General features: G+C 35.2%; 1 protein-coding gene and 1 long non-coding RNA gene across 2 annotated transcripts; both read right to left on the bottom strand.

The window, feature by feature from the left end:
• Positions 1-57,614: 57,614 nt before the first annotated feature.
• On the bottom strand, positions 57,615-58,459 carry LOC145604181 (uncharacterized). The gene is made up of 2 exons (XR_014104928.1): positions 58,081-58,459; positions 57,615-57,990 (listed from the first exon to the last, which is right to left on the bottom strand). It is a non-coding gene; the product is annotated as an uncharacterized LOC145604181 (long non-coding RNA).
• A 303-nt stretch (positions 58,460-58,762) lies between these two features.
• LOC145635822 (uncharacterized) lies at positions 58,763-70,715 on the bottom strand. The gene is made up of 5 exons (XM_081687188.1): positions 70,434-70,715; positions 63,160-65,693; positions 62,798-62,871; positions 61,220-61,488; positions 58,763-59,098 (listed from the first exon to the last, which is right to left on the bottom strand). Exons 1-5 carry the CDS (start codon positions 70,713-70,715, stop codon positions 58,763-58,765), a joined length of 3,495 nt encoding a protein of 1,164 aa, XP_081543314.1.
• Positions 70,716-72,089: the final 1,374 nt, after the last annotated feature.

Raw genomic sequence — 72,089 nt, 5'->3', positions numbered from 1 at the left:
ACAAGCAATAACAATAAATATATCAAGCAACATAATAAATTATCATAATAATCATTATCATAATAATCATGTTAATCATAATAATAATAATTATAGCAATAATAAAATTATAATCATAATTAAAACAATTATAAAAATAATCATAAATCATGTTAAAGCATAATAAAAATAGCAAGATCCTACGCATGATACTAACGAGATTAATAACAAATCCTAGCATGTCACTAAACATTAAAAATCTAATCTTTAGCCCTAACATGATACTAACAATCATAAATATTAGGAAGAACATAGGAAGCATCATACTTTTAATAATACTTGATATTAAAATTACCCTAGACATGATACTAGGAATCAAAATTACAATCTAAGCATGATCTCTATTATCATAACATCAATAAAAATCATTAAAGCACTTACTTTGATGCCTCGTACCTCTTTCTAATAACAAAATACACACGTTAGTAACTTCAAGGAAAATAATAAACAAAACAATTAAATTAAATAATCGAAATAGAGATTTGGGACCAAACCCTCAGAAATTAAACCTTTCACGTCTAGGGCGAAGGCAACTTCGAATATGGCTAGGTGTTTCTAGATCTAATGAATGCGGAATTTTGTATTTGAAAAGCTAGTTTAGAAAAGAGATAGAGAATAAGATTTAGGAAGATTGTAGATGATTATAAATTATTATTGATGAAAACTGGTTGTAGGTGAATGAAAACGGAGTTTTTAATACGTTATTTATAGAGAAAATCAGCCAAAAAGATAAAATTATTAAAACAAAGCATTGGCGCATAGAAAACATAACCAGCGCCAACGCAGGCGCCAACACTAGCGCCAGGCGCCAAGCGTAGCGCCAGGCGCTACAGCTGGCGTTTGGCGCTAATTTCAGAAATTCACGCGTTTTCTAAAATCAGATAAAAATTGACGTACAGGAGGATAAAATCGTATTTTCCTCAAAAATGCTCTTTGATTTTAATTAAAACTCTGAAAAGTCAACAAAAGTCAATTTATCAATGCTAATTGAATTAGGAATGAAAAGAACCTTCTACAAGAATCTAGAAGACTAAAACCATTCCTAATTGCATTTGGAATGATAAATCATATTAGGCCCTCCCCTAGATCATTGGACCGCATATAAGGCTCAAACCGGGCTCAGTTTGGTAAATTGGCCATAACTTCCTCAATATACATCGGAATTGGGCTTATAATATATCGTTGGAAAGCTCTTGTCAAGCCCCATTCAACTACACTACTATCGGACCCATATCATGGACCAACCAAACTAGATTGGCTGTTTTCTTAAAAATTAGTTTTCAAAAACAAAGAGGAGAGAAAAGAAATTAAAACTATCCGCAACACTAAAATTTCCACACTTTCGCTTCATTTGATTATGATTCGACGGGAAAGGTACTCATCACCGGGTTTGGTTTTGGGGAGACACAAATGGGTGTCTACAATAACCAATTTAGAAAGGATAAACAAACTAGGAATCAATAAAACTTATAACAGAGACAAAGTAGAATCGTAGCAACCAAACACACCTACAAGGATTGGCACAATAATGAGTTTCACAAATAGAACAGAAAGGAAGAAAAACAAACCTTGAGACATAGTTGGAGCAACTTTCTGTTCAGAATCAGAATCGTCCAAGGACTTAATCTGAATAACCACTTCAGGGTGCGTCAATCTGATGAAGGATCTCTCGTCTGCACGCAACTCGTACAACTAATCTATCAAGGACGGAGACTAAGAACGCTGCTTCAATTTACTCACTGCAACCATCAAGCAAATAAGCACGAATCAACAAGGAAGGAAAGCAAAACACGGGAAAAATAAGAAAACAGAATACCTTCAGCCTCAATAGTGTCAATAAAAAAATCACAATCATCACCCAACGAATCAATCCTCACAAAGAAGAACTTGTGATACCACTTCTTGTCAAACGCCTTCTTCAAGTCAGTCACCAATGGACCAACACCATCTTTCAGACGAAGACCAACCCGACCCTTACCACTGGTCCTAATAGTATAAGGATAACAAAAATCCCTCACATCAAGTTCTAAACCCAATTTCGCACTCAGCAAATCCAAAATTCTCAAAACCCTCCAGGTTTGGGGCAATAACTGACAAGGCGAAACCCTAACCTTAGACAGAAATTGGCGAACAAGAGAAGAAAAAGGGAAAGTATGCCCAATCACAAAGGGGTACTCGAAGAAGCACACCCAACCAGGGGCAGTCCAGTCAGCCCTCTCCCTAGAAGACGGGATTTTCACCACAACCCCATCAGGAAATCGCGCAACGACAACGATATTCTGAACTTCCTCCCTCGTCACAGTAGAAGGGTACACATCTTTAGCAGGAAAGACGTTTTGCGCGACCAAAGTCGGCTTCTTAACAAAGAAAACAGAGAAGAGAGAGAAAATACCTGATAAAAATAAAAAATTGGGACAAAGAGTAAAGTGATTGAACAAGAGATAGCACGCCCAATAAATACTGAAGAAAGAAATAAACCGCCCTTCACGGCTACCGAGGAACTTGCCTTAAAACTGCCACCACGGTCCACGTTTTTGTTAACCGTTGAAATAATTCGAAAAATCCCTCTAACGGCTTCTTTAGGTAATTTTCACTTCCAATACTTGAAAATAAAAATTAGGGGCAATTGTTGGACCCATATTTACATACGACCCAGTATGCTTAGGGCATTAATCCAAGATCAAGGATTCAGCAAAATAAACAAAAACGGCGTGATTAGAATAAACAAGGAAAGCAACATCAAGAGCATCAATCAAGAAGATACTTGCCAAAGATACACCTACAGAACAGGGAACAAAATAAATCAAGGGGATCTTCTGCATTTCAAATATATTCTGAATATCTATGTAAACCCTAGGGATTCCTAGGTATAAATTAGAAGAATTAAGCATTCTAACACTCATGTACACTCTCATATAATTCAATATAAACGATTTGCTCTACTTTTATCTACGGAACTGCGTCCCTACTGAACAAGGAGGCTTGTCCTTACTCAGTATTGTGTCTCTAATCTCATCTTCTTGTTCTCATTGAATATTTACTGCTTACTTATTGATTATTAATTGCTTTATTATAGTTCTTATTTGCTTTAGATACTATTGGTAGTATGATTGTTATTACCCCTTCAAACATAGCAAATTCTTAGATGTCCTAGCTGAGATTTTCCTAAACATATATGATGTTCTTTGTTGTGTGCATTTATGCTATTTGGATTCAAAGAAACGAGGTTATTTTTAACCAGTATGGGAGAAGTGTTGCTACTACCTTTAGAGACATTTGCTTCATGGTTGCTAATAGGTGTTTTGTTGATCACAGGTCTTTTTTGATAGGATTACAATATAGCTCATTTTGGTTTGTAGCCTGTTCTTTCTTGGCAGGTTTCTATATAGCCTCTCCCAGTGAGTTGAGAAGTTTTGTCGTTGTTTCTCTTGGTAATTAATAAAATTCCTTTTTAATTGCCAAAAAAAAAACTAAAGTAGTGTTTAATTTACCTCATCTAAATGCCAGGTTACTCATTTATCAATGGTTTTTTCTTACTAAACTAAATATAAATTAGATTTAAGGTTAAAAATGATGTCATATTGTAGACACCCATTTTTGTCTCCCCAAAACCAAACCCGGTGATGAATACCTTTCACGTCGAATCATAATCGGATGAAGTGAAAGTGTGTAAAGTCTAGTGTTGTGGTTGGTTTTAATTCTCTTCTTTCTCTCTGTTTTCGAAAACATATTTTATGAAAATAGCCAATCCTGTTTAGTTTGGTCCATGGCAAGGGTTCAATGATAGTGTAGTTGGATAAGGCTCAAAAAGAGCTTTCCAACAATATATTATAAGCCCAATTCCTATGAATAATGAGGAAGTTATGGCCAAATTACTAAACTGGACCCGGTTTGATCTTTATATGCGACCCAATGATCTAGAGGAGGGCCTATTATGATTTATCATTCCTAATTAAATTAGGATTGATTATAGTCTTATAGAAGGTACTTTTGAATCCTAATGTGATTAGCATTGATAATTGAGTTTTATGAATTTTATTTAGAATAAAAGAAGTGTTTTAAATGAAATTACAGTTTTACCCCTCGTACGTTTAATTTTATCAAAATATGAAAATGTGTGAAAAAACTGCCTGTAGCGCCGCACCAGAGGATGTCGCCTGGCGACAGAGGCTTGTGCGGCGACAGCGTCATGTTTTATTCTTCTCGAAACTCTGATTCTTTTTAATCATATTCCGGACTGTTTTCAATATAAATAGCCTCCTTAAATCTCCGTTTTTAATTACCAACTCTCATCAAGAATTTCTTGATATTCTCTCTTTCTCGCTTTCTAAACCAACCCTTTCACAAACACAATTCCGCATTCACAAGATCTAGACACACCTAGCCAAATTCGAAGTTGTCTTCGCCCTAGACGTGAAAGGTTCGATTTCTGAGGGTTTGGTCCCAAATCTCTATTTCAATTATTTAATTTAATTGTTTAATTTTATGTTTTCCTTGAAGTTACTAACGTGTGTATTCTATTATTAGAAAGATGTACGAGGCATCCAAGTAAGTGCTTTAATTGTTTAATTGATATTTTGATATAGAAATCATGTTTAGGTAGTTATTTTGATTCCTAGTATCATGTTAGGATGTTTTATTTCTTCCTAGTATCATATTCAGGGTGATTTGCTTATATCAATCATGATTCCTGTGATGCTTCCTAATTTCTTTCCTAATATTCATGTTAGTATCATGTTAGGGATAAAGCTTTGATTTTTATTGTTTAATGACATGCTAGGGTTTGTTATTAATCTTGTTATTATCATGTCTAGGATCTTGTTATTATCATGTCTAGGATCTTGCTATTATTATTATGCTTTAACGTTAATATGATAATTTTAATTATGAATATAATTGTTATAATTTATGATGATTATTGTTGCTTGATGCATATTTATTGTTATTGCTTGATCACGCCTTTTATGCATGTTTAAAGGGAATTGGTACTTGTAATCACGCTTAATAAGATAATTAATAATCTTGTTTAGGGTTAATATGGTTATAATTCAAGTGATCTCCAATAATAGTTTTATTCGTGCATTAATATTCAACCAACATAGATAAACATGTTTAGGGTAAACCTATTGATTGCATGTTAGTTAGAAAGCGCACATGAATACGAGAAGAATAAAGTAGAGGCCTATTATTAGGGCAGATTCTTTCTCTTTTAGATTGGATTTGTACCTTCATGTCCGAACTTCCAGTCATGGTTCCAGACCTATTGGAGTTAACGATCTTCTGGATCGTTAAAGGGTGTAACCTTTACCCTATGAACGGTTTACAAGTTCCTAAAACTTGTTGGCGACTCTTTTGCTCTAGCTTCCTTAGCTTCCCTTTGGACGCCACCATGCGTAAGTGTATGATCACAATGGGGTTTAAGTTTGGGGTAATGCTTGAAATATTCCCTACAATTTTTCGGCGACTCCACTAGGGAGGATTTCTATTTTAATTCCTGAAATTTATTTCGGCAATGATGTAGAATGAGTGGATGAGATTCGAAAAGTTCTAAGTATTTCATGTGCGTAATTTTGATTAACATTATTGTCATATGCATAAAAAGGTTCTTATTGGAAAGACCATCCGTAATGAGTAAAAAACATAGGATTTTTACACGTAGGAAATTTAAGGAATATCTTTCACAACCAGAACCGAAATAATGCTGCGAAAAACTGAAAAATTTTACTAACACAGAAAGCTGTTGAGGCATGTAGGAACTGGCGTCTAGAAAACAGAGCATGTCGACGAAGATATGGCTCTGTTGCCGAGCGTCAATTTTGTTGCCAGGCGACAGGGCTATATCGCGGCGACAGTCCCTATTGGTTGGAGTTGCGTTCTTCCAATACCGAGCCAGAAATACGAGTTCTTTTTTCGACCAGTTCTAGCACTATTGGCTCGATTCTACTTCCTGATTGAGTTTTTCTCACTTTTCTGAAACCCATATGTGTTCTACATATAAACATAACCTTCTGGGAATTCATGCTCCATCTACCTGATTGAACGCTCTGAGCAACAAAGGGTACATCCGAGAATTTTGAATTCACCAAACCATGGAAGCGAGTTTAACTCGCGGGGTCCCATCCACTCGTGCCAACCCTTCCAAAGGTAAGGCTTCCACGCGATGCATCCAGACTCATAACCATGGACCCTCTTCAACTAACCTATATCCTGAACTTTAGAGAACTAGAGCCATGGTTAGGTTGCAAACTCATTGCATCATGTTGTGACTACTTGACTACTTGTGCATCTCTTACTTGTGCATACTTATTACATGGATAAACTAACCGTTTGGTTTGACTTGTGTTTGTAAATAAGTCTTAATAAACTAACCAATGAATAAAGGGATTTTATTAATTAATTTGAGCTAAAAAATATACCTTAAATCGAGTCATAGTTCCTTTAAGTCAACCCGGATTTTTATTCCCGTATACTGCACAAGCGTTAACTTGTTTTGGTCATAGCCGGAATTCTAGGAAGAACTACGAGTCGTAAACCCTTTGGATCTGTAGCCCCGAGTTTTATCTTTAATTTGGCGTTTGTTTCATCCTAATCAGAGTCATAGATCAAAAGTTATGACTAAAATACCACAGCCTCTCCAGTTTAATGCATATACATGAAGTCTTAACTTAGTCTTTGCTTGAGTTTAGTCACATAGTCTAGCCACATGTTCATGACACGAGTCTTAATATGTCACATACACTCACTAGTATTAGCACACACTTTGTGTATATGTCACCATGACCATATCTTAGGTTCATGCATGAGTCGGTTTTTTCCGTCATTTGAGTTGGGGGTACATTCAATTCCTAATTTTTTCATGTCTCTCCATCTACATCATCTTTCCATTCTCTACATGCTTTCCCCATATCACAATATTCATTCTTCCTACCTTCTTCCATCCATGCATGTTGAATAGAGTTTAAGTCAAATAATTAACACTGAATATCCCTAATTTCCTTTTCCACAGTACTTGGTCAAGGAGAGAAGGGCGGTTAATCAAGGACAACACCTTTTTTAAAGTTCAACTCTTTGATAAACCATTGAGTCGGAAAAGGAAAGCTAAGAAGACAATGGCAAGTCAAGAAGAAGTCAATGAACTCAAGAAGCAAATGGCTGGTGTTACTGAGTTCCTAAAGACCTTAACCCTCCAAATAAATGACCCGGTGAAGCAACAACAAATGGAGCTCATGAAAGAAAGCTTGAGAAAATATCCAATGACTATAGATTCCAGGGCATTAGCTCACAAGGGGTCTAAGTGGACTAGGAGCTTCTTCCGCAGAAGTTCAATGCCAATGACATCCCTAAGTTTAAGCCAACTGACAATCCTTAATTTCATTTAATGTCCTTTGAAACTGTAATGAATATTAAAGGTATTGATAAGAATATTTTTCACTCTTTATTCTCACTATCTCTTGAAACCATTTGTCAATATTAGTTTTTCTCCCTTGATAAAGAGAAGACCTCTACTTGGGATGGAATAAAAAATGCTTTCATTGATAGATATAAGTGTAATATTCAAATTGAAACCGACCATAGACAACTTGAGATGCTAAAACTAAAGGAAAATGAAGGGTTCACCTCCTTCTTCAACAAGTGGAGGGAAACTTCCGCTAACATGATCGAAGTCCCTACTGAAAAAGAATCCGTGAGGATGTTCATCTAAAATTTACAAGAAAAGTATTCAAAGCACTTAAAATATCAACACAACTTGAATACTTTCAAGGCCGTATATGACATAGGCATCAAGATCAAAGATGACCTCGCAAAGCAAAAAGCTACTAACTATAGTAACCACAGTGGCTGGAAAGGAAAGTAGAACGACAATCCTTCTTCTTCCAAAAACGCTCACTCTAGTAACAATGTTAGTACCTTTGATCTCAGTGAAGTTTTAGCCATGGATAACCAAGGATCTAAGAAAGACTTCACCCCCATTGGGATGAGCTACGATGCTGCCTTCGATCGACTCCATACTAAGGGAGTCATTACTCCCATTAGACATATTCAAGATCCCGCACCTGAAAAGAGATTGCCTAGTTGGAATCTAGATGCACATTGCAAATACCATCAACGTAGGGGTCATACTACTGAGAGCTGTTGGAAGCTAAAAGAGGTTATCCAACATTTGATCGATAATAACAAGCTTCTCATATCTCCAGCTAGCAAGAAGAGCGAGTGATGATAAAGCAAACGACACAAGACAAGAGGAGAGCTTCAACGACGAGATTTCGTGACCTCCTTTTTTCTAGTTCTTTTATTTATCCCTTCCCTAATAAGTCTAGCATAGGCACCCTTTTTTATTCCCCCTAGATTTATTTTGTAGGATCATTCTTTCTTTTCCTATAATAAAATGAGCATTTATTTTCTTGCATATGATCATTTCATTACATCACATTAAAAAAATAAATAAATAAATAAATTAAAATAAATAAATAAGTAAAAAAAATTGTCGAACTAAGCACAAGGTATACCAATGATTTGAGGCACCCCTTGTAGCCACATCATATCACCTTTCACCCTTCAAATATACAATCTTTTCTTGATAAACCACTTTGAGCCTCATCTAACGATTGACCTTTCTTTCTTCAACCCACATCTACCTAACCTTGGGATGGGATGGTGTGCAACTTATGCAATTCTTAATTTCATAAAAAGCTTGAGTGACTTTAAAAGATTAAAATAGCAAAAAATAAGCAAAAAAAAAATAAAATAAAAGTGTGCAAAAGGGCAAGTGTTCCAATGTCTTTGACATGAACATGTCTTTGATATGAACACGTCTCAGATTGCGTTTCTTATCGAGTGCTCGGTACCGTGCCTCAGAAACATGAATGCCAAGTGAGTGATAGACCGCATGATCGGGATTGCCCACATTTATAAAAATAAAATAAATGCTAAAGCAAAAGAGAGAGCTAAAAAAGAGTATAAAGCCTTAAGCATGAAGATATAAAAATTCAAAATCAAGGTTGCACACCTTGGGGGGCTTATCGACGGTCTTGAGCTTTAATCCCTTTCTTCTATAACCTTTAGCCTAACCACATTACAACCCTTAAAAAGACCTTTTTGAGGTATACACATACTTGTGCGAGGTTCTACTAGAGCTACGTTCGGCCTGATTCCTAACGGGTACGTAGGCAATCTCACATCGAGGTGCGACCGTAATAAAAATGCATTCATATTTACGTTCATAATTGATCATATCAAGGGGATCTCCTATGCTCATCCTTATTTACTTAGAGCTAGACTTGGGGGCTTGATCCTTACATTATTAGCTTACCCAGCCTAAGAGTCACCACCATTTGACTCTTTTTAATATATTTTCCCACACTTAGCCCTTGTGGCCTAACTTTAGTATCACTTTCACACACATCACAGATATATGACCAAATAGTCCTTCCCTTAGGTACCCTTTATCATGAAATATTAATACAACGATGAAGCATGCCATGTCATATCATTATCACTCATCATTGCATTACAAAGTATGAAGTACTTAGCCTCCGTGCCTAAGTTACCTAAATACTTTCATCATTGAGTCAACAATTGAGATCGCCTAGGATGAATTAATCCTTGAACCTTGAGAGATAGTATCAACTAACATTTGATTAATCTCATTCAACATGCACCATCAAAAAACTTCTTCCTTTTTGTGTATTTCTTTTTCGGGATAAAGTCGGTACCCTCCACAAAAATGGCGGAAATTTTTTGAATTTTTGCTTTTTCGCATTTTGAGTCAAGCACATCACAATACAATGCACACACGAGTCATGAGTCACACATGTCAACTCACCTTGGGTCAACCTCAAGTCAGTCAGTCATATTGAGCCAACCTCAAGTCAATGAGTCAAGCAACACTAAGTCTTAGGTCAACCCTAAAGAAAGATAAGCAAAGTCATATAGTCCAAAATATAAATGCAGGCACATCCCAGCAAGCAAGAATATTCTCAGATTTGTTCAAAAAATCGCGAATATGACCACATGAGATTCCTCCAAGATAAGAGGAGTTTGAGCAAAATTACATGGATCAATAAATTAGAGATGAAGAGCTTTAATTTACAAAAGATTTGAGCGGATTTGGTTGAAAAGAAACACCAAGTTTAAAGTTTAAAGCGAAACCGAGCAACGAACAGCAGCAATAAGGGCAAAATAGGGAAGACCCAACTCTAGCGCCAGACGACAAGGCTGTCGCCTGGTGATAGAAGAAAAGCGCGGTGCCAGATAGTTCCAGCAAGCTCTGGTGCGGCGAAACGATGTGTGGCCCCCATATTAGATTATGCGGACCTGGTGCAGCAATTTCCGGGTTCCTTGGTACGCCAGTTAGCCCCTCTAAGAAATTTGACATGATTTAGTAATTGGCTCGATTACAATCACATAAAGTGATCGACCAGATAAAAGATCGTCTCACTTAGCTTAAAGCGCCTAAATATTGGCTCATAGCAAAGGCACCGACATAATGGTTCACAAGCAGTAACAGTACCGACATAAAGGTTCACAAGAAGTAAAAAGCACCGACGTAATGGTTCAAAAACAGCAAAAATGTGCCGACGTACTGGCACAGCAGCAATTTCAGCAAGTATCTACAACAGAAAAATTCAAGCAGCATTAAGGATCAACAAGCGTTGGTCTTCGGTAATTTTCTTTGGAATATTATCGCAACAACTGAGGATGACTTCAAGTAAAGTTATCTTCGACAACATTTGCTAAGATTGTGGAGGTTGTCACTAAGATTTGAGAAGATAGCACGAGATGGGCGGTCTTCGACAGCATTCGCTAAGATTGTGGAGGTTGTCACCAAGATTTGAGAAGAGCGGTTCGTGATGAGGCGGTCTTCAACAACTTTTGATCGATGGCATGAGATGTAGAAGCATTGATCGATGGCGTTCCCTAGCTTGTGGAGGGTTGTTACGAACGATTGGAGGTGATTTCAAGCGAAGTTATCTTCGATCATGTTCCTGGCTTGCGGAAGATGGTCATAAAGCAAATGAATATTGTTTAAAGCGAAACAATCTTTGATAGTGTTCTCTAGCTTGTAGAAGACTATCACAGCAGGAATTGGAGGCTGTTACAAGCGTAGCAGTCTTCAGGCGGTATTCCCTGGCTTGAGGAAGATCGTCACAACAAATCGATCACCTCCAGAGACGTGTGCTCGACGGTGCAAGATATGCGTTTCTTAACTCTCTTATCTGTTTAACTAACGCTAGTTTTCAGGTATCGGCATTACAAGAATGATTTAGGATCGCAGAACGTTCTAAATCATTCTCCGTAACTATCGCTACTTTGACTTTTGTTTTCAAAACTTGCGTTTCTCCAAACTCAGTCAAAGTGGGGGCTTCTGTAGACACCCATTTGTGTCTCCCCAAAACCAAACCCGATGATCAATACCTTTCACATCGAATCAGAATTGAATGAAGTGAAAGTGTGGAAAGTCTAGTGTTACGGTTGGTTTTAATTCTCTTCTTTCTATCTGTTTTTGAAAACCTATTTTATGAAAATAGCCAATCCAGTTTAGTTTGGTCCATGGGAAGGGTCCAATAATAGTGTAGTTGGATTGGGCTCGTACAGAGCTTTCCAACGATATATTATAAGCCCAATTTCGATGAATAATGAGGAAGTTATGGCCAAATTACTAAACTGGGCCAGGTTTGATCTTTATATGAGGCTCAATGATCTAGAGGAGGGCCTAGTATGATTTACCATTCCTAATGCAATTAGGATTGATTATAGTCTTCTAGAATCTTCTAGAAGGTTCTTTTGAATCCTAATGTGATTAGCATTGATAACTGAGTTTTATGAGTTTTATTTAGAATAAAAGAAGTGTCTTAAATGATATTACAATTTTACCCCTTGTACGTTTAATTTTATCAAAATATGCAAACGTGTGGAAAAAACTGCCTGCAGCGCCGCACCACAGGTTGTCGCCTGGCGACAGGAGACACGCCTGTCGCTTGGCGACAGAGGCTTATGCGGCGACAGCGTCGTGTTTTATTCTTCTCGAAACTCTCATTCTTTTTTATCATATTCCGGACTGTTTTCATTATAAATAGCCTCCTTAAACCTCCGTTTTTAATTACCAACTCTCATCAAGAATTTCTTGATATTCTCTCTCTCTTTCTTTCTAAACCAACCCTTTCACAAACACAATTCCGTATTCACAAGATCTAGACACACCTAGCCAAATTCGAAGTTGCCTTCGCCCTAGACGTGAAAGGTTTGATTTCTCAGGGTTTAATCCCGAATCTCTATTCAATTATTTAATTTAATTGTTTAATTTTATATTTTCCTTGAAGTTACTAACGTGTGTATTTTGTTATTAGAAAGAGGTACGAGGCATCCAAGTAAGTGCTTTAATTGTTTAATTGATATTTTGATTTCTCATTGATATTTTGATATAGAAATCATGTTTAGGTAGTTATTTTTATTCCTAGTATCATATTAGGATGTTTTATCGCTTCCTAGTATCATATATAGGGTGATTTGCTTATTATATCAATTATGATTCCTGTGATGCTTCCTATTTTCTCTCCTAATATTCATGTTAGTATCATTTTAGGGCTAAATCTTTGATTTTATTGTTTAGTGACATGCTAGGGTTTGTTAATAATCTTGTTAGTATCATTCCTAGGATCTTGCAATTATTATTATGCTTTAGCGTTGATATGATTATTTTAACTATGATTATAACTGTTATAGTTTATGATGATTATTGTTGCTTGATGCATATTTATTGTTATTGATTGATCACGCCTTTTATGCATGTTTAAAGGGAATTGGTACTTGTAATCACGCTTAATAAGATAATTAATAATCTTATTTAGGGTTAATATGATTATAATTCAATTGATCGCCAATAATAGTTTTATTTGTGCATTAATATTCAACCAACATAGATAAATAGGTTTAGGGTAAACCTATTGATTGCATGTTAGTCAAAAAGCGCAAATGAATACGAGAAGAATAAAGTAGAGGCCTTGTAGGGAACATTTCAAGCATTACCCCAAACTTGAACCCCACTGTGATCATACACTTAAGCATGGTGGCGTCCAAAGGGAAGGAAGTTAGAGCAAAAGAGTCGCCAACAAGTTTTAGGAACTTGTAAACCGTTCGCAGGGTCAAGGTTACACCCCTTAACGATCCAGGAGATCGTTAACTCCAGTAGATCTGGAACCAAGACTGGAAGTTCGGGGATGAAGGTAGAAATCCAATCTAAAAGAGAAAGAACCTGCCCTAATAATAGGTCTCTACTTTATTCTTGTCAAATTCATGTGCGCTTTCTAACTAACATGCAATCAATAGATTAACCCTAAACCTGTTTAATCTATGTTGGTTGAATATTAATGCACAAATAAAACTATTTGGCGATCACTTGAATTATAATCAAATTAACCCTAAGCAAGATTATTAATTATCTTATTAAGCGTGATTACAAGTATCAATTCCCTTTAAACATGCATAAAAGGCGTGATCAAGCAATAACAATAAATATATCAAGCAACATAATATTAATCATAGTTATAATCATAATAACCATAATTAAAATAATCATGTTAAAGCATAATAATAGCAAGATCCTAGGCATGGCACTAACAAGATTAATAACAAATCCTAGCATATCACTAAGCATTAAAAATCAAAGGTTTAGCCCTAACATGATACTAATATGATATTAGGAAAGAAAATAGGAAGGCATCATAGAAACCATAATTGACATTATATTCTTTACCCTAAACATGATACTAGGAACTTATTGTTGTCACCCTAAACATCAAATTAAGAAAAACATCCTAACATGATACAACGAATCAAAACAACAACCTGGACATGATTTCTATATCATAATATTAATAAAGTTATTAAAGTACTTACTTGGATGCCTCGTATCTCTTTTTAATAACAAAATACACACGTTAGTAATGCGGAATTAAATTAAATAATTGAAATAGAGAATTGGGACCAAACCCTCAGAAATACCAAACCTTTCACATCTAGGGCGAATGCAACTTCGAATTTGGCTAGGTGTGTCTAGATCTTGTGAATGCGGAATTTTGTGTTTGTGAGAAGGCTAGTTTAGAAAAGAGAGAGAGAGAGTATATCAAGAATTTCTTGATGAGAGTTGGTGATTGAAAACGGAGGTTTTAGGAGGCTATTTATAAAGAAAATCAGTCGGGTATGATAAAAAAGAATCAGAGTTTCAAAAAGAATAAAACACGACGCTGTCGCCAAACACGCCCCTGTCGCCAGGCGACAGACGTGTTGCCGCGACGCCAGGCCTATCACCAGGCGACAGACTATAGTTGCGGCACATCAATCAGTTTTTTCCACGCGTTTTCATATTTTGATAATATTTAAGCGTACGAGGGGAAAAATTGTAATATCCTTAAAAGCACTTCTTTTATTCTAAATAAAACTCTTAAAACTCATTTATCAATGCTAATAAAATTAGGATTCAAAAGAACCTTCTAAAAGATTCTAGAACACTATAATCAATCCTAATTGCATTAGGTATGATAAATCATAATAGGCCCTCCTATAGATCATTGGGTCGCATATAAAAATCAAACCGGACCCAGTTTAGTAATCTGGCCATAACTTCCTAATTATTCATCGGAATTGGGCTTATAATATATCGTGGGAAAGTTCTTTTCAAACCCAACCCAACTACACCATTATTGGACCCTTGCCATGGACCAAACTAAACTGGACTGCTATTTTCATAAACTAGGTTTTCAAAAATAGAGAGATAGAAAAGAATTAAAAACTAACAGCAACATTAGACTTTCCCACTACTAGAAATAGGCCGAATTCCGACGGACACGAAAATCCGTCGCAAATTGCAAAATTTTCTACGGAATAAAATTCCATCGGAAAATTCTGACGGATTTTAAACAGTTCCGACGGAAATTTCGTAGGAAAGTATATTCCGACGGAAAAATCCGTCAGAAATAAAATAATTTCCGACGGATTAAAATCCGTCGGAATTTTTCGACGGAAATTTCCGTCGCAAAGGCATCTGATAATATTTTTAAAAAAATCGTATAAAAAGCTAAAGAAAACCCTAAAAACGCACTCCCCTCTCTCTCTTCTTTCAGTTTCCTTTCTCTCTCTCCTCTCTCTAGCCGCACACCCTCACTCTCTTCTTTCTTCATCTACCTTCTCTCTACATCTCTCCTCTCTTTCTACTCCCTCTCTTCTCTTTATCTCTCCTCCATTGTTGAATTCCGAAGCTAGCCCACAAAGAAGCACCCCGATGTATTTCCCGACCAAGTTCCCAGCATGTTGTGGTTTTAAGGTCAAGTTCGACCATGGAAATGCTAGATCTAGCGTTTCAATGGTCGAATTTGGCCTTATATAACCAATTTTAAGACCAATTTCAAGACTTTGAATCGTTGTGGTAAGTTTTTTGGTCTGAATTTCAACTTATTTTGTTTTGTTTTTTTTTCGGTTTTCAAGTTTACTAGATCGAAAATACGTGGTTATGGTGGCTGTTGAAGTTCGGGTTTAGGGTGTTGGGATTTTAATTTTTTTTCTTCTTTTTTTGTTAATTTTTTCGGGTTTTGGCGGTGGTTTAAGGTGGGTGGTAGCGGTGGTCTGTTTTCAATATTTGTTAATTTTTTTTCTTTTTTTTTGTTAATTTTTTTTCGTTGTGTTTTCATTTTTTGTTCTGTTTTCATTTTTTTTCGAGTTTTAAGTTTTCATTTTAATTTTTTTTGTTTTTTTTTGTTAATTTTTTCGGGTTTGGTGGTAGATCTGGTGGTTGTCGGTGGGTGGTAGATCTGGTGGTTGTGGGTGGTGGGGTGGTTCTGGACTGCTGATACGAGTTAGGGGTTGGTGGTTGTGGCGGTGCCTGATGTTGGGTTTTTTGGTGGTTGGAGGTGGTGATAGTCGTGCCAGTGGTGGCGCGGCGTATTTTTTAAAAAATTTCAAAAAAGCAATTTTCGACAGAAATTCCATCGGAAATTTTCGACGGAATTGAATCCGTCGGAATTTTCCGACGGATTGTTGCAGTACATGAAAATATTTTTCCGTCGGAATAGTGTTTCCGACGGAATTTTCGTCGGAAAAGTTCATTTTTCCTACAACTTCTTTTCCGACAACTTCTTCTGACGGAATTCCGTCGGAAACCCTATTTCCGACAGATTTCAAGGTGTTTCCTACGGAATTTTCCGTCGGAATTTAGCCTATTTCTAGTAGTGTCCCCACTTTCACTTCATTCGATTATGATTCGACGTGAAAGGTATTCATCACTAGGTTTGGTTTTGGGTAGACACAAATGGGTGTCTACAGGCCTATTATTAGGGCAGGTTCTTTCTCTTTTAGATTGGATTTGTACCTTCATCCCCGAGCTTCCATTCATGGTTCCAGACTTATTGGAGTTAACGATCTCCTGGATCATTAAAGGGTGTAACCTTCACCCTGTGAACGGTTTACAAGTTCCTAAAACTTGTTGGCGACTCTTTTTCTATAGCTTCCTTCCCTTTGGACGCCATGCTTAAGTGTATGATCACAATGGGGTTCAAGTTTGGGGTAATGCTTGAAATAATCCCTACACATATAATTGAGATAATTGTCGGAAAATAGCTAAAGGTAGTCATAGTACAAATTAGAGCCTTCTATTCAGCTTAATTTTAGTTTAGTTTAGTTCATCAGCTCCAATCAGTTCAATTCAGTTTAAATCAATTCAGTTCGGCTCTATTCAGTTCAATGCAGTTCAATTCCTAATTTTTTTTTCTCTTAAAAAAATGATTTTAGCTCTATTCAGTTCATTTCAATTCAATTAAGCTCTTCAGTTCAGCCACAATCAATTCTTTTCAATTGTTTTTAGTAAATTGGAATAGGCCCTTAATCTTTTGTTTAGGTAGTAATTAGCAAACTAATATGAAGGTTTTTTTTAAAATGAAACTATTATACAGGTCTGTAACTAGGTTAGATCTCATGCCATGCACGGTGATTTATAGTTAAGGAATAATAAAAGCATCATAATCATAAATTAGTTAAGAAATAATAAAAGTATGTAATATGTTGATTTGATATTTCATTGCATTTTATTTTTACACAACAAAAACAAAAGTAGGCAAAATAATCCGAGCAATATATTTTCTTGTTTTAAAATTGGTACAAATTATTTTAAAAATATGACTTTTGGTTTATAGTTGTCCAAATTTTTTTAGGAAGATTTGTGAAATCTTTTTATTTTAATATAATAATTACTACGTATTAGTATGGAATATATATATATATATATATGATCCAGTGAGAAAAGGTCAATATGTGAGAATTCATACTTATATGAGAATTGATTTACAATTTAGAACATGTGAGTAAAAATTTAGAACCTGCGAGTAAAAATTTAGAACATGTGACTCAAATTAAAATTTTGAACATATGAGTAATAATTTAGAACATTTGTGTGAGTAATATGTTTAGAACATCTGATTTAAGAATTAGAACAAGTGATTAAAAATTTATAAAATTTGGCTTATGAAATTTTAAACACATGAGTAAAATTTAGAATATCTGATTTAAAATTATGAACTTGTGAATAAAAATTTAGAACAAACTGATATAGAATATAGAAAGTGTGAGTAAAGAATTTAGAACATACGAGTAAAAAAAAACAGAATATACGCTTCAAAATCTGGAACATATAATTAAAAATCTTAGAACACACGTTTTAAAATTTAGAACATATAATTTAAAATTTTAGAACAAGTTATTTAAAATTTATGACATCAAACTTAACTAATTTATGGTTTAGAACATGTGAGTACTAAATTAGAACATTTTATTTCATTTAGAACAGCTAAGGAAAAGTTTAGAACATCAGATTTAAGATTTGGAATATACGAGTAAAAATTTAGAACATAAAGAGTGTTCTCACATACGAAAAATTCTCATATAAGAAAAATTCTCATGAGAGCCTTCTCCTAATTGGAGTTGAACTGAACTGAAATTAAGCTAAAATGAATAGGCCCTAAGATATGACATGTGTCAGTGCTAGTGTGTCTTATAATATATATATTATATATTAAATTGATTGTTGATGAACCGGTCGTCTTTTTTGAATACTTATAAGGATTTTTTGTGAAAAACTACCTTTTATATAAAACTTTTTGTAAGAAATTACCTTTTAAAATACCAAATGTTGTAAAAGATTACTAGATGTTAGCCGTTGATTTTTTTCTCCGGCATTGACAACATCACGTGACCTTTAATGTCCCTTTTTCCACCCATCCCCCCCCCCCCCCCAAGTTTCTCGATTTCTTCTCCAATTCAGCCACTTTGTAACCCTAAAACCCTAATTGGCCTATCAAATCAACATCTTTACAACTCATTACTGCAAAATCTGTTGAATATCCTTCCAATTCTTGTAAGTTTTACTTAAATTCATGTTTACCTTCCTAAATTCGTTCAAACCCCACTTTCAATTGTTTGGTATATGTAAAAACTAATTCTTTAAATCAATTAGGTTTTTATGTATTAATTGTGATTGCGATTTAGATGCAGGTACGGTGACTTTTCCTTCCAGAGACAAGTGTAATTAGGGTTTACCCATAGCAAGAGTCACATCTTGGACTCATGAAAACCAAGGGAGAAAGTTTGAAGCTTGTAAATTCTACAATCCTGAAACGAATTAATGGGGCTGCAAATATTTTTGTTGGGTTGATGAGGGAATAATAGATTGGCAGATAGGTATAACAAATCAACTGGTAGAAAAAAAAAAAGTAATTTCTTAAGAGTGAGGTTTCATTGTTGAAGAACAGACTTTGTTGCTTGGTATCTAAGAAGAAGAGGCTAATGAATGTAGTAGACAACTTCAGACATAAGTTGAAGAACAAGACCGGTGCAGGATTTAATGTAATAGGGTATCTTGGTGTAGTTGTAGTTGTTTCTACTATAGTGAGTTTCATCATTGTGAAACTTTTTAGCTAGGTTGTAGTAATTTCTCTGTTTGTATGGTATGCTAGAGTAAACTAGGTTGTTATTTTAAGCCTACTATGTGATAATGAAGACCTTAATTTGGATGAGCGTAATATCATTATTATTATTATTATTATTATTATTATTATTATTATTATTATTATTATTATTATTATTATTATTATTATTATTATTATTATTATTATTATTATTATTATTATTATTATTATTATTATTATTATTATTATTATTATTATTATTATTATTAAGTATTATTAAGTATTATTATTATTATTATTATTATTATTATTATTATTATTATTATTATTATTATTATTATTACTATTAAGTATTATTAGCAATATCATTACACATAAACTGAACTGAGCTGAACTGAACTGAAAATAAACGTATGAGAACAGGGCGTTAGACTTTGGGATTCCTATCAGATGTTGTTGCTGTTTTTGAGGTTGATATAGCCCCTTCCTTTTATTGGCAGATTGACCTTACATACAATCAGAACCTTTACCCTTGCAAAAGCTAGAACACTTGCTAATGCTTGAACCTAGGGGTGTTCGCGGTGCGGTTTGAATCATAAACCGCACCAAACCGCAAAAGTGCGGTTTGTAATTTTTTCAAACCGCACTTTTAAAAAAATCGCACCAAACCGCACCGCAAAATGCGGTTTGGTGCGGTGCGGTTTGCAGTTTAACCGTATTTTATTAAAATTGTAATTATTCTTTTAAAAACAAAACTTTTATTTTATTTTATAATTATTAGTTTATAATTCAAATATTAAACTCTTTTAATTAGTCTTTAATTAACTAATAGTTAAATATTAGCTCATATAATTTTAATGAAAATATAGTATAAAAATCGCAAACCGCATTAAAGTGCGGTTTGGTCTCAATATTTTTTGAAACCGCACCAAACCGCAAACCGTGGTTTGGTCATTTTTAAAAACCGCACCGCAAATTTCAAACCGCAAATCGCACAAAACCGCAAAATTGCGGTTTGGTTTGCGGTTTGGTGCGGTCTAAACCGCACTCTGTACAGCCCTACTTGAACCCTTTGTAGAAGCTTGAACCATAGTAGAACCAACTAGAACCATGGAGGCTTAGATAGTAGCAACAGCAGAACCTTGTACACATGCAATAGAGCTTTGGACAGTAGCATCTAAACCTTGAACACCATCGGAGGTACTTGGACCAGAAGCTGAAATAGTTGTTATAGCTGGGGAAACTGTTGGATTCTTTCTTGGTCTACCATACTTTGGTAAGATAGTTGGAGGTAAGGGTAATTGTTACACTTGTTGATGTAGTACCCTTCCTTACCACACCTACTGAAAGGAATGGTGTCCTTCGAACAAGTGTATTATTCTGATAGCGGGTTCAGAATTATTAGAAAGCTAATATATTCAGTAAGGTCAAGTGATCAGAATGCCTGGATGGAGGCCGCTTCCGATCAGTAATATTAATATAATTAATATTAAAGCTTAATCTTGACTGAACCCTTCGGGTCACACCCAAGCAAAATATACGAACCAACTCGACGAATTAATTCGGAAGAAATTAATTCGTCGCCCGAGTGTTAAACATTTAGACGTCAGAAATTCGAGCTTGGAGCGTCGAAACCGAGCGTAGGAGAATCTCAAATGTCGAGCCAAAATTTAGGATTTGGCGAGACGGGAAAATGCATCAAGTAACAAGTAAAATCCTAGCCACGTAAACGGCTAAGAATGCATGCCCAATAGGAGCATGCCACGTGGCAGCACACATAGCAAAACTCCATGTGGCAGCACACGTGGCCGCCACGTTGGCAGCCGCCAAGTGGCAGCAGCCACGTTGGCAGCCGCCACATTGGCAGCCACCGAGTGGCAGCGTGCCACGTGGCAGCGCCATGGTGGCGGCGCGCCACGGTGGCGACACATGTGGCAATGGCCGTGGACCCGGGTTGATGGGTCATGGACACGGCCCAAAATAAAATGGGCCAACCGAACCCAACTTGGGGCTCAAGGTTGGGTGACACATGGTTAGTTCATATTGCATGTGAAATGCCTTGGGGACCAAGTGAGAAAGTGGTCCACACCTAACCATGTGACACTTGTCACTTGTTCCTTTGTTTATTTAACTAAGGGTTGAATTCACCAATCTTTCCATATGGGATCTTTTTGTGAAAAGTCCCACATTGAAAGATGAGTGAAATTCACAAGGCATACTTCCTTATAATTAGTCATGGCATGGCTTGAGAATTCTTTGCTTGAGTAGGAGTTAAAAAGAGCATTTCATAATTTTTGGGAAAACTCTTAAACTCATATAACACTCGGGTTTTGGTCGGACCTTGCTAACCCCAAGGTAGCGGACCTTAAAGTTGTGTTCGCCTTTTTGTGGGTGGATACCGTCGGAGGCGCGGCGCTTGACGTGCTCGTAGCTTTCAAGTAAGAGCCCCGGTTTTTGGGCGAAGCTCGCTTCGAGGGTAAGATTCGTTATCTTTTCTTTGTGATTATTTTTTTATGCTTTATGATTTTAATTATTGCGAGTGGTTCCTCGGGTCGGGGTTGTTTCCGCGGTGAGTCGGACTCACCAAACCCCAACAGTGGTATCAGAGCCCCGCTCGTTTATTTTTATAATCATGTTTTTCAAGGTTTATTTTGGCTTAATTTTCTGGTTTAAGTTGCTAATTAGATTAGTAGCTCGATTTTATTTATTTTAATCCCGTTTATAATGTCGAGTTTGGCCCAGAACCCAGATTTTCGCCCAAGACTAGTGAATTTTGGGTGGAAAACGTGTTCTGGAAAGGTTTTTACCCCCAAGGGACCTGTGATTTTAGCCAAATTCTGACCAGAAATGCCTTTTTCGAGGGGTTTTTCGTTTTTGACGAAAAATTTTAAGTCTTTTCTAACCTTGAAATTAATGGCATAAATTGTTGATTATATGGTTGATTATTTGCATTATTTTCTGCATTTTTATGTCCCCTTAAAGCACACTTACTTGGTAGTATTTGATGCTTAAAGGTTGATTTATTTTCACATAATTGCAAACTAATTGCTTTTTAGTGTGAAAGTTTTATTTTTGAGGCTTCCTAAGTGTTAAAGATTCAATCTTTATTTGTGATAACTGATTGAAACTTTAAAAACCACTAAATTCCATGTTATTTTGTGTTAAACTTTGTTGTTTTAATCATTTTGAGTTGATTGGAAACATAAAGTTTCGATTTTTGTGATAGAAATTTGGTTATCTTCATGTTGGAAGATATAATTTTCAAGGATTCACAAAATTTAGATGTTGGAATTTTCATTTGAACATTAAAGTTCATATTTTTCCAACTTCCCTTTACTTTGTCAAATTCTCAAGTTTAATTTAAATTGATTAAATTGAAAGTGAGAAATTGCCTCAATTTTATGTTGCACCAAGCTAAACAGATTTAATTAAGAATGGTTCTTGGAATTATTTTGGTTATTTGCACTTTGAAAATTTTATTAAGTTAGACTTGTTTAAAGTTTTATTTTGCTCTCTAAATTAGTTCTAAAATTAATTTAGAATTAATTATTTTTGTCTCGCGAAAAAGGGATCAAATCCCAAGGCCGTGGCACGCAAAACGAGGCAATGCACCACCTTGGCGAGCCGGGCTGCACAGCAGCCCATATGTGGCTGCCAAGGTGGCAGCGCCGCCTTGCTTGCGGCCACACGCGCGGCAGCAGCCACGCACGGCAGCAGCCACGCACGGTAGCAGCCACGCGCGGCTGTGCCGTGGCAGCAGCTCGCGGCCGTGTGCCGTGGGTCGTGTGTTCGTTTTTTTGGCGTGTGCGTATGCTTGGTGCGGTGAGGTGACTAGCCATAGTAAGGCTTGATGTTAATTATTTTTCCGTTTCACTTATTTTAATTAATTTTGTTTATTTTAATTAAAATTTTGGGAGGCTAGGCCTCGGTTTTGAGCGGCATTGGCAAAATTTCATTTTGACAAGTTTGGGTGCTACCGACTTAATTAATTAGATTAATTAAGGAAATGCGGAATTTAGTGGGAGCTTCAATTATTAATGACGTAAATTATATAATCGTTTAAACAACTTTGACTAGTTTTAATTAGGCGTGTTAATCGGATTAACCACCTAGATTAGTTACTAGTGCGCGCGTTGTTTAAATGCATTTTACTTTGTTTTAATTTTGTAAATTGCATGGGCCATTCACAAATGGTGAATGGATGAATGGAATATATATATATTCTCTCTCACAGGTTTTATGAAATGGCAACTAGTGGGACCCGACTAGGATAGAAAATACGGACTACGTGCCGTTATGTGTTTTTGTAAATCTAAATACGATCTACGCACCGTTAAGTATTTTTGTAGTTTAATATTTAGATTATTCCTAGTTGTAGACACTAGTTTTTGCATATTTTGGTTAAGTCTTGAAGACGGCGTATCTTGGAAGACAAAGCCTTGAATTGCAAATGAAGACCTTTTGAAGATATGAAGATTTCAAGGGGTCATGCTAGTTGCCAATATGCATCTATAATTTCGCTCTATATTTTATGCTTATATATATATGTGTGTGAATTATTCGTTAGATGCATGTTTAGGTTTTCTTGATGTTGCGATGATTAGTTAAGTTCACTTAAATCAACCAACATAGAAATCCTAGGTCCCTAATAATATTGAGTTAAACTTGCCTTTCCAAAACAACACTTACTAACCGGACGATGGTGATGGTAGGCTACGCCAAAGCGAGGTGCCATCACTTCTCCAAGGGGCATAAGGCACACCGGGTGTGCAAGTTGGTTTTGGTTTAACTCATCGGTATGAGTGAGGAGTCCTCACATACCGTGGCAAAAGAGATACATCGTCAAAGATGCATTAGATGCGACGATTGTCTAACCAAGAGTGGCTTAGAGCCATTAGCAAGGCATTGCTTACCCTAGAATATTGAGTGTTTAAGACAAGCCAAAGCATGCTTAACCACTCTTTGTTTCTTCGGATCTTGGAATCGCCTTATTTTCGCCAAATAGGGACAATTATTATGCGTAAATAAGACGTTTAATAAGATTGAAGTTTGCATGAATGCTATTAAATTTCAAAATTATTATGTTCTTGATAAATGGTTATACTTAGCACTTATATTTATAGTATTCTAAATCAAATAATATTGTTTCCATGATTGGTAAAGGAAATCCTTGAGAATAGATCTCAAAGACAGGAAAAGCATTTCTAAAATACAATTCTCATAAATGACTTTTATAACTAAGTCCGAAAGTACGGTTGGACATCATGTATTCAAAATACTAGGTAGTTTTGATAAAACATGAGGAATTGAGTTGCAATCTCAAGATTGACAACCAACGTATCCTTTCGCATCATACATATAATTGAGTAGGACTCATTGATGTAGTAATTCGAGTAAGAATTAATGGAAAAGATGGAACTTTGTTTTACGGCGCACTAGATGCTTGATTATGCCTAACAAAGTATAAGAGTCAAGGTACTTAAAGAAATGATTCTTAAAGTAATATTATGAGATATTGTATATAGGAAAGAAGGAACGAAGAAAAGGAATTAGATTTCATTTCAACTCATGAGTTCATGTTATTGTAGTTAACTTAGCAATTCGTTATCTTCACAAGTATCGGATACTGCTTGAGTGTTCCACTATGATAGTGACCTCAAACTATTGAAGTTAAGCTAAGTTATCGACTTACAAGCTTAGAATGAAGCAAGAAGATCTACATCAGTTGTAAGGTCGTATGTTTTGTTTAAAGACCTTTTAAGCCAAAGGCTGGAACAAGTAATGGTTATTATGTCCCATAATCAGCAATTGATCCGTTTACACAAGGAAAGACTCACATTCAAAGTAATGAGCAATAGTTGCGAGATTTATTTGAATGGCATGGTTATCCAAGCATTGAGTCAAGAATGCCTGATTATAAACAAACATTTCCCTAAACATGATAAACTCACTAAGTTCAAGTCATGGGCTTGATTTGCATTCCGAACATCTTTAGCAATGTCACATCGACAAGAACGTACTCAAAGGCTCTATTAGATAGACTCTTGGTAGTTGCTCGATTTGGAATCGTTCTAAGACAAGCAAGTCTTACTTGTTGAAACCGACAAAACAGAGAGCTATTGTTCTTGGTATAGACAGTTGACTCCGAAAGCTAAAGAGGATTCAATTACTTCAACGTTTCACAAAGAATTTGAAAGGATATGGCTATATTCATCAAATGTGAACAAACTTGACTTGAGTAGCTCAAGAGTTCAGTGAATTACAGAATCGACTTGGCAAGATATCAAAACGTCTAGATTAGATCGAGCGATGCTTGCTTGAGCCAAGCGTGACTATCTCAAAGTTATGAATGGAAATTTTCATAAATAACTCCACAAAGAACATAGTGTGTCTTGATGGAGACCTCGGTGTCATTTGAAAATGACTAGAACAATGATGGTTCACAACCCTTCCTATAAAGTTCTTAAAGATTTGCACAGATGACTAATGTTACACTAAACAATGTGTCGAAGCTAAGAAAGGACGCCATATTCAGTTATGGATAGAAATAACTTCTAAAAGTCTTTTCAAGTATATGTCTAAGGCTCTTAGTCTCAGTGGGAGTTCACTAGCTCAGTGGGAGCAAAGTGGCTCAGTGGGAGCTAGGTGACTCAGTGGGAGTTGAATGGCTCAATAAAGACTAAGATAGCTCAAGTAGGAGCTAACTGTTTGTTTCACAACGAACTTTTACCCAAAGACAATATACATGTCTCTTTGTAGGCATTCAAGTGAGACTACGGGTATTACCTCCACATCCTAATTAAGAACAAAAATTGTTTGTTGCTCTAAGTAGTGTCTTTCTGGAAAGTAACACGTTTCCAAAACGACAAGTGGGAGACAAATGAACTCGATGACCATCGAACTTAGCAACAAACTAGAACTGAGAATCTCAGAAGACCTTAAAGGACTAATGAGAATGCTTGATCAAGAATACTCAAAAGGACTTTACAAGTGCCTTAAAAGAGAATTCATTACTCACAAAACATTAAAAATGTTGGAGTAAGATCAACATAATAAAAGGGCTTTGAAAGCGCCTTAAAACTCAGTGTTTGATGCAATTGCCCCGTATAGGTATAGAATTCACCAAAGGCTTGGATTGAATCCTATAAATTTTCTATTAAGTTAGAAACAAACCTAAGACTTACAAGCATACTATTTACTATTAGATAGTAAAGGAATAATGTCTTGTAAGATAGCTACGACAAATCCAAATTCCGAATAATGGTTAAAGACCATGAAAATCCGAAATATACTCCATGTTTAAAAATCATGTTTGAAACTTGATTAATTTGCATGAAAGGTGAAAGACCCATCGATTGCAAATAAGTTTTCAAGGAGAAAACTAACAAATGTGGAAATGTATATGCATACATAGCTAGATTGGTTGTAAAGGATATAATTAATATCAAGGAGTTGATTTTAATAAAATCTCATTCACCAATCGGAATGCTCAAGTCTTTTCGTGATTGATCTAGCAAAATTGCACATATGAAATATGGCAAAATAGATACAAAAACCGCCTACCCAAAATAGGATTTTGGAAGTGACTATGGAATAGTCTAAGGGTTTTGAAAATCTAAGTAATGCTAGATTTGAAAGCAAGCACATGGAATCCGTCATAGGATTAAAGGAAGCATTGCATGAAGGAATTGGAACGTGTTTTCTCATAAAGTTAATAAGAGGATTGACTTATGGAGAAACATAGAAATTCTGATGAACAAGAAGTTTAGTGGGAGCAAAAGTAATGGTCCAACAAGAAGTTTACGAACTCTATTGTGAAACAACCATCAAATGCTAAATGTTTAGATTTGAAAGTATTTTCAACAATGGACCGAGCTAAAGACGATACTTAGTACATGTTGGGAATTAAGTTCTATGGTATAGACTTAATTAAATGTTTAAATGAGTAAAAGAAATTACCATGTTAAACATGAAGGACTTTGAAAGGCTTTTGACCCATATGTATGAAGCTAAGTAAATGTTTGACCTATGTATAAGCTAGGCTAAGTACTAAGTCAAACGAGAAAGACTCTAGTAGGAGACTTTCAACCACATCATATAGCGAACAATTTGGCAAGACTCAGTGTAACTGTATGAGCTAAATGTTACATGGATGGAATAAAATTGAGAATAATTCTATAATTAAATCCATCATGTAAAGCTATGATATGGAATCGTCAGATGACTTAAATGCTTAGAGCATGTGAAGTACGTATATAATACCAATTGACATTAATCTAAGTATTAGATCATTAGATTATAGTCAAGAACATCCAAAGAACTTAGATAAGTATTTGGATGAGTTCTTGACGCATGGAAACAAATATAATTTGAGTTTTGATGTTGCAAGCACAAACCTTAACAAGAATTAGATCCTTAGCTAGGAAGCCATTTATAAGCACGAGGCAAGAAGTGTCGTGGCTTGAGAATGGTAACATGGATGTGCATCCATGTATAATGTGCAGGAATTTAAGGAAAATTTCCATGCTCACAAGTGATTAGGGTATCCCAAATCGTTGTGAGTCGCTTGGAGTGAAACCCAAGCAAGGCATCATCAGGGAGTCTACTAAAATATATGTTGAGAATATTGTTGCCTTAAAGGCAATAATAAGGAAAGATGTTAAATGGAAAAGTTCGTTGTTGAACGTTGATGATTGTAGGTTGTCAAGTAGAAGGTCTCGAATCATAAAAATGAGTGGGAGCCATTGCTTGGACAATAAATCCTGAATCACATGTAATCCATTAACACTCTCAAAATTTTATCATCTTATTATGGAAATGGTGGATAATGAAGATGCTAAGGTTTGCAAAGTAATTATAACTAAACCTATGCAATAAGTGAACGACAACATTCATAATTGCATGAAAGAAATCAAGCATATCAAATATGAGTGTGATTTTTATGAATGTTTTATGAAGAGTACTACTCTTAAAACATTTGGGAAAAACCATTTATCATAAGATGAAACATTGTGAAGTTTCATAGTGGAATAAAATATTTCTAAATATTCCACAAAACTATTAAATTGTGGTTTAGAATTAAATAATGAGTCCATTCGATTTTAATAAATATTCAAAATAGGGTATCAAGTCAATGGCTTGGATAAAGAAACACCTATTAAGTGAACATTGAATATTTTAATTGAAAATTATCCCTAATCAAGGTCATATTTTGTGGACGATTGATGACCATCAGAGATTAGTGTGTAGTATGATTTGTAGCACCGTTTCTTGTGCTATGAGGATATAAATCATTTGCACAGATATTGGTTTAGAACCATTCTGGATCGACCTATGAGGATACTTTAAGAGATTTAAAAATCGTCATAAGTATTTTCTCATTATTACTATCGGAACTCTTTTCCTTTGACCATGAGTAGTGGGAGATCTCTTGTTTGAGTACTGGTCCGCTTTGGTATCCGCCAAACGTCTGCCGTAACTGGGGATTATAAAGACAGATATCAGGCGGGTGAGTCCTCTTAGTAAGAGAAGCTACATTACAAGAATGGAAATGTCCCCCTACTAACAATAGGGAACATGTCTTGTTGTTTACAAGGCCTCTCGAAGAGCGAGACTGTAAAAAATGCATGGCCGTGCTCAGATGGATTTTAGAAATCATCTGCTTATTGAAAGTCAAACTCGGATTTCGAGAAACACTTCTGGACGTAACAGAGATGACTAGTAATCTTATTCTGTAGTTCATGAAGAGACATAGGATAAGGGCTATACACTAAATGCACATTTGTCCGGAAGAAAAAGTGGGAGATTGAAAGGAATGGTGTCCTTCGAACAAGTGTATTATTCTGATAGCGGGTTCAGAATTATTAGAAAGCTAATATATTCAGTAAGGTCAAGTGATCGGAATGCCTGGGTGGAGGCCGCTTCCGATCAGTAATATTAATATAATTAATATTAAAGCTTAATCTTGACTGAACCCTTCGGGTCACACCCAAGAAAAATATACGAACCAACTCGACGAATTAATTCGGAAGAAATTAATTCGTCGCCCGAGTGTTAAACATTTAGACGTCGGAAATTCGAGCTTGGAGCGTCGAAACCGAGCGTAGGAGAATCTCAAATGTCGAGCCAAAATTTAGGATGTGGCGAGACGGGAAAATGCATCAAGTAACAAGTAAAATCCTAGCCACGCAAAAGGCTAAGAATGCATGCCCAATAGGAGCATGCCACGTGGCATCACACATGGAAAAACGCCATGTGGCAGCACACGTGGCAGCACATGTGGCCGCCACGTTGGCAGCCGCCAAGTGGCAGCAGCCACGTTGGCAGCCGCCACATTGGCAGCCACCTAGTGGCAACCTCCAAGTGGCAGCATGCCACGTTGGCAGCGTGCCATGTTGGCAGCGTGCCATGTTGGCAGCGTGCCACGTGGCAGCGCCATGGTGGCGGCGCGCCACGGTGGCGACACATGTGGCAATGGCCGTGGACCCGGGTTGATGGGTCATGGACACGGGCCAAAATAAAATGGGCCAACCGAACCCAACTTGGGGCTCAAGGTTGGGTGACACATGGTTAGTTCACATTGCATGTGAAATGCCTTGGGGACCAAGTGAGAAAGTGGTCCACACCTAACCATGTGACACTTGTCACTTGTTCCTTTGTTTATTTAACTAAGGGTTGAATTCACCAATCTTTCCATGTGAGATCTTTTTGTGAAAAGTCCCACATTGAAAGATGAGTGAAATTAACAAGGCATACTTCCTTATAAATAGTCATGGCATGGCTTGAGAATACTTTGCTTGAGTGGGAGTTAAAAAGAGCATTCCATAATTTTTGGGAAAACTCTTAAACTCATATAACACTCGGGTTTTGGTCGGACCTTGCTAACCCCAAGGTAGTGGACCTTAAAGTTGTGTTCGCGTTTTTGTGGGTGGATACCGTCGGAGGCGCGGCGCTTGACGTGCTCGTAGCTTTCAAGTAAGAGCCCCGGTTTTTGGGCGAATCTCGCTTCGAGGGTAAGATTCGTTATCTTTTCTTTGTGATTATTTTTTTATGCTTTATCATTTTAATTATTGCGAGTGGTTCCTCGGGTCGGGGTTGTTTCCGCGGTGAGTCGGACTCACCAAACCCCAACACCTACTACATTTAATTTTTTCTTCTGTCCCTTAGCACAAACTCCCTTTCGTGATCCTCTCCCTTCTCCGATCCTTGGTTTTTCTAGCATTTTTCTAAATAAAGGTGACCATTCCTGCTTTCCTTGCATTGGATGGAATGATGGTGCACATGTTCTAGCATATGCAGAGACATGGTATGCCATGTGGACAAACTCTTCTACATTCAATCTTGGTCTAGAAATGCATGCTAATGCATGATAGCATGGGATACTGGTATGGAATAATAATGGAAAATCTTACCTCTCTTAAAACCTTTGATATTTAGTAGTTTAATTGTTATTTTAAATTTTGCTTATAAGTTTTTACCTTTCACTTGAAAGGGTTTTTCTTGTTTTAAGCGGTTAGGATTTATTTCCTATTTTAATCTTGTTATTTATTTTGATTAGTTTTTGAGTTTAGGATAAAGTTTAGGAAATTTTATCTTTTAAATAGTTTTATTTTATTAGAAGAGTGTGTAGGAATTTGGCTAGTTGATTTATCTAGGACTTTTAATGTAATTAGAAATCTTAGTACATATTTAAAGCCTATATAATGGCATTTAGGCTCTAAATAAAAATTAGTTTTGTCAATTTGAAATTTATAAAGTTTTACATAAGCTTGTGCTTGTGTATTCTTGTCCTAGTTTAGGTTTAAAGCTCGTGTTGCTTAGCGTTTCTTGACCGAGACTCAAGATTCCAAACCTTTCAACTGCGATTGAAGGTTATATCCATTAAAATCCATATTAGATACTGTAGACACCTAGAAATGTCTCCCTAAAACAAAACCCGATGATGAACAACCTTTCACCGCTATTATTGGTCGGGTTGAGTATTTAATCTTGGAGTGCTTAAATCCATATTTTCATTTGATAAACTAACCCAATTCCTATCCCATTTCCCCAAACCATAACTTATTTTCCTCTTTTCGTGCCTTTAAACCCAAAATAATTCATTTCGTGTCCTTTTTATAAAAAAGTTTAGTCCGATTTATTTTAGTCCATAATATGGGTCCAATGATTGAATAGTTGGATAGGTCTTGAAAAGACCTTTCCAACGATATATTATAAAGCCCAAATCCGAGTTATAACGAATAAGTTATGGTCAAAATACTGAACTGAGCCAAAACCGAACCTAAGCCCACCTTACCTACGACCCAATGATCATATGGAGGGTCCAAAGGATTTAATCCCATTCCTAAACCAATTAGGATTAATTGGAAGATTCTATAATTTTTTACAAGATCTTAATTATCCTTTTTGAAAAGATATGATTAAAGAGTTTAAAATTAAATAAAACTCCTCTTTTTTAAAGTCCTAATTCTATCCGAATTGAAAGACGTTCAAAGATAGACAGATATTATTTTTGTGCCTCATATTTTTTATCCAAATCTTATATGGTTTGATATTCCTTGAAATTATCTTTCCAATGATATATTATAATATTAATTTCAAGCTGTAACGGAAAAGATATGAATGAAATATCAAACTATCCAAAACTGACACCGTCTCACTATTTTTAGGCCATATCTTTTATTGTAAAAATAATTTTAATCTGATTTCAATTAAGTTAGAAATTAGATTTCTATAGATTTCCAACAACATATTATTTATCTTATTCCAGTTTTTAGATCAAAAGATATGATAAAAACAAAAACCGCAAAAATTGCTGTCTATCACAAGATAGAGTTTTATTCCAATTTGAATTCTTATCTTTTCTTAATTATTTGACCCTTTTTTTCATTATAAATAGAGTTCATTCTCCCCTTTTTCAATCATCAACAAGCTTGATCATCAAATAATTCTCTTCTCCCTCTTTAGCCTAAATACTAGCCACCCTATTCTCACAAAATACTTCCCCTAAGCATTCCAAGGAGTCCATACTTTACCTGAAGTTCTATACTTAAAACCAAGGCGTGAAAAGGTAGAATTAACTGAGGGTTTTGACCAATCAACTCTAATTTTAATTTAATTATTTCAATTTGATTTATTTTTATTGAAGTTACTAACAGTTATTCATGATGTAATTAATCACTTAATTACTCTTATTTTTATTCTTGTTGCTAGTATCATGATTAGGTTTATTATTATTTGATTTGAATAACAATTTATTGTTGAATTGCTTCCAATATTTATGTTTATTCTATTATTATTATGATCACCTTATTTCATGTTAAAGGAAATATGTAATTGAAAATCACGCCCAATAAGATAATTTGGACGACCGGTTTATGATCCTTTTTAATCTTGTTTTTAATAGAAGTGATCACGATATTTTAGAATAATGTGTTGCATTAATATTAAACCAATTTAGCATAATAATAGTTTGGAGCAAATTGAGTATTTTGTTTGCATGCCTTTGAGATCGCAGGAATCACTTTTCAGTATAAGAGTCGAGTAGAGGCCAATACGGGCGAATGTGACTCCATGACTCACATCGTACCATCATCCCCGATCCTCCTTTCACGGTTCTGAACCATATGGAGTTAGTAATCTCATGGATTATGAATGGGGTAAAACCTTCACGGGTCAATCGTTGTTGCCTTTGTTATCCCTTATTCGTGGTTGCCTTTTATGATCCGTGAACGGTTTACAAGTTCCTTAAAAACTTGTTGGCGGCTCCCTAATTTCCTTGTCCCTAATCGTATTATGTCAATTCCCACTTCCTATGAGTGTCAAGCATATTCACAACATGCTAACGTAGACTTACTTCACACGACGCCTACAGATACCTAACAACTCTCATCCAAAACATGCACATTTCTTCTCATCCAAGTTTACAACATAGGTTTCACTAGTGATCAACTTTAACTTCATGAAATGTGCAACATCACAATTGCTCACTTCTGCAATTTCTTTCTCAATCATTTTCATGATGATGGCATGATTACACCCTCAAACTTATGCAATCCTTCTCTTTTTACAGAATATTTCCTCATCACATACCTTCTAATCCATTCTAACATTATCAATATTGGCTTTGACCTTGCCTCTCTAATCATAGCATTGAAGCTCTCATAACAGTTATTCAAAAGCATTCCAATTTTAGACCTAGTACTAAATGCATGCCCAGACCAATTAGATGGAGGAATTTCATTCAAGTACTAGAATGCCTCATCAGATAACATCTTACTTGATTCCATTTTAGAGTCAACATGCCACTGAAATACATATAACAAAGACATAATGCCTCAGGCGCGCACAACTCACTAAGTTGTGTTGGATGCGGTTTGCCTTATACAAAAACGCGTTTTTAAAACTTCCATAACTTTTGATTGCAAAGTCGGATTAAGACGTGTGAGATATCATTGGAAATCTCTGAATGTCTACTTTCCAATGCCGTTGAAATTAGTTTAAATATGTTATGGATAAAAATATATGGTTTTTGGAGTGCAAGGGTGTTGGTTTTAGGGCTCGGTTTAACTTCTTCGTTTTAGATCAGAATTAGGCTTATAATATACCGTAGGAAAGCTCTTAGAATGGGGTATCCAGTATAGGCCATGTACGGAAATATGATGGTTGGTTTATCTGTTTAGCTCAATTTTCAGTAATGTAAGATCCGTTAGATCCAATCATTGCTTTTGATGCATTTAGGTCCGTATTAATCAAGTTTAAACTTGTATGAACAGTTCTAGGCCTAATTAGTAATCGGACAAGGCTCTAAGATTACTTGGTCTCAAGTATGGGTTTTAACTTACTTCATAATGCTTTTCGTAGTCCATAAACACTTCAACTTAGATCTAGCATGAAGAACGGGTTTCACTACAAGAATCAGGTCAAATAGCGAAGGATCGGTTCCGACGGACCTGAAAATCCGTCGGAAAAATCGATATTTCCGACGGATTTATTTTTCGTCGGATATTTCCGACGAATTAAAACATTCTGTCGGAATAATTAGACGTTCCCACGAAATATTCCGTCGAAAAAGGCCAATTCCGACGGAAAAATATTCCGTCGGAAATTTTCGACGAAAAAATCCGTCGAAATTATAATTTAAAAAAAAGAAAAAAAAATTATATACTAACCCTAATCCCCTTCTTCCACGTTCCGCCCCTTTTCACTTTCCCCTTCACATTCTCTTTCTTTCTCTTCTTCTCTTTCCTCTTTTCCCTCTGCCCCTCCTCCCCAACTCTTCTCCCTCTGCCCCTCCTCTCCGTCTCTTCTCCCTCTACTCTTCTCCAATCCTCCATCTTCTCCTCTTCCCTTTCCTCTTATCTTTATTTTGTCTCTCACCATCATACTCTTCTCTCTCCAGCCACCACCAGCATCGACCGCAACGTCAACCACCACCAACATCGACCACAACAACATCAACAACGCTACAACGTCAACCACCACCAACATCGGTCGCAACAATGCAACAGCAACAACAACGACGCTACAATAACAAAGCCGACAAAGGTTTTTGTTTTGTAGATCTAGTTTTAATTTAGGTTAGATTGTAGATCTAGTTAATTTCTTTGTAATTGTTATGTTAATTTATGAATTTTATTGGATAATTGTATATTTTTGTAATTGTTATGTTAATTTATGAATTTTATTGTATAATTGTATATTTTTGTAATTTTTATGTTAATTTATGAATTTTATTGATAATTGTGTGGATTTTTTCGATTTCGTTGTTAATTTAAGATTTTTGGGATAATGTAGACGTCGTTTGAAGTGCGCCTACGTAAAAGCATGTTGTGAATATGCTTGGCACTCTTAGGAAGTGGGAATTAACGTATACGATTAGGGACAAGGAAAGTAGGGAGCCACCAACAAGTTTTTAAGGAACTTGTAAACCGTTCACGGATCATAAAAGGCAACCACGATAAAGGGACAACGATAGGCAAAAACGATTGACCCGTGAAGGTTACACCCCATTCATAATCCATGAGATTACTAACTCCATATAGTTCGGAACCACGAAAGGAGGATCGGGGATGATGGTACGAAGTGAGTCATGGAGTCACATTCGCCCGTATTGGCCTCTACTCGATTCTTATAGTGAAAAGTGATTCCTGCGATCTCAAAGGCATACAAACAAAGATTCAATTTGCTCCAAACTATTATTAAGCTAAATTGGTTGAATATTAATGCAAAATATAATTCTAAAATTTGTGATCACTTGATTAACAACAAGATTAAAAAGGAACCTAAACCGGTTGTCCAAATTATCTTATTAGGCGTGATTTTCAATTACATATTCCCTTTAACATGCAATATGCTGATCATAAATAAATAATAGAATATACATTAATATTGGAAGCAATTCGACAATAATAGCGTTAGTCAAATCAAATATAAAATAACCTAATCATGATACTAGCAATATAAAAATAAAATAAGAGTAATTGAATTAATTAATTACTCACATTCCGCGCGTTCCTTTAAATTGCTACATCATGAATAAACTGTTAGTAACTTCAATAAAAAAAATAAATCAAATAAAAATTAAATTAAATTAAATAAAAAGTAGAGTTTATTTGGTCCAAACCCTCAGTTATTTGTACCTTTCACGCCTTGGTTTAAGGATGGAACCTCGGGTCAAGTATGGACTCCTTGGAGTGCTTAAAGGAAGAATGGTGTAATTAGGAATGTAGGTTTAAGGCTTAGAATATGAGAGAAAGAGAAGAGAATAATTTTTGGTGTAAAAGAGAAGAAGAGAGAAGGATTTGATGATCAAGCTTGTTGATGATCAAAAAAGGGGTGATATGACCTCTATTTATAGAGAAAAAAGAGGGGTCGGAGAGTTAAGATAAGATCCGAATTAAATCGGAATAAAACTCGATAGACTGCAGTTTTTGCGGTTTTTGTTTTTATCATATATTTTGATCCAGAAATCGGAATAAGATGAATAAGATATCGTTGGAAAGCTCTTGAAATCTACTTTCTAACCAAATTAGAATCAGATTAAAATATTTTATAAAATAAAATATATGGTCGAAATAGTGAGATGATGTCAGTTTTGGATAGAGTTTGATATTTTATTCATATCTTTTCCGTTATAGTTCGGAATTGATATTATAGTATATCATTGGAAAGATAATTTCAAGGGCTATCCAACCATATAAAATATAGATAAAAAAATATGAGTCACAAAAATAATATCTGTCTATCTTTGAACGTCTTTCAATTCGGATAAAATTATGACTTTCAAAAAAAGGAGTTTTATTCAATTTCAAACTCTTTAATCTTATCTTTTCAAAAAGGTTAATTAGGATCTTTTAGAAACTTATAGAAGTTTCTAATTAATCCTAATTGGTTTAGGAATTGGATTAAATCATTTGGACCCTCCACATGATCATTGGGTCGTAGGTAAGGTGGGCTTAGGTTCGATTTGGGCTCAGTTTAATATTTTGGCCATAACATATTCGTTATAACTCGGATTTGGGCTTATAATATATCGTTGGAAAGCTCTTTTCAAACCCCATCCAACTATTTAATTATTTTACCCATATTATGGACCAAAACAAACTGGATTAAACGTTTTTATAAAAATTACACGAAATGAAAGATTTTGGGTTTAAAGGCACGAAAAGAGGAAAATAAGTTATGGTTTGGGAAAATGGGCTAGAAGTTGGGTTGATTTATGAAATGGAAATATGGATTTAAGCACTCCAAGATTAAATACTCAACCCGACCAATAATGGCGGTGAAAGGTTGTTCATCATCGGGTTTGGTTTTAGGGAGACATTTTTAGGTGTCTACAACTAATTTTCGTTTTGTGGTGTTAATTTTCGATTTTCTGGGGGTGGATATTCATTTTGTTGGGGTTGATTTTCGTTTCGTTGGGTTTAATTTTCGTTTTTTTTTGTGTTTTCGGGATTTATTTCCATTTTTGGGGTTCATTATTGGTGTGGTAGTGTCGGTGGTGGTGGGATAAGAACGGACTGGTGGTTCTAGGGTGGGGGCTGGTGGTTTTGGGGTGGGGGCTGGTGGTTCTGGTTGGGGTGCAGTTTTTTTTTTGTTTTTTTAATTGAATTTTCCGACGGAATTTCCATCGGAATTTTCCGGCGGTATAATATTCGTCGGAAATTTCCGACGGACGTTCATGGGCTAACATCAATTTTCCGACAACACCTATTGCGACAACCGCTTCCAACGGAATTTCCGTCGGAAACGGGTTTTGCGATGGAAAACGGGGTGTTTACGACGGATTTTTTTCGTCGGAATTCAGCTGTTTTCTTGTAGTGTTTTTGTAACAGCATCGCACTTCCTTTTGGGACAAGAGGCCAAAAGTGAAAGGAATGGTATCCTTCGAACAAGTGTATTATTCCGATAGAGGGTTCGGAATTATTAGAAAGCTAATTATTCAGTGAGGTCAAGTGATCGGAATGCCTGGGTGGAGGTCGCTTCCGATCGGTAATATTAATGAGTAATTAATATTAAAGCTTAATCTTGACTGAACCCTTCTGGTCACACCCAAGAAACTAACGAACCGATGCGACGAATTAATTCAGAAGAAATTAATGAGTCACACAAGTAATTAATATTTAGACATCGGAAATTCGAGCTTGGAGCGTCGAATCCGAGCGTCGAAAGTCAAGCCAAAATTTAGGAATTGGCAAGACAGGAAAATGCTTCAAACAGTTAAAACCCTATCCACGCAAAAGGTTAGGGAATCGCGCAAATAGGAGCGCGCCACGTGGCCAAAAGTAGGTGTCTACAACAAGGGATGAGACTCTTTTGCATGATGACAAGTATAGAATTTTTCCATTTGTCAAAAAACAGATGGGAAAAAATCCAAGAAAAGAGAAGATGGAACAGTGGAGACAAAGGCTATGCAAAATGTGAACAAAAAAGCAATCAGAAACATGCCGATGGAACACATCATCCCAACACTACATAAACAATGGCCACACAATGTACCTAAAAATTCAAAATTCAATGGGATGATGCAAGGCCTTAGCAGATTCCCCAAGATGAGGAACTCATTGCTGCTTGTCATGCAAATGGTGTCAACATTGAAATGGTGTACCAGCCAACACAATCACCTGACTTGAATGTCTTAGACCTAGTGTTGTTCAAAGTCGTTCAATCACTACAATACAAAGCCTTACCAAGAAATTTGGATGACTTAATTAAGGAAGTCATCAATGCATACAATGCTTTTGAGCCTAGGGCCAAAAAGTATAGATGGCTAACACTTCAGTCAGTTATGATAAAAATTCTTGAAATACAAGGGGGAAATAACTTCCACCAACCACATATAAAGAAGAAGAAGATTAGGGGTTCTACCAAAGCATCTCCATGTTCCAAGGGAACTCATACAATAAGCTGTGACTTATCTAGACACTATGTTCATCCCAGCACCACAAGCAACAAAGAAGAAGCATGCATGGAAGTAGATGCTGATTGATACAAGAGTGAAGGGGAAATTCAAATACACACATTGACTTCCACACATAACCTTCTAAGTATTTTGAAGACAACGATAAGAAGTTTTTGTTGTTTCCACCCTATGTTTCTTTTATGTTATTTATGTTTTAGATGCTAAGGTTATGTGTATTTTGATCATCATTATTAAAAATACGTAAGCCAGTCATGTAATTTGGTAGGGTCCTACTTTTAAAATCTTTTGTAAACAATTTAAACATATGTTAATGTAACATGAATAATGCATTATGGAAACAATGTTGTTAAACCATCATCAAGGGTATGTTTTTTTATCAAAAGAATTGCTTACTGATGTTACCTCAACACCAAGGGCCGTTGACCTTAGATGGAGCAAAACAATTAATAGCAATTTCAATTCAAATGAGTCCCTTCATCATTTGGTCTTAAAAAAAAAAAATAAAAAAAAAATAAAAAAAACAGGGAACTCATTCACAAACCAAACAAAAGGCATCATAGTATAAGAATAGGTTGCATATCCACCATCACAAATGATGTTCTCTCATTTTCATGTCATTGAGAACATTTGTAGGGACTCATATCATGATAGGTCAGCAGAATAAAGCCACAATAACATCAACCAATCAATTTGGTCATCATTCATTATCAACATTGCATTCCCTTATCCAATTAGAAAGCAAATAATTGCAGCATATATGAAGCAAAACTTAGGTGCATAGTAACAAAAATCAAGTAGACTCGACAGAAATAGGCCACAAATTAATATGACATGCTCAACATAGTTGCAATTTGAAACTAGTTGAAGGATCCATCACCCAACAAGGTCACAGCACAACATCAACCCCAGCACATTAGTCAGATATGGGTACTCATAAAACACAGGACATGAATCATATGAACAAAAAAAAATTAAATTGAATTAAATTAGGGTTAAGAAGTTATACGTTGTAGGGTCACTTGTCAGTGAACCATTCAGGGTGGAATTCCCTTAGGAAAGTCAGATAACCTTCATCGAAGTTGTCTAGATCAACAGGCAACCCAGATCTGACCCTTTTCATCCCTAAGAGGGACCCTTTCTTCTGCTGCTTTACATATAGGGACTCGGCTTCCATCATCACCGCCTTTGAGGCAGCACTAGAAGCTTAACTAGACTTAAGGGACTCATCTTCAACAACCTTCCCAGATGCGACACCCGCACCCTCCCCTTCCCGATCTACCACCTCAACATGCTTTTTAGGGTTCTTCTCTCCCATATCTGCCTTCACCTCAGTCTCGTCGTTTGATGAAATGTACTCAGTTAACTTAGCACCATATTGGACCCTAAAACACAAGGGCCTCATCCTAGCGCGATGAAGGGGTTTCATTTTCTCAGTTCCTCTTTCGCAGATGTAACGCGCTGTGCTAGGAGGAAGAACTTCAATGGGTTCTTCTTTTGGGATTCTCATAGCAAAATAAGGATGAATTGTCTGACTCAGAGGAACTCATTTTGGTGATGTTTTTAGCAAAGATCTGGAAATTTCGAACATGAAAAGAGAAGTACAATGGGAGGGTGCGGGAAATGAGAGACTAGAAGAAAAATTAGGGTTCCAAATGAATCACAAAGGGAGAGATTCGAATTTATAGGCAGATGAGAGAGAAGAGTAGCCATGGAGTTAATGCATGTAGGTGGAGAGATGCAATGAATGCAGTAGTTGGGAAGATGAACAATTTTGTTCATCAATGTGATGAATAAATAGAGAGGGAAGTGTAAGGGTTTGATGATTTTTGGTGGGAAGGATTAGTTGTTGATAAGAAATTAATAGATTAGTTTTTTTAGGTTAGGGTGAATATACCCTTTAATCAAAAATTAAGGGCAGAATAGTAAATTTGCCTTAAAAAACTTACTAAGGTCCTGTTCTCATTGACTGAACTCAGCTGAACAGAATTGAACTGAACTGAACTGAACTGGACTGAAATGAATATTTTATAAGAGAAGGATATTAGGAGCTGAACTGAACTGAACTGAACTGAGTTGAACTGAGCTGAACTGAACTGAACTGAACTGAGCTGAACTGAACTGAACTGAGCTGAACTGAACTGAACTGAACTGAACTGAGTTGAACTGAACTGAACTGAGCTGAACTGAACTGAGCTGAACTGAACTAAACTAAACTGAACTGAACTAAATTTCAATGTAAAAGAATAGGCCCTAAATTAGGAAAAAAACTTGTTGCAAGATATATGAACCATCCCAAAATAGAAAATGTTGCAAAAAATAAGAAACGAAGGGAGCATAAAGGGTGATTTTTCAACAAAAAATAAATAAAAAATCTAATTGTAATATATGCATTACGCTATAAGCATTTTCTAGGCCTTAGATATCAATCGTTGTAAGTCATGTGAGCCATTGAATTTGAATTATGGCAAAATTCCTTGGGCCATAATTAGACGGCTGCATTAGTGGATCGTGTCATTGGACCAATTATGAGACTTTGAACATTTATTCCGCCACATAATAATTTCAGAACCTTTTTTCTCTCTCTTTCTTTCTTTTTCTTTTTTTTTTTTTTTTAGGAAATAGTTATTTCAGCACTTTATTTTACTACGTACATGAAATTTATTTGTTTCTTTTGTCAAAAATGAAATTTACTTGTTTCGTACTCGTATGTATTTACTATATTCTCATGCAAATTAGTTGGCACCTTGGTGTACAAATGGTATAATGCTCATAGTTAATACTCTCTCCATCCCTTAAGGCCTTAATAATGATAGTCGTTTTTGATTAAATTTAAGTCTCAAAATGTTCACCCTATTTGTTTTTTCCAACAACCATCAACCAATACTTTTATACTAAAGTAATCACTGTGCTTATATATCCCCTAATAACACGTGTCACATTTCCCGCCCAAAGTTTGTTATTTATTTATTTATTTTTACAGTTTTTTTTTCTTGGTTATCTTTTTAAAAAGTATATTACATTATTTTTGAATTTAAATATGAAGATTGAATATTGGTTTAAATTGTTAATTATCTCTTAAATAATTAATAAAAAAAAACACTTTTGATAACAAAAAAAAAAGAGCTTTGTTTGAATGATCCTACGTAAATTACTAATAAATAAAAATAAAATAAAATAAAAAAAACAGCTTGTTTTGTGTGTGGCCAGCCACACCGTGTGACCACTTATATAAAAAACAAAATAACTCATATGAAACAAATCAAGTAACCCTTGTAATACTAATTGAGTAACCCTATAACACTAACCGAGTAACTCTACAGCAGACGAAGTAACCCCTTTAACGTTGACCAAGTAACCCCTATTACACTAGCAAAGTAACCCCTGCCACACGGTGTGGCCAGCCACATATAAGACTTTGTGATTAAAAAGAAAAAAAGTTTGTTACACTTTGAAAAATTACGTAATACATAACTTTATATATTTACAGTTCATATTTAACTTTATATATTTACACATTTACGTTCATAGCAACCATACTTGTTTTCACAAAAATATTCCACTCTTTTCTTCCATCCCATCTCAAATGGCACAAATATATGATTTTGTTCGAGAAATAAATCCAGATCATTATAGTGTTGAATTGGTTGTCATAGATGAAAAAGGTAATACATAAATTATTTAAAGGTTATATCATTTATTTTTATTCAATTTTACAGTATTTCTTAAATTAAATTAATTAATTGAAAATCCTTTTTGTTTGGGTTGATTTTTTAGGGTGATAAAATACAAGCTACCGTGAAAAAAAACTTTGCTACAGAAGTTTGGATGTGCTCTCCATGAAGGAAGAACTTATTCAATCTCAAGATTTTGGGTAGGCTAAGCAAATGGAGAATATAGGACAACTCAACATGCGTATAAAATTAATTTTATTTTCACCACTATTCTTGATGAATTTTTTTTTTTTTTTTTTTTTTTGACAATAGCAAAAGCAATACAAAACTACAAATAGTTCGCCAGAGTAATCCGATATTTTCTCGCAATATCATCCGCCCTTTGAACTTGATCCCTACGAACCTTTAAAATTGTGCATCTTCGAAACACCGATCCGACCTCCCTTATCTCTTTTAGAATCCAGGTTATCAGAATTTCCTTACCTAGATTATCCTATAAATTATCCATAAGAGAGATGGAATCAGATAAGATAAGGATCCCTTGCTTACCTTTAGCTTGAGCCCATTTCAACGCTTCAAGGCAAGCCCAAGCTTCACAATGGAGGGCTGACGAAGTCGCTCCATGTTTCCCCCCTTCATCCATGTCATAGCCCTGGGAATTTGCCTTGACCACCCAACCAATCCCTGCTCTTGTTGAATTCTTATCCCAAGAGCCATCCACTTCCACTATGAAGTCATCAAACCTACCTTCTCTTTCCCTAGATGAACATATTTAAACCCCGGAGGAATGATTGGGTCATTCCCATTGTTGGCCTCCACTTCATTGGTCGCATTCCCCTGTTGTGTAAAGGTCTCGTGGTCTTTCATTGCTAAGTTTATAAATTCCCCCACTAGCCCTATCGTACCTCTAGCACCTTTGAAACATCTTTCATTCCTTGTCTTCCATAGTCCCCATAAAGTTGCGATAAACAACGCACAACGGTGACTATACTTACCATCCTCGCTATAAAAGAGCAGGATATAGTGCTGAATCCATCCTTTCAAGGAACTGGACTCAGGAGAGTCATGGCAAATAGTAAGGGAGCCATTCTCCCATACCTCCTTTGCCAGATTGCGGAATCTAAGGAGGTGTTGGTTGTCCTCCACACCTTCCCCGCAATGATCACAAGTCTCATCGACTTGTATTCCCCTTCTAGCCAAATTAGCTTTGACTGCGATACTATCATGAAAGAGTCTCCACAGGAAAAGCTTCCATTTTGGCTGAATATCCATTCTCCAGATCAGCTTTACAAAATTCTGATCCCTAGCAAGGAAAGTGGTTTTTGCTAGCCCTAGGTCTTTGGATAAATAGTAATAGCCCGTTTTAACCGTGTACCTTCCCTAAGGGTGATATTTCCAGTAAAGGAAATCATCCTCTTTTGATTGCGGAAGCTCCATGGAGAGAATGGATTTTGCACTATTCCAATCGAAGCACTCCCTGATCTTCCCTGCATTCCAACAGCCAGAAACTCGTCAATAAAGTCTTTCACTTTCCATTCCAAAGCGGCCCTTAGGGTTTGGCCTGAGTTTGCTAGAGGAATATCCCCCTTTACCCAGGGCATACTAATAGCCTTGATGTTAACCCCATTTCCAAACTTCCAAGCAAACCCATCTTTGAAGACTTGAGAGACCTTTTGTAGGCTTGACCTTCCCATGGAGGGGTTTCCTTTCCTGACCAAAGGCCTGGTAATACTGCAGATATAACAAGACTGAAAGCCCTTGTGAACCCTTGAGAGAAGAAGCTGTGGGTTATGGTGCATCCTTGTTTCCTATTTGAACAAAAGGGCGTCGTTTAGAATTGAAGAGCCTCTAATCCCTAAGCCACCCATACTCTTCGGGAGTTGAGTAACACTTCTATTCACCCAGTGTATCCCTTTGTTACCATTGTTAGACCACCAAAAGCGAGTGATAAGAGAGTCAATCTTGTTTGCGATGCTCTGAGGGAGTTTCAAACACTTCATGACATGAGCTGACATGCTAATTAGGACGGTGTTTATAAGAATTAGCTTTGCCGCCTGAGACAGATGCATAGAGGCCCAAGAGACAATCTTCTTCGATACTTTGTCCACTAAGAATTGGAAGTGTGACCCCTTTTTACCTTGTATATCAATAGGGGCTCCTAAATAGATTACCATATTTCCAGTCTCAGGCATAGCAAGACTTTCTTTCACAGCTAACCTTTTGTCGTTGTCGACCCTTGGAGAGAATTTTATAAATGATTTTTGGAGATTTAGTTGTTGCTCAGAAGCTTTCCCGAACCTCTGAAGGATGTCTGTGATACAATCGCAAGCTCCCTCATTTGCCTTAAAAAAGAGCATAACATCGTCTGCAAAGAAGAGATGGGAAATCGAGGGGGACCTGCGTGAAACTTTCAACCCCTGAAATTGATTTATATCCTCCGCCAGATACAACATTCTAGAAAGGATATCCATGAAGAAAATAAAGAGATATGGGGAGAGGGGATCCCCCTGTCTTAACCCGCGCTTACGAGCGAAGTGATCAGAAGTTTTCCTGTTAATGACTGATTTAAAACTTACTGTAGAGATACACTGTGAGACCATCTTTACCCAAGCTTGTAAGACTTTTAGCAGAAAAAGCCAATCCACCCTGTCATAAGCCTTTGACATGTCAATCTTGACCGCTGTGAAACTTGACCCTTTCCTTGAGTTTATAAGATGCATAAGCTCATGACTCAAGAGGATATTGTCCTCCATGTATCTCCCTAGAACGAAGGCACTCTGATTTTCCGTGATAAGGCTAGGGAGAATCACCTTTAGCCTATTAACAAGGCATTTTGAAATACATTTATATATCGTGTTACATAAACTTATCGGTCTGAAATGATTGGCGATTTCCGGGACCTTCACCTTTGGAATTAGGACTAGAAGGGACTGGTTCTACTCCTTCAGCATATTTCCTGACCTCAGGAACTGCTTCACACTATCAACCACCAGTTGCCCCACCTCCTCCCAATAGGCCTTGAAGAAATCCACTGTGAAGCCATCAGGGCCTGGGGACTTGGAGCAATGCATATCAAACATCGCTTTCTTAATTTCCCCATCCGTGAAGCCCCTATCCAACCAAAGTCGATCCTCTCCCGAGATAGAGGGAATATCCAATTGCCGAAGAAGGAGATCGATGTCATCCCCATGATTATCACTAGTGACGGGGTTGTAGATTCCCTTGTTTGAGATGAGGATTACCTCTTCCACCTCCTTTTGCCCCTCTACCCAAGTGTCGTTGTCGTCCCTTAGTGTCAAAATCTCGTTGTTCAATTGCCTTTGCTTCACCTTCCTATACATTGCAGGAGTGGGGCAATCCCCAAACCTCACCCAATTCGCCTTCATTCTTTGTTTCCAGAAGCTAAAGCTCAGCTGACTCTCTGGGATGAGGAGATTTATGTGTTGGATGTACCCTTCCCCTTCCTGAAGCGAGTTGACGTTCATGCCTATGTTTTGAAGATCTTTAGAGAGTTTTCTCCAATTAATCCCCCACACCTTCTTATTTTCCAAGCACCAGTATTGGAGCTTGGACCTCAACTTATCCAGCTTCCTTGAAAGCTGAAACATGTGTGACCCCTGAAAATTCTCCTTCCAAGAATCCCTCACAATCTCTTTGATCTCTGGGAAGGAAAGACACCAATTTTCGATCTGATAAGGCCTATTAGAGGAAGATGAAATAGCCTTATCATAATAGGTAATAGCTGCATGATCGGAGCAGACAATTGGTTCATGAGAAATTCTCCCATCGGGGGAGTGATTGAACCATTCCTCTGTAATGTAGGCTCGATCTAGCCTTTCTAGAATGAGCTCATTACCTTCTCTTTTGTTGCTCCATGTGAATCTAGGCCCCGAAAAAAGGAACCTCCGTAACATTGCTACTAAACCTCCAATCTAGGAAGGCTTCAATTCCTCTAATTTGAGCCGAACCTCCTAATTCGTCACTCCCATTCTCTACTTGGTTAAAGTCCCCTATGATTAGGACATTTTTAAACTCTTCTAGGAACCATTGAATTTGTTCCCATACCAATCTTCTATTTTCTACTCTAGGCTCGCCATAAACAAACAAAACATACTTAATACTTCCATTACATTCATAAACCTTACGGAGGATAAAATTTTTTGAGGAATACAAGCATTCTACTACATCATTAGACCAAACTAAAACTAGGAGGCCACCACTACTTCCTTCCGAATTCCAACCAAAATAGGAAGTAGGACCTAGAAAACTTAAACTATCCGCCACATTAGTGAAATCCATCTTTGTTTCCGAGACAAACAAAAACATAGGTAGCTTAGAACGATAGAGCCACACTAGGTAGGGAACTGCAAGAGAGTGTGGATCATTTAGACCCCTGCAATTCCACGCCACAACACTCATATCCCTTTCGAGGGCTGACTAGGAGCAGCCTCCTTACCCTTCGATGAAGCATTTGCCGACTCAAACAAAGACAACTGAAGATCGATGTCCATATGATCCCTAAACTCCCTATAAGCCGAAGTAACTTCCTCGTTTTTCTATCGTTTGTAGGACTCGGAAGAGGAAGAAGAGATGTCTTGAGGGCGTTTGTTCTTACCCCTCATTCGGATATCACCATCGATATCCACCCCAAATTCCCTAGCCATGTCGGGATCGGAGATAGCCTTGGATGCAAACTTGTTCCCCCCTTTTCCATCTTTGAGCCAAATTGTGAAACCACCTTTCTCGGACCACCTATGTAACCTTTTGATCCTCTTTCTTTCAACCCATTCATAATCAGTTTCACTGTATCTCATTGAACCTCCATCACAAGAGTGTGGAAGGTCGCCAACCACCTCCCTAATTCTTTTCTTGTCATTTGCACTATCATCATAGTTAAATAAATCCGTGAAATTGAAAGAGCTAAGATGCGATACCGGGGTGTTAGGAGGGCCGTACTCCGTGAGAGGAAGATTTGGAAGCCCCTCCATATCCGATGGAGAAAGACGAAGAAAAGGTGGAGTAGTAGCCCTCCGAGCACGATGAATTTCCCGAATTTCCTCCCTTCTTGCTTGCCGAATTCCCAAAGCTAGGATCGTACTTGCTTCCATAATGCTTGCATACTCATCATCCGGTTGAGCCTCATCATCTTCAATCCTCCTAGTCGCCATTATTGATGAGCTTTCTAACCAACCTCCGATGTTTATCTCGGGAGGAGCACCCATAGCCCTATTATACCCCTCCGAAATTCCAAAAATCACTACATTGCTCCTTTCAAACTCAATGGGAGAAGTAAACCATTCCGAAATTCCCAGGGTATGAAAAATGGTGACTGGCCCACCTCCTTGCCTATTTCCATGCTGAGCTGACGAGCCCTCACCCACCTCATATGTCGAGTTTGCGAAGCGGTGCTGGTTTGGGTTGGGCAGGCTGCCCCTAGCATACTCCGATGAGCCCATAGCTGCGGCGGGCCTGATTGGGCTTAAGCCCAAACTAGTCATAGGGGGGAGGAAAGACCCATTGTTTCATGACGATCATCCATTGGTTGTCGAAAAATACCCACATTAGGGTTTCCCAAACTAGGGTTTTGCGAACCCTCTCAAATAAACTCAGCATACGGGTCACCGCTTAAGCCTAAGCGTCGCCCTGGAGAGAGCATGAGGTCCGGCTGCACCGGTTCCTCCTCCATTTCCACAAGCTTAGAATCCTCATTTGATAACTCTTCTTCTCCGGTGTGGAACTGCTCACTTTCGTCACTTTCTTGAGATGATTGAGGCTCGTCAAATTGGAATCCTTCATCGAATCCCATATCCTCCCTTGGCAGTCTCCTATAGAGAGGAGAGTCTTCAGGAGCATCAAACTGTCGCAGATTAAGGCCCGTGTTCCGGAACCTATACCAATCCGGCAAGCCGCGGATGCAGTTGGAGTAAAAGGGGTACTCGGCTGGCCCATACAACACTCTCACTCCGTCGGCCTCCACCTTTTCAAGCCTACGCCTTACTCTTCTTCTTGCAACCACGGCATGAAGAGTGCATCGATAAGTTAAATGGCCAGGCCTTCCACAAGACTTGCAAAACTTAAAAATCCCCTCATATCTCAAGTATACCCATATTACCTTATTTCCCTCCAAAGGGATGAAACACCCTGGGATTAAAGGCATAGAGAGATCAATTAACATTCGAGCCCTCAACTTGGCTTGCATTGGAAGTTCACTTCCTTCATGATCTAGTTCGTGTGTACAATTTTGTGTCCTTTGTTGATATCATTTCAAATCATTTGGATGATAAATATTTAATAGGTATGAAATATTCTTATAGTAGTAGTACATATTTAGTTATTAATATTTAAACAAAAAATATTACTCATATGTATTGAGTATTTTACTTTTAGATGTTACCGGAGAAATGACAAAAGTGTCTACTTTTGAAATGTGGGAAAGTAATGGAAAGATGAAAAGGAAAATTGTAATTAATCTAGAGGATCTAGAGTAAGTATCTGCTATTGTATACATATTAAAATTAATGGTTTATTTATAACTATTTATTCTTCATGCATGCTTAGCTTTTAGGTCCAAAATAATTTGAATAAAATGTGTTTATTAAAATTACTTGATTATTGCATGTTACTGCTACATACCTTGAAAATATAGATGAAATCATTGTCAAATTCCACTAGGTGAAAAAACGAAATTGGCACCGCCCTAAGGCCACTGGTTCTTAAGAACCGGTGGGGAAAAAAGGGGGAAAACGGGTGGGAATATGAGGGGAGAGTATTGCCACCGGTTCAAATTGAACTGGTGGGGAAAACATTAAACCCACCGGTTTTGAACCGATGGCCTTGTAAAATTAAAAAAAAAAAAAAAAAAAAAGGCCTTAGCTTCGTCCTTTTGTCTCCCTTTTTATATTCCCTAACCCTAAAATAACTTAACCCTCAACTTCTCTCTCCTCCTCTCCTCCTTCTCTCTCCCCTCTTCTCTGTCCTCTTTCTCTCCGACCACGAATTAAGCTCCCAACTCTCTCTCCCCTCCCTCTCTTCGATCTTCTTTCCCCTCTCTTCTTCTTTCCCCTCTCTTCTCCGACCTCTCTTCTCTCTTCTGTCTTCTGCCCACCACCGCCGCCGCCACTAACCACCGCCGCTAACCATCGCCGCCACCAATCCGAGGTTAGTGCATGTAATTGGGTTTAATTATTCGATGTTAGGGTTTCTGGGTTAATTGATTTTCGAATTTTTTTGGGTTTATTCGAATTGATTTTGGGATTTTTCGAATTACTTATGGATTAATTTATTCTGGGTTTTTTTCAAATTGATTTTGGGTTTTTTCGAATTGATTTTGGGGTTAATTGATTTTCGAATTGAATTTGGGGTTTTTTCGAATCGATTTTGGGTTTATTTAATCGATTTTTTTTTATTTTCAGTTCGATTTTTCTGGCTTGTTTTATTTTCAGTTCGATTTTTCTAGGTTTATTTAATCGATTGTTGGATTTTAATTCGATTTTTCTCGATTTTTTTAGGTATAATTATCCGAATTTAATCGTTTTTTTTTAATTCGATTTTTCTTGTATTTTCTGGGTTTAATTTTGGGTTAATTAATCGATTTTTATTTTTCTAGATACATGCATGTGTTTTCTTGGGTATTTTTTATTTTGTGTTTTTTGGGTTATTTTTTGTATTTTTTTCGGGGATTTTATGTTTTTTTCAATTTTTTTATAATTATGAGTTTTCTGGATTTTTTTATTTTCAGTTCATGAGTCATCTACGTCGAATTCGGGGTCGGAGGAGAAAATTGATGGCCGATACTGCTTCTGCAATTCAGCTATTGAGCTCATGCTGTTCTGCTTCTCGTCGAATCCATTTGTTTAGTTTTTTTTTTTTGGCAAGTGTAAAATTACTAATTATGAATTTCAATTATATTATGTATTAATATATTATGTATATATATAACATTTTGGTGATTATGAATTTCAATTATATTTGGTGTAGCATTTGGTGTGTAATTACTGATTATGCATTTCAATTATATTTGGTGTTGTATGAGTTTTCTGCTAATTTTTAAGTGAAAAAAGACAAAAAAAAAATATTAAATTTTTTGGACATTTTTTGCACCGGTTAACCGGTGCCAAAAGGAAGGAATTATATTTTTTGGGGGTAATTTTGGCATCGGTTAACCGGTGCCAATAACAAGTTTTCCCACCGGTTCAAATCGGTGGATTTTAATGCGATTATTGGCACCCCCCAAATTGGCACCAGTTCAAAACCAGTGGCATTGAGGGGTTTTGTACCGGTGTCAATTTCGTTTTTTCTACTAGTGTTCAAACTATTAGTATAAAGCTTCCTAAATCAGTCCGAATTAAGAAAAAAAAAATTATATTAGCTGATATTATCATGTAGTGCAATTGTGAGGATAAGTATTAGCGGTTGTGATAACAATGTTAAGTCGCTAAGTGATAAGAATGCTAACTACATCAATAACTTAACAATTTAAAGTTATGAGAATGCCAATTGATAAGCTAATTATATTTGACTACACAAATATTATCATATTAGTTGCCTGACTTCAATGTATTCATTTTTATTTTTTTATTTTTTTTGCTAAATCATTAATAGTATGAGGAGGAAGTAAACTTATTATTAAAAAGGTTGTGAATTAAGTACCTAAAAATATTTGCTTTCGTACATTTATTTGATTTAACAATTGTGTTTTAGATATTATTTTGAAGCTTTGGATAAGAGTTTATTTGAGAGATATTCTCACATTTTCTAATGGACAAAGTTCAGAGCAACCTTTTGGTGGAAAAACAGTTTTCCTTGGAGGTGATTTCCAACAAATTTTACCTGTTATCCCTAAAGGAAGTCGGCAATATATTGTTTTTTCAACCATCAATTCATCTTATTTATGGAGTTCATGTAGAAAACTAAAGTTGACAAAAAATATGCGACTTCAAATCGGAAGTTCTGACATGGATTCAGATGAGATAAGAGAATAATCTGAGTGTATTTTGAGAATAGGAGATGGTATAGAGGGGGGTCCAAATGATGGTGAAGCAAATATAGAGATCCCAAGCAATATATTAGTAAGAGATGAATCAATAGATCCTATTACAACAATTATAGATGATGTTAATATTTTTATATTGCAAAACTCGGAAGATCCAAATTATTTTAAATTAAAGAGAGGGTCATACTTGCTCCTACCCATGATTGTGTAGAGAATATCAATGAGCATTTTTTGTCTTTGGTTTCAAGAGAAGAGAGGATATATTAAAGTTTAGATAGTATTTGCAAAACATATAGAAATATGCAAAATAATGAAGAATTATATTCATTTGATTACTTAAACAGCATCAAATGTTCTGGCTTACCGAATCACATCCTTAAGTTGAAGATTGGTGTCCCTGTTATGCTACTCAGAAACATAGACCAACCCTCTGGTTTATGTAATGGAACTCGATTAATGTAATCCCACGTATTTTTTAAATATGTTATAAATGAAATTTAATTTTATTTATAATATTGATGTGTATTTTTCCGTAATTTAATTTCAAAATATTCAAATTATTAAATTGGATTGAAAATTATTTTGGTACAAATTATTTTATTAACCTTCATTATATAATCTATTTCAATACAACTGAAGCTTAGTCCATTTCATTCATTTGGCCCATTAATTTTATGAGGCCCAATCTTTCTACTTACCCTACAACATTATCCCCTATAAATACCCCATTAATCCCCAAAATTTTGCCACACAAAAGGTTAGTTCAATTCTTCCTTCTCCTTTATCTTATTTTATTTCATTTTCCTTTTCCTTTATTCTTCCTATCTTTTTTATTTTATTTTTTTTCTTTTTTTCTCTTTTCCTTTTCTTCTTTCTTCCTCCTCTTCCTACGTGAGAATTAACTCACTGCCGTCCCCACCTGCCGGCCTGACCCACCTGCTGCCGCCGCCGCCTGGTCGCCGGCGACCACCCAGCCGGTAGCCACCTTTTCCCCCTTCTTCCTCTCCTTCTTTTCCCCTTATTTCTATTTCTATTTGCATAATTATACAAGTATTATTTTGGGTTTTTGATTTAATTGTTTGAAATTGACATAATTAGTATCAAATCTATATTTTGATGGTAAAAGGTTATAATTTCAGATTATATACATGTTTTGATTTTAAGATTTCCGTTCGTTAATATTAATCCCGTTTTAATCCCAATCTGGTTCTGAACTCATCCGATTTTGATAAAAAAAAAAAAAAAAAAAAAAAAAAAAAAAAAAAAAAGTAGTCTTTTCCATGTGGAAACAACGTTTTAAGAAATACTCACTACCTTTGGTAGTGAGTACCACCCTTTAGTGACCAAATTCAGTCTCTAAGTATGATTTTCGGGCAGTTTTTGATTTTTAACAAAGTTTTTTTTATGCTTTAAATTTTATCCTTGAGTTTAAAGGGTAAGAGATAATTTAATGTTTCTATGGATAATTTAAGTATAAAGATGTATTTTGATGAAGTTTTAAAGGGTTTTTGATTGGTTTAAAATGCTGGAATTTTATTTAAAGTAGTATAATTGTGATTTTAATAAAAGGGTGTGATTACCCGTTAAAAAGGGAGATTATTAGGGGTTTTTAAATAATTGTCAGATTTTTATTAGACTTTAAACTTGCTATAAGAGTGTATTTTAAGGTTTTTATGAAGAAAATTTAAAGAACTATATATAAGCCTTTAATTTTAAGTAAAGGGAAGGTTTTAAAGTGTTGTTTGATTTGGATTTTGAAAGTTTTAAAGTAAGTTAGTATTGTTGTAAATTTGATTGATTGGGTATGATTGAGATGTTATTGTTTGGTTTAGGAGAGGAGTTTATTGAAGGTGATTTCTAGTTTTAAAGTGGCCAACCAAATTGTTTACACAAGTACGTACAAGTTACGAAACCTTGCTTTTAGGTGCATGTTTAAGGACATATCGAGATCTTAGTATCATGTATAGGGATGACTGGGTTAAATTGTTTGGTTATACATTGTGAATTTCGTATGACGTGCACTATTTTATATTGCAAGGTGCGCTTAGAGGCAAAGGTATGTGATTGGTGTAATGATTAATTTATTACTCATTCATGATTATGCAAACAGGATGAGTAAAGGAAGAATTTAAGACTTATATGACGAGGTTAAGTTTGTGGGGTGCCTTATGCACTAAAGGTGTTTATACACCGAGGTAGTTACAGGATTAAATAATAAATAATGTTGTTTGTCACTAATAAATCAAGAATTGAAATTGGAAACTTGCCTTACTTGATTGAATTGTTATTGGAATGTTTGTATTGTTATGCATATGAGTCATCACCAAGTCTAAACCTGTAAATCACGTAAAGTGCAAGATTGATGAGCAATAAAACTCTGGATTGGTGCACATCTAGAGTAATGACAATCAGGGGTTGAGGTACACGGGGTATTAGCCGTGCACTTTTCTCGAGGCCGTCTGATCTACAAGTCTCCTATTTCAAATATTTTTTATAAAAAAACTAGGAGTTAGGTGAGATCTCATACTAACTACGGTCACGGAGTCACGCCCGTGGTCGTTGGATGTTTATTGATGTTTCCGAAAGGAGGCATGGGGTTTTTCTTTTATTGATGTTTCAAATGGAGCATGGGTTGGACAACCTTGTCTATTGCGTAATCCAATGAATAAAAATAATGATTTACCAATTATTAATTAATGGAGTCTTAGTAATATAAATAGTTGAGTCATGTGTCGAGTCTATAAACTAATGATGTGTGATGATTGATTATTAGTAGCATGTTAAAGATTTATTTTATGTTTTGCAGCTTGTATGTACTCAGCTTTGCTGATTGCGTGCTTTGTGTGTCTTTCTTTGGTCATGGTCTTCGCCTTTCAATGACCCTGTAATGATCCAATCTTTACACTTGTAATATTGGGGAGCAGACTCATCACAGGTGTTTACATAGTTTGGACTTGCATCAAGGTGGTGGGATTTTGAGTGGAGAGTTGGTTATTGTTCGCAGTTTATTTCTTTTCATAAGTTTGAATTTATTTAAACTTTGGTTTTATTTATTTACTACTTTTGTGGGGTTTTGAATAAGGGCCTTAATGGTTCAAGATTGTAAGATTTAATTTGGTTTTGGTTATTGGTTTTGAAACTTATTTATAACTGAGTTAGCTTTTCCGCTGCTATTTTCTGATAAAGCCTTAATGTTTGAACACTTGGCGGTAGCACGCCAGTAATTCTCTCGAATATTGTTCAGGGTCCTCACAGATTTAAAGAGAGAATTATTGGGGTGTTACAATTAATCATAACACAATTGGGATCGGAAATCATATCATTGAGGCTAAAATTATATCGGGAAGCAACATTGGGCATAAAATTTTTATTCCTCACACAATCTTAAGTCCATTTGACATAACATTGCCATTCAAATTTCAACGAAGGCAATATCCATTGGTGGTATATTTTGCAATTACTATTAACGAAAGCCAAGGTTAGTCGCTTTCAAATGTAGGCTTATATCTTCCGAGACCAATTTTTAGTCATAGTTAGCTTTATGTAGCAATATAAAGGGTTACAAGGAGAAGTGGTTTGAAAATTTTGATATGCGATAAGAAGGTCGGATTTATAGAACTACAAATAATGTAGTATTCAAAGAAATATTTCAAAATTTGGCATAATAGGTACATTACTTCTCCTACCTTAAAACAAAATATTATTGTAATATGAACTATATATATATATATATATATATATATATATATATATATATATATATATATATATATATATATATATATATATATATATATATATATATATATATATATATATATATATATATATATATATATATATATATATATATATATATATATATATATATTTATATATATTTTATATATATATATATATATATATTTTTTTTTTTTTTTTTTTTTTGTGTAGGGATATCAGCTATTAAGTACCCGGCCAACTACATGACACCCATTGACAATGTGACTAATAAATTAAGGATCAATCAATTATTATGATATCTTTATTTTTGTATTTCATCTTATGGTATATCACATTAATATGTTTTTTTTTTTCTACGTTTTTTTTTTCTTCCAATTATTATATTTAGTATGTAACTTTTCTAATAAACAAATGTTGCTATACTATTATTGTAAAACCGTGCATGGCATGGGTTTTAAACTAGTTAATATTAATTTTTTTCATCAAAATTCCCTTCAATTTACAACAATATTTGTGCAAATTAAGATTCTCCTCCAAAATCCTAGCCTCCATTTTTGAATTTTGAAGGGGATTCCATCGGTTTTAACCCATGGAAAGCCCCAATTCTTGTTTCTTTAAAGTTTTTTAGGTTTATAATAATGCTTCCTCATTTTAGGAGGAACTTTTCTCCCTCAAAAGAAAGTCTTTCCGATCTCCTTCGAAAGATAAGGGTTTTTCGACCTCCTTCGAAAGACAAGGTTTATCTCCTCTTTTCGGGGTAGAAATTTCTTAGTTTTGAATCCGTGATATTAGATCTAATGGATTGTCGTGAAATTATTTCGTTGGTGAAAAAATTATCAAGTTTTCGTATAGAGACAGATAAATCAGAAAGAAAACATCCTCACGACTACTAAGGATCTTTAGATTGTCTCTCCAACAAGGCTGTATTTTCTAGCGATATAAGCGGGAGATGCTCTACATTGCAAGATTTACTCGACGATTGTAATTTTTATGAAGGATAAATTTATTTGATTCAATATCTTATGTATTTGTTAACGTTGAATCTTTATTGTAGATGCCATATGACTTTTAATTAATGAAACATTTTGCTATTGAAAAAAAAAAGTAAATTTTTCATTTCCACAGTACGTTCATTATTTTCTCTCTCTACGTTTTTGTATACCCATTTAAATTTACATTACCTATATTTGTACTTTTACTACTTATTTAAGTTTCTTAATTTCCGTCAAATTTCACCAAAAGGGATTATCATTAAGGGATGGAGGGAGTACTTTAATGTACACAGTGCATCTGGTCAAATAATTGATCAATTTTTTTGGGTTGAAGTATATACTCCGTTTCTTATTATTTGCAACAAAGGATTTTTTATGTCTCACAAATAATATTCATTTGCTGTAACTTATAAGAAAAAAAGGTAGGATCCTCCCTCTTCTCTATTTTAGAATTTTAGTTTTCTTAGTCGTTTAAGCAAGAAATAGTCTAGTTTTTTTTTTTAGACTATCTCCAACCCTTTTTATTTCATCTAATACAGTTAATTTGTTATGTTTTATTTTGCTTTGTTTTGTTCTTTCCATTTGGGAGAGAGTGTCCCGATTTTTTTGGGGTTTTTTTTCCAATTTTATGAGATTTTGGTTCTCATCTATGGATGAGAATTTTATTTTAGGGTTCTAATAATAATTGAGAAGGTAATTTGGATTCATATGGGTTTAGGGTTTGTAATCAACTTTACTATCAAAATATCACAATACAAAATGTGAAGGTCTCTACTTAGTTGGAAAAATGTGAAGAAGTTGAATATCATTGCTCGCGTTAAGTTGGAAGCACTGGAGTATGTGAGAGTATGCCAGATTTGAAAAATACAAGTAGTTATAAATAATTTTGATTGTAAAAGTTATGTTATCTTCTCCAAATCCGATCCGTGGTTTATAAACCTTTATTACTAACTCCGGTCCAAATTACTCGCAACTTTGGGGTATTATTTGTGAGATATAAAATATTCCAAAGTTGCGAGTAATTTAGACCGGAGGTAATAATATTATAGATGTCAAATGACTATCTATTAAAGATAATATCACTAATAGAAAAAGTGCTATTTGTAACTGGCGAAATTGAATTTTTGTAACTGGCATTGTTGGTTGCGAATGTCACCGTTACAACTAGTGAAAATTATTCGTAATCGGCTCATGTTAGTTACAAATAATGTATTATTCGTAACTGGCATAACCCAACGCCAGTTACAAAAAGTCTATTTTCCAGGTAAGAAATCACATTATTTGTAACTGGCATTAAGTTACGTCGGTTATAATAAGGGTATATTCGTAACTAGCATAACCCAACGCCAGTTACAAAAAGTCTATTTTCCTAGTAAAACAGTACACTATTTGTAACTGGCATTAAGTTACGTCGGTTACAATAAGGGTATTATTAATAACTGGCAAATCATAACGCCGGTTACGACTATATTTTTTTATTTTTTTAAAAAAAAATACTATTAGTAACTAGCACTAGATTACGCCAGTTACTAATAAATATAAATTTTTTTAAATATTTGATTCAAATACAAAAATGGTAGTATATCCTACCAAATGACCCATCGTCAAATGGGTTATAACCTGTTACAATTCGACCAACAAAACACGTACTACGAATACTTCCATACAATACAAACACTCTAAATAGCTCCGCACAACTCGAATTATTCATCCATAACCATACAATACAAAAAATTAATTATACTTTAATTTCCAAAAAACAATTAAACTTGAATTAAAAAAGCATTGATTTATAATTTAGAAATGTAATAATAATAACCAATAGGCTAAATAAAACTAAAGTAGATATATAAAAATGTGTTATATCATTTTATTAAGCTAAATGCGATAAATCATAACATCGATTAATAAGATAACTAGTCTTTCAACAAAAAAACTAAGCCTAAAAAACTTAGCCCATTGTTCTCGAATCTCATCCAATTCTACATCGTTGTAGGTTGCAAGTCTTGCCAAATACTCCAAAAAAAAAATACGTGTATATATATTATACTTTATAAAAATAAAACATCAACCAAAACTCGTAATATATCTCATCACTAACCTCTTTCAAGTTACCCTTGCAATCGCTATGGAAAGATACTATCTCATACATATATCTCATCACATAATAAGCACATTCGGTACCACCACATTGTTGAGCACACTAATTCAAATGAACATAGTACAATTATTTAATATATTAAATAATACTTTCATTACTAATAGAACGAAAAAGAAAAAATTATACGCCTACCTCCATTCTTATGTGTAGTAATTGTGGCTTACTCGTTTTGAAAGCATTTCCTTTAAGGTGTGACCTATATACATTGTAAGGTCTAAAAAAAATCATAAAAATCATTAGATTAAACGAATGAAAAATAAATTTTAATCACATGCATATAAATACGTAGTACTAGGAATGTTGTGTACTAACATCTTCATTACTTTGGGCAACTCTGAGTTTTGAGCGTTCGGAGGTGATTGAATAACAGAATCAAACTCATACACAAGACTCATACGCAAATCAATCACATAGAGTACCCAATGATTCCTACATTTTAATAAACTTTTTTGTATTATTCACATAATTAAAATAATAAAATTATGAAAAAGTAAAGATTTCAAGGATCAGTAGTACATACGCTTCCATATATGGAGCCAAAATGAATTTCCATTGTGCATCCTTTTTCCTTAATTCAGTAAGAAACGCATTTTTCAAATACATTTGGACTTCAAGGAAATCTTTCTTGATTTCAGCTGCAGAAATTTTTTGGGGGCACAAGAATTTGATTTTAGTCTTCTGAAATAATGAGATATGCTCTTCAATTAAGTACATGCATTTTACAGAAAAAATAAATAATTAGTATAATAAATGGATCTAATAAAATATATTTCATAGTAAAACAAATTCAAATAACTTAAATGAATGTTAGTATTTACAATATGTAGACATGGATTAATGAAATATTAGCCCATGCTCCTCGTAGTAAATCAAAGACATCATCACTAGTAAAATAAATTTGTGTGTCTTCCTTTTGATAAAACAATGGAGCCTTCAATGGAATTGTCGTAGTATCATGATCTCCACTTCCTGAAGTCGTGCAATAATACAACATAGAACACTGTTCACCAAGACTCTCAACAATATTTTCCGGAATAGTTATGCCTTTGCCTTTAATAGTTGAAGGCTCTGAGTTGATAGGTCCGCAACTATCAACTTTCTCTTTGGTTTGCACCAATTCATTATCCGTCTTTTTTTCCAAAGTCATAACCTTCAAGAAAAGATAAATATTAATATAATTTAGTTATTGTAGACACCTAAAAATGTCTCCCCAAAACCAAACCCGATGATGAACAACCTTTCACCGCAATTATTGGTCGGGTTGAGTATTTAATCTTGGAGTGCTTAAATCCATATTTCTATTTCATAAACCAACCCAACTTCTAGACCATTTCCCAAAACCTTCACTTATTTTCCTCTTTTCGTGCCTTTAAACCCAAAATAATTCATTTCGTGTCCTTTAAAATCACTCATTTCATGTCCTTTTTATAAAAACGTTTAATATAGTTTATTTTGGTCCATAATCTGGGTCCAATGATTTAATAATTGGATGGGTCTTGAAAAGAGATTTCCAACGATATATTATAAGCCCAAATCCGAGTTATAACGAATAAGTTATGGCCAAAATATTAAACTGAGCCCAAAACCGAACCTAAGCCCACCTTACCTACGACCCACTGATCATGTGGAGGGTCCAAATTATTTAATACAATTCCTAAATCAATTAGGATTAATTGGAAGCTTCTACAAGTTTCTAAAAGATCTTAATTATCCGTTTTAAAAAGAAAAGATTAAAGAGTTTGAAAGTGAATAAAACTCCTTTTTTTAAAAGTCCTAATTTTATTCGAATTGAAAGACATTCAAAAATATACAGATATTATTTTCGTGACTCATAGTTTTTATCCAAATTTTATATTGTTGGATAGCCTTTGAAGTTATCTTTCCAATGATATATTATAATATCAATTCCGAGCAATAACGGAAAAGATATGAATAAAATGTCAAACTCTATCCAAAACTGACACCGTCTCACTATTTAATCCGTATCTTTTATTATACAAAATATTTTAATCTGATTCTAATTGGGTTAGAAAGTAGACTTCAATAGCTTTCCAAGGATATCTTATTCATCTTATTCCGATTTCTGGATCAAAAGATATGATAAAAACAAAAATCGTAAAAATTGTTGTCTATCGCAAGAGTTTTTTCCGATTCGAATTCTTATCTTTTCTTAATTCTTAGACCCATTTTTTTCCTCTATAAATAGAGGTCATATCACTCATTTTCCAATGATCAACAATCTTGATCATAAAATAATTCTCTTCTCCCTCTTTAGCCTAAATACTAGCCATCCTATTTTCTCAAAATATTTTCTTTAATTAAGCACTCCAAGGAGTCCATACTTAACCCGAGGTTCCGTCCTTAAACCAAGGCGTGAAAGGTATAATTAAATGAGGGTTTGGACCAAATCAAATCTACATTTATTTAATTTAGTTTCATTTGATTTATTTTTATTGAAGTTACTAACAGTTTATTCATTATGTAGCAATTCAAGGAAATGTGGAAAGTGAGTAGTTAATCATTTAATTACTCTTATTTTTATTCTTGTTGCTAGCATCATGATTAGGTTATTTTATATTTAATTTGACTAACGATATTATGATTAAATTGCTTCCAATATTAATGTTTATTCTATTTATTGATCACTATATTGCATGTTTAAAGGGAATATGTAATTGAAAATCACGCCTAATAAGATAATTTGGACAACCGGTTTAGGTTCCTTTTTAATCTTGTTGTTTAATCAAATTATCACAATATTTTAGAATTATGTGTTGCATTAATATTCAACCAATTTAGCTTAATAATAGTTTGGAGCAAATTGAATATTTTGTTTGCATGCCTTTGAGATCGCAGGAATCACTTTTCACTATAAGAATCGAGTAGAGGCCAATACGGGTGAATGTGACTCCGTGACTCACTTCGTACCATCATCCCCGATCCTCCTTTCGTGGTTCCGAACCATATGGAGTTAATAATCTCATGGATTATGAATGGGGTATAACCTTCACGGGTCAATCGTTGTTGCCTTTCGTTGTCCCTTTATCGTGGTTGCCTTTTATGATCCGTGAACGGTTTACAAGTTCCTTAAAAACTTGTTGGCGGCTCCCTACTTTCCTTGTCCCTAATCGTTGTCCCTAATCGTATATGTCAATTTCCACTTCCTATGAGTGTCAAGCATATTTACAACATGCTTTTACGTAGGCACACTTCGAGCGACGCCTACAGTTACAAATATCTTAGATCATTACATAGCATATCAATGAATTACCTCATCAGTAAAGAAGACTAAATATGCCGGCCACCCCAAAAAATAACCTTTCGCCTCACCCGACTTGTTAATATCGTCATCAGTCTCTTCTGGGAGATTTAGGTGAGAATAATCACTATAAACATGGTCAACACTAACTCTATAGATGTCACGGTTCATTTTCTTGTTATGAATCACTCCACTAGGATAAGGTTCTGCCGTTCCATCGGCCACAATCACTGAGTTCCCACTGAACTCATCAACTAAAGCAAGACGACGATATTTTCTTCCTATAAATAAAAAAAATTAAGAGAGAGAGAATACAAATAGTATTTTCAATAATATGCGTAAGTTTTTTTTAACAACTAAAAGTTACATATGTTTTTGGAGATTAGGTGTGGAGATTATACATGCTTTTTGTAGATTTAAAGAATATACTCTTTGTTTCTTTTGGGTTTCATGTCCTTCCTTTATACCTTTTGTTCATTTAGAATTCTTGTTCATTTGTTTTAGGCCTTAGGGCTGTATATAAGCATTTAATATCCTTCCTTTTTAAGTATTAAGTTGGGAATTTATCGACAATTCACGAGTAAATCGGTGTAATAAATATTTATTTATTGTTAATTCTTTCCACTTTTAGCTTCTTATATGTGCATATATCTTTTTCCATACTAATATATATATATATATATATATATATATATATATATATATATATTGTAATTTTAATTTGACCTTTTTGTTCATGGAGTGCATAATAGGCAATGTACACTCATTACTACAATAACTGATTTTCTATCTGCAATGAAAGATCATAAAAAGAAATGAGGTGTACATAATGATGCATGAAAATACATAATGGCATAATATAACGTTTTTTTCCAAAAAAAAAAAAAAAAAAAAAAAAAAAAAAAAAAACATTACTACTCATACTGCCTCTGTTACAGGTTATGTGCAACTATTTGACATAAAGTAGAGAGGAAAAATGTCTAATCGTTGCACATAACCTGTAACGGAGGTAGTATAATCAAACACTTTTGAACAACTAGCTAACATCTACAGTCAGCTTGATATATTGGTATTGTAATGTTTATATCTTGCAATCTTGATGTTGTGGGATCAAATCCCACTATAGGCACTTTAGATTGGGGATTTTCTTACTCTTCCCCTACTCACAAAGTATCTAATTCGAGGCTAAAGGACATGTGAGAGGTTTCGGTCCGGTAGGAACTTTCTCCTTACCAAAAAAATAAAATAAAAAATAAAAAAAATTATCAAACAAGGCATATACATTACTAATGAGTAATGACACTAACAATTTTTTTTTTTTTAAAAGAAAAACACTCTTGTAAGTTTGACTCTCGGAGACAAAGGCACAGCACAAGAAGATAGACAAAGTGTAAAGGTTTTTGCAAGTCACAAAAATACATTGGGAGAGGCAAATAATGTCATAAATGAAGAGAGAGTCAAATCCATGAATGCAAATAAAGGCAGAATCAGTCGTAAGTCAATTTGATTCCATTCCAAATTGCTACTAGACAAACTTGTTTCACTTATTCATTTGGGTACATTTTTTTAACTTCTTTCGCCGCATAAAACGTTGTGTTTTGTCCTTTTTTGGTATTTCTTCTAATCTTTCCTCTTCCTCAATTCTCTCCTCTGCCTCTCTTAAGCTACCAAGGTCAGTACAACAATATTTTACATACGCTTCAGAAAACGAGACACTCCTTAATTAATCAAACAATTCCATCATCATATGATCATAGGATTTGCTTATTGTGCGCCCATGACATAGATCTATCTTTTATTGGAACTTACTCATATATTTTGGTGTCAATATTATTGTTTTTTTTTTTTTTGACAAAAGAACTAACAAGAAAAAAAAAAACAAACTACAACAGAAAGAAACAAACTAGAACTGAAAAAACAACAACTGTCGTCGCCGAGCGCAACCAGCTAACCAGTGAGCCGGAGAAACCCATGACCGAGGAACCTTATGAATTTGGCATACCAAAAATGACTCTACAACCGCCCGCAATTCTAGAATGATCCACCAAACCGAAATGTCCATTGGACCTGAATTCAGAATCATAGAAAGGAGGGTCGCACAATCAGAATGAATCCGAATCTTCAAGAAACCTTTACGAGTCGTCGCTTGAAGTCCCCATAAAGAAGCTTGTAGCTCAGACTGTAAGGCCGACCCGGACAAAAAGGCCCTACTACCTCCACCCAAAACCTCCGAAGAACAAAGGTCACGGATAACCCAACCTGCCCCAGCCCTACAAGTGGAGCAATCCCAAGCTCCATCAACGATCAAACAAACTGTGGGGGATATGTCAGGTAATCCCCTCAAACACAACCATGGATCCCCTGAAAGCACATGCGAACTAGGCGAACAAGAACCCAATACAGATTTCTTCCAATCTTGAGGCTGGACACAACGATGGAACCAATCCTCAGCCAAACCTTCAATTGTCCTGGGTGACCAAACCGCATGTCTGAATCTTAACTGGTTCCGAGAAAGCCAAATAGCCCAAAGGATAGCAAATAAAGACATGATACCCTTCCAAAATTTGTGAGAATAGAACCGAGAAATGGTGTCAGCCAGCCACTCCCCGAACTGGGGGAACTGCCAAAGATCCCAACAAACCCCTAACGTTCCCGACTGCCATAAAGATCGCACAGTAGGGCAGTCTCTAAAGGTGTGCGACACCTCCTCCCACTCTTGATGGCAAAAGGCACATACCGGGTCAACCGGAAAACCATGGGAATGTAGAAGGGATGCCATCGGAAGAGCATCATGTAATATTTTCCAGCCAAACACTTTCCACCGAGGGAGAATAGGAAGCCGCCAAAACCTCCGCCACCAGGTTAGAGTCGACCGGCTACCAAAACCAGGGGTCATAGGGGACTGGCAAAGAAAGGCATTAGCCGATTTGGTGGAGAAAACGCCATCTCTAGTGAACTTCCAATATACAAAATCATCCATTTGCCTCCCCGGCCGATCCAAAGAAAAAACCCTAGTAGCCGACAAAGAGTCAAACAACCTATGAACAATCAAAGTATCCCACGCGTAAGAACGCGGATCAAGTAAAGAAGATACAAAAGTCGGTCTAACCGCCTCTGACGGAAAATCCTTGAACTGAACCTGTCCATCAGGAGCCCAAGAATCCTCCAAAATACGAACCCGAGAACCCGAACCAACCTTCCAAACCAAACCCTTAGACAAAACAGACAGTCCTGAGAGAAGACCTCGACAACCCCAAAAAGGGCGAGAAACCGAGGACGCAACACCCTCTGCTAAAGAAGGGCATTTAGCAAACAGAAGACGAGAAACCAACAACTGCGGGGATTGAATGAGACGCCAACTCTGTTTTGCTAATAAGGCAGAATTAAACGGAGCAAGACTACGAATACCCAAACCCCCTAGTCCCTTCGGGAGGTGCAGTAACTTAGAAGAACGAAGAGCCATCCCGCGACTCGATTGCGAAGATTTCCACCAAAACTTGGCTAGCAAATTGTCTACCCTAGAGCAAATAGAATCTGGAATCTGGAAAACAGATAAAATATGATTGAACGAGGCAAGGAGCACCGAGTTAATGATGATCAACTTCGCCGCAGGGGAGAGGTGTAATGCAGCAAACACCTCAAGGCGTTTAGCCACCTTATCTACAAGAAAACCAAATTCGGAACACTTACTACGACCTAAATCGACAGGAAGCCCCAGATAAGTACCAAATCGTGATTCAGAACGTAGCTGTAAACATTTAGACAAATATGCCCGATAATCCTCCGGAGTATTCGGGCTAAACTTTACAAACGATTTCTGCATATTAAGCATTTGACCCGAGATAGCACTGAACTCAGAAAGAACATTCATCACCTGTTCACAAGAAGTAGACGAAACTTGGAAGAACAATAAAGAGTCATCCGCGAAGAACAGATGTGATATAGATGGTGCTCCCCTCGAAATTTTGATACCAAGAAACAACTCCTCCATCTCAGCTTTCCTCAGCATCGCAGAGAGCACTTCCATGCAAAGAACAAACAGGTAGGGAGAAAGAGGATCCCCTTGACGTAAACCACACTGAGGACGGAGAGACTCGGAAGGAGCACCATTAACAAGCACTTGATATGACACCGTTGAAACACACTGCATAATTAAATGAATCCAATAGGGAGGAAAACCAAAGACCTGAAGCACCTGGGATAAAAACTCCCAACTAACCCTATCATAGGCTTTGTCCGTATCTAGTTTGAGGGCCGCATAAAAACGTTTCCTAGCTTTGGAGGCATTCATGAAAGAAATCAACTCATGCACCATCAAGCAGTTATCTAACATTAGCCTACCAGGAATAAAGGCATTCTGGTAGTCTGAGACTAAATCCGGAAGTACACCGCGCAATCGATGAGAAAGACATTTAGTAATGCATTTATAGACGACATTACAAAGGTCAATAGGACGGAATTGAGAAATAAACTCAGGATGATCAACCTTTGGGATTAAAACCAAGAACGTACAATTCCAGTCCTTTAGTAAATACCCATGAGCAAAAAAGAATTGAACAGCCGTGATCACGTGATTTCCTACCTCATGCCAATAGGTTTTGAAAAATGCCGAAGAAAAATGTCAATATTATTGTTGTCACCAAGTATATAAATTTTTTTGGTGTCAATATTATTGTTATATCCCCAAGTGTATTTTGATATAATATAATGTTGTTAGGAACGACTTATTCTTAACACACATGCATGCTTTCATAAACCTTTTTGTTATTTGTATAATTGTCTACTGTATTATTGTGTGTCCATGTATATATATTTTTTATCACTATTATGAGTAATATACTCTATATAATGATATACTCAATTATTATAAGTCAAAATGGTACTATACAACTATATCAATGCTCAAACTTATATATTTATAAGTATAAAAGTCAAAATGATGCAATTACTTTTAAAGAGCTAGATCAAGTAATTTCTTAAAATTGAAAGATAAAGAATTTACTCCGTTATTTAAAAAAAAAAAATTAATAACCCCCCCCCCCCCCCCCCCCCCACACCTAAAGTACTCTAATTAATATAGTTATCACTGAATACAATTATCATTCTTTTATGTTACCATGAAAAAAGCATTTGGGTATTAATATTGTTTGAGCCAAAAAAAACACAAAGTACTCCAATTAATATAGTTATCACTGAAAACAATTATCATTCTTTTATGTTACAATGAAAAAAGCATTTGGGTATTAATATTGTTTGAGCCATCTATATATTTATTTTTTAAAAACCAATATACTATTATGGAGCTAGTGGAAAACTCATCTTATGATTTTAAAGGCACTAATTTGAGTCTCGTTAGAGTTGTAACATACTTACCTTCTTCGTTATTCTCAAAATAAAAAAATATTAAAAAAAATAAAAAATCCATTTATTGTACTAATATAATGTACGTATAACACACTTTCATGGCTTCACCCCCTCCTTAAATAGAATCCAATCCTTCCAAGTGCTACCTCCAAAAAATAATCCAGAGGTTATTATTCACCGATTTAGATGTACTAATTCTATAAGGTAGAAGATTTAACCAAAAAGGTGATTTAAGCTCGTATCTACTTTTAATCTTTGCGGCAAAATTGATTTGTCAACTTTTCAACACCTTTTTATGCATGGAGACAAATGTATATTTTTATTAAAATCAAGATTGAAGAGCAACAAACAAAATTTTGGAATTATAATTTAGACTTGTCATTGTTGGTGTTCTGCATCCAGTTCCCTCAACTTCTCTAACTTCCATATATTTTGACTATTTATATGTATATGTAGAATCTTTGGTGCGTCACCATAGAATGATATACTTATATCTTATGCATGCCTTGATACCCTATATCAGAATGTAACATGTATTAAAAATTGTGAAGAATTTATAAATTTTGCCTTATTTTTAAAAATATATTGAAGATTCTTCTATCATATGATTATGATACTAAATGCAAAGTAAAATTGTCAATTTGTTATTATGTCATTGTTAAATCGACTCCATTTTTGAATAGCTATTACTGCAGGTTCCTATATGATCTTCGAGACTTTCGAGTGTCCAACTCGATCAATCAAACATTGTATTAGTATAACGATCTTGCTAACGAGCGCCCCGGGGCGTTAGATAAAGAATAATTATATTGGTTGAAATGGTATTAAGTTAGGAATGCATGACAAAATCACGCGTAGTTCGGTGTAATTAATGTTAAATTTACTCTAATATTCCCACTTTTAATTCTCTTATCTAACGCTCCGGGGGCGCTCATTAGCTTTCGCCTTAGTATAATCATCAAAGCAATTAACAAATTATAAAGAATAATTTTAGTTATTCATCATTGATAGAGTCAGTAAGCAATGTAAATTACAAAGGACACAATACTAATTTACTTGACGATTATATGTATTTCGATCCTTTATTCAAGAATTTACTTATTAATATTTGAAAGAGAACCTTGACTGAAAGAAATTGAATAATGAGGGAACATTTAGTTAATGGCAGTATAAAAACATGAATAATAGCATGTACTACGTATGTGACATTTAGCTACCCTGATCAGAATATAGGTGGCCATTATTTAACTCGGTAGTAGTACATTCTGGTATATAGATTTCCAAACATTAATACAATTAGAAAAGATAGTGATAAAGATATGAATTCAATGAAATTAATTAGCAATCGTTGGTTAAAAATAAAGACCCCCCACTTTTGTCATAAGAACACCAACTTGATTTATCGGCTCTCCGTGACTTTGTGAGCATCATCATTTTGTTATATATCCCCTTCCACAGTTCCACATCAGGCATCAATTGATTTTTAGTTTTTAGGACGTATTACTTCCTCCATTTCTTAAAACTGTAGTTACATCACTTTCGTTAAATGAAAGTTTTAAATTCATTACATTACTTCCTTATGTTAATAAACGTACACTCTATTTTTCTCCTTCTAGGACTTCAATTTTATATTCTCTTTAATTCTCTCATCTCCAAACATTGCTTCTGAGTTTGCAATTTGCAAAGGGATGCAATTAAAAAAAAAAAAAAAAAAAAAAAAAAAAAAAAAAAAAAAAAAAAAAAAAAACTGAGGAAATATATTTTATTTAAGGTTCAATATGTTAGTATTACTAAAAAGAAACAATATTAGACTTAAGTTGAGACTTCTAGATTGACGAAAGATCTTGAATATCTTATATATATTCATAAAGTCCTAAGGCATATTAGTTGTTTAAGTATTCAATATGGTTAAGAGGATGTTTTATACACAATACATTCCACAAAAATTATTGATAGAACAATTTGTGAGCTCCAATCCTAATCCGATCAATTCGCAGTAATTAAGCTTAACATCACAATTTAAAGGTAAAGATTTCGCCAATGTTGATTTTGTCAAAAATTACTTCACCGGAATTCTTTTAATACCCACCGGTAGTCACCTAACGATGAAAAATGAAAAGTGGGTCCCCAAATGATGAAAAATATGAAAGATGAGTCTTCATAAACATATTTTAAAGCCTACTGTTTGTTAAAAATGTATACTCTAGAATTCCTTTATTTCAACACCTAGTTTTTGATAGCTCAAACCAAAATGCAAGCATCATAAATAAAATAAATTTCACATTCTCTTATATCATCCTAGTTTAAAGACCTTCTATTGCAGTGGTCCAAGGGTCGCTTTGCATCATCGGGGTGTGATGATCAAGTGTCACAATGAACATATCCGCTCCCCTTATCCCCCAGACATTGCCAGCCGAGTATCAAGTATCATCCGATTTTTGTAAAAGTTTGTAACGATTAGGGCTCAATAACCTAGTCGTCCTTTTAAAAAAAATGTAAGTGATGTAACTAACAATAATTTTACCTTCATTTTCTCCCAAACTAATACTTCCTCCGTTACATATTAGTTGCAACTTTGGGGATTATTTGTGAGAGATAAAATATTTCAAAGTTACAACTAATATGTAACGGAGGTAGTATTTATTATTCCAATAAAAAAAACATACTTATAATCGATTATATTATACACAGTCCAAAAAGCTGAGTTGTCCTAATGACAAATCTTCTCCCCAATAAAATCCTTCACCATGACCTTAATTTCATCATTTATTACCTTACTAACCCAAATCTAATCCAACGTACAAGTAGTTGAAGTGTATTATGTGATGTAAGATCTTTTCCCAGCTTTTCAACTCTTGCAAAAGTTAAAAAGGGAGCAGGTAAACAATCTAACCTCCAATTAAAAATAGTACTACCAGTTTGTTTGCATAAAATCATCCAAAAGAAAAAGGATTGATCTATTTCTAAGTTTACACGTAAAATAGTGCAACTTTTTCCTAAGATTGTGAGATTTGATACTTCTACTATTCTACAGTACATAAAGTTCACTCTCATTTTTCAATTTTTAGTCTGCAAAAATATCAATACCAAATCTTGTTCATCAATGACACTAACAAATTCAATGTAGATAGAGAAATTTTAGAGAGAGAAGTAATATGCACATGCAACTGCAATAAATCAGTACAAAAAACAAAAAATTTAGGGCTTGTTTGGCATCATTTTTTGTTTTTAGTTTCCTGTTTTTTTGAAAACTAAAAATCAAAAACAGGAAACAAGAAAAAGATGTTTCCACTTTTTTGTTATCAGTTTTCAAAATTATTATGATTTTAACAAGTTTAAATAATTTTTAATTCATTATGCGACATATATCATATACTTTTATACAACAAAAAACCAAAAAACAGAAAACCACAGCAATGCCAAACTAACCCTTAGCTTCTATACAAAAAAAACACCAAGATTTTTTTGTTTTATAATTTTGTCTATTTTTCTTGATGATCTTTGAGATCCAACAATTACATGTTTTTCATCTTCGGACCAAAATACCCTCGGTTTTCTCAAATAGAGTACCAAGAAAAACGTGGGTGTTTTGGATATTTTACCGTCGTCCATGACCAAAAAATATACTAAAATTAAAATTACTCCCACCCTAAAAAAACCAGCAGGTCTGTATACAACGAGTGTATTGCATACAACAACAATTATATTCACCCTTAGCTATCGATCGTGATTTAGGGTGACTGAACCTGTTGTATACAATAAACCCGTTGTATACAAGTTATCGAAAATATAAAAATCATGAGAACTAATAAATTTACTAATTAATTTACTTGTTGTGGAGAGGATCCGGGCAGCTTGGCACTTTTCTCTTGTACTCATCTAATGTACTCGAACTAGTATTGAATTGTAATGAAGTCATGTTAAGCTTCACATATTTAGCAAACAAATCAGCGTTACTCTCCTCCTTAACATCGTTAGCGTTTACATTGTCGTCGTTGTTGTTGTTGTCGTCATTGCCGGGAAATGAGCGTATACCTCGAACAGACTGAAAAACAAGCGTAAATACGATGAGAACCATAATTCCGGCCGCCGCCATTGATGGTGGTGATATTAACGGTCTTTTCTTGCCGCCGGCAAACCACATTTCCGGTTGACCCACATAAAGTTTAGCAGACTAAATTGTATATTCCTGCAAAAACATAGTTTATTTTAATTTATAAAAATTTTGAGGGCTTTGATTTAGAGCAGACAAGTTAACTGTGGTCTGACTTATAGGAAGGGAAATGAAGGTGAAGGTGAGTTTGGAGGTTATAACGTGAAATTTAGGAGAGAGAGAGAAAGAGGTGAAGGAGGGACGGATAAATGGGGTTTTCAACTTACATGCTATTGGGCCCACGTGATGAGGAGACAACCGTATCATTCATTCACTGGCTTTTTTCCATTCTATATTATGCTATTTTTGTTACTATTATCCTATCATAGATTAATTTAAGTTTTCCTAATTTGACTAACTAATTTTGTCATACTTTATTTGTAATATGATTATTATGATTATATGTTACTATGTTAGAGATTGTTATATCATATTGATCATACTTAACATTATTATCGATGCAAATTATTATGAATAATGATTTATTAATAATTACAAAAAATAAAAATAAAAATAAAAATAAAAAACATGATATATTATCTCACCATCTATATATTGTATCCATCATTCAGTATTCAAGTTGAATTTACCCATATGGTGATGCATGGACAACTTATATAATTATTTAAATTAAATTATCTTGTAGACATATAAAGGAAATACTACGTACGAGTTTATGTTTCATTGATAAATTAATTAAACTATAAATCCCTCACCTTTTCATTGGCAAATTATTAATGATGAATTACAACCTCTAATTTTAGGGCCTGTTCTCATACGTTTATTTTCAGTTTAATTCAGTACAGCTCTTAATTTACTTCTCTTATAAAATATTCATTTCATTTCAGATCAGCTCAGCTCAGTTTAGTTCAGTTCAATTCAGCTGATTTCAGTCTATTAGAACAGACCCTTAAAGGCCTTTTCGAAACTTTTTTTTTTTCAATAATGATCAGTGTACTATATGCTGACGGCTCAAATCATCACTATGTTCTAGCTTTTTTTAACCTAAGCTAATCTCTATTATGTACTAGACCACCTTAAGTGGATGATCTAATGATGTAAGAAAACAAATCATAACAAACACTTCATTCGTAATAAAACAATCCTTTAATTAAAGTTTAATATATAGATGTGACACTCAAGCTAAGCTAATTTGCTTTGAGGAATTTTTTGTCTACTAGCTTAACAAGCATGAAAATTCAACTACATCCTGTTAAATTGGTCCTTTTTTTATCAAAATCCCAAGCTCCTCTCTTTTTTTAGAACACCCCTTACCAAAAGGGCTTGAGACAATTTATCATGGTTTTAATTGATAAAGACAACTCTAATCATTATTATGTTCATATTTTTCTGATACATATTACT

Source organism: Chenopodium album, chromosome 1 (genome assembly GCF_948465745.1).
Source record: "Chenopodium album chromosome 1, dcCheAlbu1.1, whole genome shotgun sequence".
Lineage (NCBI taxonomy): Eukaryota > Viridiplantae > Streptophyta > Magnoliopsida > Caryophyllales > Amaranthaceae > Chenopodium > Chenopodium album.
The sequence above is the reverse complement of the archived record's forward strand: the minus strand, read 5'-3'. Positions and strand labels throughout refer to the sequence as shown.

Coding starts and splice junctions, on each gene's coding strand:
- LOC145635822 (XM_081687188.1), bottom strand. CDS start 70,715: ATGTGGTTTGCCGGCGGCAAGAAAAGACCGTTAATATCACCACCATCA. Junction 65,694..70,433: donor TAGATGAGTACAAGAGAAAA/GTGCCAAGCTGC, acceptor TTAATCCCAAAG/GTTGATCATCCTGAGTTTAT. Junction 61,489..62,797: donor AAAAAAGGACAAAACACAAC/GTTTTATGCGGC, acceptor TTTTATTTATAG/GAAGAAAATATCGTCGTCTT.